Source organism: Phascolarctos cinereus, unplaced genomic scaffold (assembly GCF_003287225.1).
Source record: "Phascolarctos cinereus isolate Bilbo 61053 unplaced genomic scaffold, phaCin_HiC Scaffold_5;HRSCAF=322, whole genome shotgun sequence".
In the NCBI taxonomy this organism is placed as follows: domain Eukaryota; kingdom Metazoa; phylum Chordata; class Mammalia; order Diprotodontia; family Phascolarctidae; genus Phascolarctos; species Phascolarctos cinereus.
The window spans coordinates 296852076-296924164 of NW_027555958.1; the positions used below are offsets into that span (position 1 = coordinate 296852076).

Sequence of the window (72089 nt, forward strand, 5' to 3'; positions counted from 1 at the left end):
AGGACAGCCAAGAGATCAGAATGTCCCAAGATGTCAAACAGCAACGTTCCAGTGCCTTGATTCTAATGAGACATGGTAAAGCTGAGGCAGAGAGGTCCAAATGCAAAAGAGGAGGGCCAGGGATAGTTGAGGAAAAGGATTCCTTCCTGCATAGAGTCTTCCCTTACAGGAGACTAGCAAGACATGATCTGGCCCCAGCCAACCTTTCTAGTCTTATTATGCACTACTGCCTGACAGGTAAAAATAGAATAATTTTGAGAGAGTTTATGGTCATCTCATCCAACTTCTTCATTTTTCTAGAGTGGTAAAATAAGGCTGGAAATAGGAAAGAATTTCCTCAAGGTCATACAAGTTTCAGAATTTGAACCCAGGACCTTTAACCCTGAAGTTAGTACTCCTTCCACAACTCCACATTGCCTCTATCCTGTGCTCCAAACAAACTGTCTTTATATTGTTCCTTCCACTGGGAATGGCCTCCTCCTTCCACTCAACCTATTTGAATGATTTTGTAGCCTAGCTCAAATATTATTTGAATTATTAGATTATCAAAGCTAAGAGACCTAATAGACCATTGCATCCACCTTACTCATTTTGCAGAGGAGAAATCTGTGTGCAGAAAGGGGAATCAAAGTGCCAAAGGACATACTACTTATAAATGGCAGAGGAGCCAAGACAACAGTCCAGGTTTCCTCATTCCTAGTTTGCTATTCTTTTATAACACATGATGACTCTGTAATACCCCCTACTAGTAGCAGCTACGACTCCCAGGTCTTACACTGTGGGTCCAAGTTCCTATTGCTATAGTTCATAAGCCCCCACCAATGTGCTTCCATCTAATAGTCAGCCAGGAGACCCAATTGGTTCAAAACAAAAACATTTGCTGAAATGCTATAACAAGGATAATAACTACAAAACGATAATATAAACCTGGAGCATATTCCTCTGCTAATACACGCAGTGTCTGTGAGAAGAGTGGACTAAAACTTAAGGTTTAATGATTGTGAGACATGCACACAAGGAATATATATGGCTAAGGTAACTCAAAACTCTGGAACTGCAGGGCCTTAATGTTCTTGCTTTGCTGTGGAGTCCACACACTGTTCTATTCTTAAATGCTAGGATTCAGTCTCTCTTGAATTCCACAGCTCTTTTCTCATTTGCCAGAAGACTTCCTCTAAGCAACTGCTTCTTCACTTTGATAAACACTTTTTTATGCTTATATAGAGATTGTGTGCCTCTGCTTCCTCCACTGTGCCTCAAATTCTTTCCAACTGCTGGAGAGGAGTTGAACTACTAGATTCTATGGCCATTTTGAGGTGGGAGGAGGGAAAAAATTCTCTCCTCCCTGAAGCAGTCGCATTCCATAAAGTATTCTAAGGATGGCTGGAAGACATAGCTATTTAAATACCTTCAGAGGAATGGTATCCAATGAACAGGATCCTTTTAATTCCATCTGAAAAAAAGTGTTTACATTTCACAAAGGACTCTTCAGTATTAACACTTTGTTAAGATATTAACACCACCAACATCTGTGATTATATCCTGTGGGAAACCAAGTTCCCCCTCCCATATACCTCCATGAAACCTATCATCAGCATATATATATATATATATATATATATATATATATATATATATATATATATATATATATATATATATATATATATATATATATATATATATATATATATATATATCAATTGGAGATGCAGTTTAGCCAACCAGTCAGCGCAATATAAAGACCTTTCTGCTCTACTAAGCCCATCTATACAAGAGGGCCAGGGAATGACATAAGGAGTTAAGGACATGAAATCACATGCAAATACAATGCAGTATCAGGTAGAAACCTGATCTGGGACCTCATCAGGTGAGTATTTATGTTCATATAAAGTCAAATCAACAAGCATTTATTAAGTCCTTACTCTGTGCCAGATATGGTGCTAAGTGCCAGGAATACAAATGTAGCATGAGGAGAGGAGTGTGTCCCATACATGACAGGGAAGCAGAGATAGATACATCTCTAGCACCTCCTCCTCTACCCTTCCCCAAGGTAGATTTTGGTTTCTGCTCAGAAGGGAAACAGGAGATTAGGGCCTAGGGACTAACCAACATTCTGCTTTCCTCAGAGAGAGAGAGAGATTACTGAACTAGAATTTTGTTTGCCTGCTCTTTTCAACATTAGTTTGTGCAGAGGTTCCCAAAGTAGGTGATATCACCCCCCCTGGAGGGGTACCAGAATGATCCAGGGGTGTGGTGGTAGCCTCAGGTGCAATTGCGGGGCTTTGAATAAAAATAAGGGAGTGGTGGAAGCATAAAGAAAGAAGAGAAGAAACTTTTGAAAAATCATTCATACATGTTTTATCTGTTATGTAACAGAGTTAAAGTAGTAGTAATTACATTATTTTCCAAATAAACACACAAAATACAAGTTATAACCAATCAGTGGTCAAGTATGCTGACAGGTCTTAACAAGCAAGTGTTGGTAGGCAAGCATGTTGTGAATGATCAGGAAGTCCATCATGTATTGGTAGGAATATGTGCATGTAACGACTTGTTTACAATATGAAACTATACAGTTACATGATGCAATATTGCATCACTAAAATTTCAATGCAGGAAAAACACCCACAAATTTACAATAAATTATTAAATTTAAGGTGCATCATTTAAAATATATATATATATATTGTATTCTTGAAATGATGCAAATTTCAAAACAAAAATGTTAAAGGGTTAAAGAAAGTAGATTTTCAGGGGAGTGCTGAGTAATTTTTTTTTAAATGGGGCAGTAGGCCACATAAGTTTGGGAACTTCTGGTTTAAGGGATATGATTTTTAGGTTCAAGCTGAACTCCTGATTGCTATTCATTAATGGAAAAGGGAGTACCCCAAGCCCTATATCCAAGACTTATATGCTAGAGGCAGCTAGGTGGCTCCATAATTTACAGAGCACTTTATGGAATCAGGAAGATCTGAGATCAAATTTGGCCTCAGACACATGTTAGCTGTGTGACCCCAGGCAATTCACTTAACCTCTGCTTACCTCGGTTTCCTCAACTATAAAATGAGGATAATAATAGCACCTTCTGCCCAGAATTGTTGTAAGAATAAAATGAGATGTTTATAAAGTGCTTAGCACAATACCTGGCACATAATAGATGCTATGTAAATGCCAGCTATTATATTATTATTATCATTGTTGTTGTTGTTATTATTAAGGCTTGGTTCCCTTTCTGCCAAATACTAGTTCCATGATGAACGTACATAGCAATTAACAAAGAAACCCATTTATCCAAGTCAAAAGCAAAATGTAAATCAGAGAAAGTACACATACTCTATGAGAATATGTACTAGACAATACAGAGTGCAGGAGCTCTTCCATTGGGAAGGGAGGTTTTTGTTGTTCAGTCATGTCCAACTCTTTGTGACCCCATTTGGGGTTTTCTTGGCAAAGATCCTGGAGTGGTTTGCCATTTCCTTCTCCAGCTCATTTGACAAATGAGGAAAATAAGGCAAACAGGGTTAAGTGACTTACCCAGAGTCACACAGCTAATAAGTGTCTAAGGCCAGATTTGATCTCAGGAAAACAAGTCTGTTTGACTCTAGGTCTGGCACTTTATCCACTTCACTATATAGCTTTATGTACTACATAGCTGCCTTGGGAGGGAAGTAATTCAGCTCAACTAAAAGAGAGGTCCAGATTCTACTCAAAGGAAAAATTCTCTGAAATTTAGCAAGCTAAGGATAGGGAGATGATGGAGATAGCTGGTTTCTCTCATGTTTATGTCTTCCTGTTACCTAGTAAAAAAAAAAAATCTGGATGCTGAGTGAAGTGAGCAGAACCAGGAGAATGTTGTACACAGGAACAGCCATGTTGTGTGATGACTGACCCTGACAGACTTAGCTCTTCTCAGCAATGCAAGGATCTAAGACATCTCCAGAAGACTCATGGTGAAAAATGCTATCCACAACCAGAGAAAGAACTATGGAGCTTGAATGCAGAGCCAAGCATACTATTTGCTCTTCTTCTTCTTCTTCTTCTTTTTTTTTGTTTCCTCTTTCTTGTGGTTCCTCCTATTTGCTCTAATTCTTCCTTACAACATGACTAATGTGAAAATATGTTTAAGAGGAATGTAGAGCCTATATCAGATTGCACACCATCTTGGAGAAGGAGGCGGGGAAGGAAGAAGAGAAAAATTTAAAACTCAAAAGCTTATAGAAGTGATTGTTGAAAGCTAAAAATAATAAAAAGAAAGAAAGAAAGAAAGAAAGAAAGAAAGAAAGAAAGAAAAAAGAAAGAAAGAAAGAAAGAAAGAAAGAAAGAAAGAAAGAAAGAAAGAAAGAAAGAAAGAAAGAAAGAAAGAAAGAAAGAAAGAAAGAAAGAAAGAAAGAAAAACTGGTAGGGGAAGACCCTCAGGATTTCTGGCCAAAACAGAAACTATTGCTACTTACATTCACTCTGAGCTAACCAGGGACCCAACTGGGTAATAGAGGCCATCTTTGCCTCATTTCTTACCCAGCCTTCAACATTGAATGGGTTTGCCTCAGTCAAACTGAGCCCTGTTAAAGACCTTAGCTTAAAAAGGTCAAGTTTACACAAATACAAGAAGAAAGACAACCCTGGCCCTCGAGGAGCTTACATTCCAATTGGGAAAGACAGCACATAAAAGGAGGCTGAAAAGGGTGGAGGGGAAGGTAGAGAAAGTCTAAAGAGGCAGGAGTGTAGTCTAGAGAAAAATGAAGACATAGCTGACCTAGGGGTTTTTAAAAAGCCTCACAAATTTACTTATTTCAGTACTTGTAGGACTCAAGACTTCAGGCCTGTGGCTATTGACTCCACAGCCTCTCTATTCCTTAGACACTTTTATATTAAAAAAAAAAAGTCGTTCACCATCAGTTTTGCATGACTCTATATGTATAATTGCAGCTAGGTGGCACCATAGTGCATAGAGCCCTGGGCCTGGAGTCAGGAAGACCCATCTTCCTGAGTTCAAATGTGCCTCAGACATTTACTAGCTGTGTGACCCTTGACAAGTCACTTAACTGTTTGCCTGTTTCCTCATCTGTAAAATGAGCTGCGAGGCAGCTAGGTGGCGCAATGGATAGAGCACTGGCCCTGAAGTCAGCAGGACCTGAGTTCAAATCTGGCCTCAGACCAAACACTTGACACTTAGTAGTTGTGTGACCTCGGGCAAGTCACTTAACCCCAATTGCCTGAAAAAAAAAAAAGAAATGAGCTGGAGAAGGAAATGGCAAATCACTCCAGTATCTTTGCCAAGAAAACTTCAAATGGGGTCATAAAGAGTTGATCACAACTGAAACAACTGAACAACAAGAGAAACATATGTATAATGGGTATCATATTTCTTCCCTTCTCAATGAATAAGGGAAGGAATGGAGGGAGGGAAAGAATGTGGAAGTGAAAATAAAAATAAAATTTTTGAGAATCATTCAATATACTTAGTTGAAACACATTGGTGATTTCCCAACAATCCCTTATGAAGTAAATTCCTTTTAAAAGTTAGTTTATTAATCATTAAATGAAAGGAAGACTGTGTCTTTTAACCTTGACAAGGTAGTACAAACACTGACTAAATATTCAATGAGATTTTTGTTGTCTCTGTGCTGACTTCATTTACATAACTGTTGTCATTGTATGTTGTTCTTTTGGCTCGGTTTTCTTTACTCTGCATCATTTCATATAAGTTTTCCTACATTTTTCTGAATTTTCTTTCACCTTTATGGGACCACAGAGCTGGAAGGAACCTTAAAGTTCAGCTAGTCCAACCCATTCATTTTATTTTATTTTTGTTTTTTTGGGGGGGTTTTGTGAGGCAATCAGGATTAAGTGACTTGCCCAGGGTCATATAGCTAGTAAGTGACAAGTGACTGAGGCCAGATTTGAACTCAGGTGCTCCAGACTCCAGGGCCAGTGCTCTATTCACTGTGCCACCTTGCTGCCCCAAACCATTAATTTTATAGATGAGGAAACTGAGGACCAGAGAGGTTAAATGACTAGTCCAAAGTCATACAGTGGCTAAATTGCAGAGCTAGACCTTGAACCTGGATCACATAACTCCAGATTCAGCATTATTTTCCACTGTATCATGCTGCCTCCCTTTGTCATTCCTTGTGATCCAGTAATATTCCATTATATTCATATGACAGTTTGTTTATCAGTTTCCCAGCCACTGGGCACATATTTTGTTTATTGCTTTTGGTTCTTAAATAATTCTGCTATGAATATTTTTGTAAAGATGGGTCTTTCCTTGCTGTCAATAACTTCTTTGGTTAGTTTTAGTGGTGGAATCTCGGGGTTAAAGGGTACAGAAAATTGAGTAATTTTTCTTGCGTAAATCCAAATTACTTTTCACAATGTTTAAAGCAATTCTTAGTCTTACCAACAGAGAATTAGTCTCTCTGTCTTCCCATAGACCCCTTGATGATATGTTTTCCCACCTATACTAGCTTAATGAATGTGAAAAGATACTTCAGGTTTGTTTTAGCTTGCAGTTTCCTCTGGTTACTAGTAATTTTGAAAAATTGTAAATGGTTATTGATCATTTTTAATTTCTCCTTTAGAAAACTGTTCATATCCTATTTGTATCAATTACCTACAGATAGAGGTATCAGACTTTTACCAGAGGTTTTTAATATAGATCAATCTGTAAATATTTATTTCAGTCATTTTTTTGATCATGTCTGACTCTTCATGACCCCATTTGGGATTTTCTTAGCAGAGATTCTCAAGTGATTTGCCATTTCTTTCTCCAGTTCATTTTATAGGTGAGGAAACTGAGACAAACAAGGTTAAGAGACTTTCCCAGGGTCACACAGCTAGTAAGTGTCTGAGACCAGTTTTATTTTTTCTTACCAACTTATTTATTTTTAGTTTTCAACATTCACTTCCACAAGATTTTGAGTTCCAAATTTTCTCCACATCTTGTCCCCTCCACACACCCCAAGATGGCATTCATTCTGAATACCCCTTCCCCTAATCCGCCCTCCTTTCTATCTCCCCCACCTTCTCTTATCCCCTTCCCCTTCTGTTTTCCTGTAGGGCAGGATAGATTTCTGTATGAGGCCGGCTTTGAACTCAGGAAGATGATCCTTCCAGGCCTAGCACTCTGTCCACTGCACCCCCTAGCTGCCCAAGTATTTATTAAGGGCCTGCTATGTGCCGAGCACTGGGCTAGGTGCTGGAGATACAAAGACAAAAACAAAAATCTCTGCCTTCACAGAACTCGCATTGTATCAGGAAAAAAAAGTTATCATGTATATATATATATAAATAGATACAAAATATATACAAAGAAAATACCTGAGAATTTCAGGAAGTAGAGAATCTCAGGCATCTGGGATGATCAAAAAAAGCCTCACAGAGGAGGTGGTGCTTCAGCTAAACTTTGATAGTAGCTAGAAATTTGAAGAGGTGAGAATGAGGAAGGGCATTCCAAGCATGAGGGACAGCCTGTGCAAAGATCTAGAGATGGGAGATGAATCATCATGTGTGAGGATCTAGGAAGAAGGTGAATCGGACTGGACTGTAGAATGTATGAAAGGGAATCATTTGTAATAAGCGTGGAAAGGTATGTTGAAGTCAGATTTTGAAGGGCTTGAATGGAGAAGCAAAAAGTTTAGAAGATATTTTCCCCAATCCATATCTTTTCTTCTGATTCTAGTTGTATTGATTTTATTTCTGCAAAGCTTTAAAAATATATTATTTAATTGAGATTTGTTTTGTCTTTTTATGATCTATTCTAAATTGTCTGGTTACAAATTGTTCTACTAGCCAAAACTATAATATATAACCTACTATTCTCTAATTTTTATGATATGACTTTAAATTTTTAATATTTTTTCAATGAACAAAAGTAATTTCCCCTTTCTCCCATCTCCACCCTCCATCCAGGACTTTTAATATTTAGATAGTCTACCCTTTGGAGTTTATTGTAGCATATGATATAAAATGCTTATCTAAACCTTTTTTCTTCCAGGTGCTTTTCTGGTTCCTTTAGTCATTCTTGAGGAATAAAGAGTGTCCTCCCTAGTACTTTGTGTTCTCAAGTTTATTGGATGATAGATTGCTATATACATTTGCCTCTAGGTTTGCTTTTTTGAGTTTATTCCCCTGCTCTCTTAGTAAGCAGGTTCCTATGGGCCAAAAATTCATCACCTGGGGGCAAGCTTCTGGTGATTGGTCTCTGCACACTTGGACTGGTCCTCTGATAGCAGATGCACCATCCACCATCAGATCTGTACTCAAAGCCTTTCCATCCTACTAAGATCTTCCAGGACATCTGTTCTGTTCTATTCTGTTCCAACCTTTGAAAACTTAGGATCACCTGCACACCACACTGAGGCACAGATGTGAAGAGGAAGGTTTCACTAAAGGGAAATGTCTACACTTCACATTTATACTCAACTTTATTTTATTTTAAGGTCCACTTTTCTCCCCCAGCCCTTCTACCCCCCTGTTGAGAAAGCAAGAAAAATAAAATACATTAGGAACATGTATAATTAAGCAAAACAAATTCCTGCCTTGTCAATATATACACTTCAATCTGCCTCTGATTCCATTACCTCTATGTCTGGAGGTGAGCATTTTGTTTCATCATGAGCCCTCTGGAATTATGGCTGGTCATTGGGTTAATCAGTTTTTAAGTCTTTCAAAGTTGTTTGTCTTTACAATATTGTTGTTATCATGTCAATTGTTCTCCTGATTTTGCTCACTTTACTTTGCATCAGTTCATACAAGTCTTCCTAGTTTTCTCTGAAATCATCCCCTTCATCATTTCTTACAGCACAATAGTATTCTATCATATCCCTACACCATAACTTGTTCAGTCATCTTCCAACTGATAGTTATCCCCTCGGTTTCTGATTCTTTGCCACCTCAAGAAGAGCATCTATAAATATTTTTTGTACATATGGATCCTTTCCCCTTTTTCTTTGATCTCTGCAGTATAGTACAAGTTATGATATTGCTTAGTTTTTATACAGGAATGTACAATTTAGTAGTGTTTTTGGTATAGTTTCAAAATGTTATCCAGAATGGCCAAGCCACTTCACAACTCCACCAAGAGTGTACTGACTTGCCCATTTTCCCCAGTCCCTCCAGTATTTGTCATTTTTCTTTTTGTCAATTTTTTGTGGCTCACATTTATATAGAGTGCCTCAAAGTTTAAGAATCACTTTTCTCCGACAGCCCCATAAATTAGGCATTGTGAATATTTTTACCCATATTCTACAGATGAGAAAACTGAGGCTCAGAAATTAAGCGACTTGCTTAATCCCCTGCTAGTGGAAATTGTTCGAGCTCTCATTTGAATTCAGCACTTCTGACTCCAAGGCCAAGGCTCTTTCCCCTGTCTCTCAACAGAACAATGAATTCTGTGGGGCTCCAGTGCCACGAAGCTTTGCTAAAAGATAGATCTGCCTCCTCACATAGGTAGACTTGAGATTCATTAGTTGGAAAAGGGAAGTTATTGCCCAAGATTACACAGGTTAAGTGACTTGCCCTGGGTCACACAGCTAGTAAATATCTGAGGATGGATCTGAACTCAGGTCTTCTTGACTCAAGGCCCAGTGCTCTATCCATTGTACTAACCTACCTCTTAGTGGAGGAGGGAGAGAGGAGGGGGAAGGAGAGCACTTAGAACTGAAAATAAAATGAAATTGAATTTGAGAGAAAAAGAACACAGAGGGAGGAAGGAAAGAAGGAAAGGAAGAAAGAAAAAAGAAAGGAAGGAAGGAGGGAGGAGGTAGAAGGGAGGAAAGAAAAGAAAGAAGAGAAAGGAAAGAAGGAAAGAAAAATGAAGGACCATATTTAAGCAGCTATAGAAAGAGAAATTTTAGTCTGGAATTGAAGTATGCTTCTGTGGCCCATCAAGAAAGCAAAGAATGGTCCCCAAGAACCTAGGCAATAGAGTGAGCATCTGGCCTGGAGCAACTGTAAGAACCTAATGTTTTTACTAAATCCCATCAAGGTGGATTCAATGAAGAGACAATGCACTCCAGAGCCTTTAGTGCATCAAGTGCTTGATAAGTGTATTTAAAAATAACTCAGTGGCTAAAGCTTTACAAAGTGCTTCCCTCACAACCACCCTGGGAAGCAAAGAGAGATTAAAGATACAACTGTTATCCTCCCCACTTTACACATGAAGAAACTGAGGCTCAGAAAAATGAAATAACTTGGTCACACATACAATAAATATCAGAGAGAAGAGAGGAAAATTGAGTTCTCCTGGCTCCAAGGCTCTTCTCATTATACCATGCTGCCTGGAGGAATGGATAAATGAATGAATATATAATTTATCTAACTTTACGTTGTTTGCGGCAGGAGTTTTGATCACGCTGTCGTACAGTAAGAAGCCTTTGCCCACCAAGTGCAGGTAGTGATAAAACTTCCTAAGAGAATGAGACTCTGAGAGAGAGATTAAAGGGAAGATTTTCAATCCAAAAACGCTATGGAGCCCCACCCTGCCCATCCCCATCCAATCTCTTGGGTAATGTTAGGAAGTATAAGTGACCATCAACAAATGCTGAAAAATTAGATGGTGCTAAGAGCACGGTGCTAGAATTAAAGTCAGGAAGATCTAAGTTCAAATCTTGCCTTGGATACTTACTAGCTATGTGATAGTGGGAAACTGCCTCAGTTTCCTCATCTGTAAAATGGGAATAACAATATCACCTATTTCTCAGAGTTGTTGTGAGGATTGAATAAGACAATGTGTCTACAGAGCTCTGAAAACCTTAAAGTATTATACAAATGCTAGCTATTATTAGCCTTCTAGTTGCTGGGGTCCTGACCCCCATGGTTTGGAGACTCCACACAGACTAGCTAAGTGCAATCTGTTTTTCTGAATGGAGCCAACATAGGACTTTAGCAAGGCACAAAGGGAAAGAGAAGAGTTAGGGTTAGGGGCGCTGTCAGTATACTGTGGCACAAAGAGAACCATGATGAAAATCATATGCAAATTGTATGTGGATACTAAGCTAATAGCCCAGGAGGCCCATTTTTTTTTTCTTTAACCTGACCAGCAGTGAAGTTACAGGGTAGGGAGGAGGAGAGAGAAGCAAGTCCTCTTTAAACGGAAATGCCAATCCAAAGGGCAAGTTGCAGCGAGCCTCTGTCTCCTGTGCCAAGCCCCATGTGGCAAAGTGCCAGGTCTTTCTCTGGCGCCAGCCTCCCTTAACTGGAGGGAGTGGAGGGAGTGGGGGTTTGGGGACGCTGGTTGGGGATGACTGGCAGCCCGAGGGTTAAGGAGACAGGCTCTGATCTGGGATCCACTTTCCTCTTCTCATGGGCTGAGCCCCTCCAGGGTCTGTCTACAGCTGTCCCTGCCAGTCTGGAGTTGGGGGCTGGGGAATGAGGGAAGAAGGGGGCTCTTGAACAGAATCAGCCCCTGGATAATTGTGAAGGGGGGAAGTTTGTTCTCAGTCACCTTCTCCATCTCCACTCTTAAGCACCCACTTCAGGCAGCATCTCCATAGGCCTATTATAGCCTCACAATTTCCCCTTGTTCACCCCCATCACCTCTATGAATACCAACACTCAGGCCAAGGCATGTCAGACTGAACTCTCCTTTTGCGGAATCACAAAACCAAAGAATATCAGAGCTCAAAAGAAAGCTATCTTATCTACATGCATGCCCACTCCTTTTAATGCTATTATTTTTTATGGATACCTTTTGTTTTGGTACAGCAATCACTTCTCATTAAAAAAAAAAGTTAAGGAGAAACTGTGGTGATTCTTGCAACACATTTAACTTCCTGCTCTTAAAGCTGACCATTCCTCCACTGAAAAAGAAAGACGTATTTAAATCTCAGTCGTCTGGAACCATCATTCAAACCCTTCATTTTGAAGAGGAGGAAGCTGAGAATCACAGAAGGGAAGTGATCTGCCCAGCTAACTCATCTCCCTAGGGCCCAAGGTGACAGCTAGCTAATCTGACGAAGGATTCTGCCTGAGGTGTTAATAGGGGGCCATAATGCCCAACCCCAAGTGAATATGCTTTTTTAACTGGAGCTTTCTGAAAACAAGGAGAGGTTTGGTGAGTGACCCTCTGGGACGCTAACCAGACCCCTGCCTTGCCCTGACTATAAGAAAGAACTACAGTGAGAGAGACGATATATTCAGAGTAAAGATTTACATGCATATTTTTGGGCATAGCCCAAGTGGGAATTTATTTTGCTTGATTGACTGTTCACAGGGCAGCTAGGTGGCTCAGTAGACAGAGAGGCAAGACTGCAGTCAGGAAGACCTGAGTTCATATCTGGCCTCAGATGCTTATTAGCTGTGTGATACTGGGTAAGTCACTTAACATGATTTGCCTCAGTTTCCTCATCTGTCAAATGAGCTAGAGAAGGAAATGGCAAATCACTCCAGTATCTTTGCCAAGAACAAACAACAACATATGGTTTGCAACACACTTTACATATTTGGGGTGGAGGTGAGGGGTTGACTGGTTATATACGGGTGAGGCTTATGGTTGAAGTACTTGACTTCTAGTCTTCAGCCAAGTCAACTCTGCTTCAAGTTTACTCCAATGTTGAGTAGATCATCTCCCCCTCCCCAATTCATCTATACATGATCTAATTTGCTCCTCCCAACAACCCTGTGAGGTAGATGTTATTATTATCCCTATTTTATAGATGAGGAAAGGGCTCAGAGAGGTTACTTGCAGATGTCAGAGGCAAGATTTGAACCCAGGTCTTCCTGGCTCCAAGTGCAGCACTTTATCCACTATTCTGACCTGCCTCTCAAATGAAAACATCATCATGGTCAGCACCCAGCCTATAGCAAAGAATTGTCCTTAGAAATTGACTGCTTGCCAACAACTTGTAGGCACCCCTGCTCCCAGGGCGGAGAGACGGTACAGGAGGAAAAAGTACTGCATTGGGCATCAGGTTGTAGCCCTGGCTCTGCCCAGGGTAGGTAAGTGAGACATTCAGTCACCTATCAGGTGAGTGATTTTGAGCAGGTTATAGCTCTTCTCTGGGCTTCACTTTTTCCTCTGTAAGATAAGGAGGATAACTAAATAATCTCTCAGGCTTGTCTCAGTTCTGACATTCTACGTCTTTGTTACGTCATGGGGTTGCCCTTGGCCTCACCCCCAGCCCTATGGGAGCCAAACCACTTTGCCACTGGCACCAGTACCCTGACACACCTCTCCTCCCCTGGCAGGAGCGACAAGCCCACATTGGACCTGTGTTCCCTTCCCCGATCCCTAGCCTGACTCACCACCTTAGGTTTGCCCAGCTCCCAGGCATCTGGCATCTGCCCCAGAGAGGAGCTGGGGCAGGCTGGGGCCAGCTGGGCATGTGGCACCAGCTGGGCACGTGCCCTTCCCATGTGTTAACCCAGAAGGGCACACGGTGTGTGTGGGGGTGAAGCACATAGTGCCCAGAGCCTGTGCCTGGTTCTGTCTTGTCCCTGCTTAGATCAGGCAGCCAGGGAATGTCAGAACCAGAAGAGACCTTAGAGACCGGCTCTTCTAACCCTCTTATTGAACAGGTGAGGAAGGTGAGGCCCATGAGTGAAATGATTTCTTTAAAAGTCCCATTGCCACTCACAGAGATTCCTGGACAGCTCATGGAGCCATCATCCCCCACCCCCTCCGCTATCTTCCAGTCAATCAGCTTGTAGTACTACCAAGTGGCAGAGCTGAGATTGAAACCAGTTTCTTTGATTCCAGATCCACTTCTTTTCACTCCATCCTCCTCATTTTACAAAGGAGGAAAATGAGGCTCAGAGACAACTCCCCTATCCCATGGCTGGTCAGGAAAAGAGATGGGGTTAGAACTGTGATCAGTGGATGTCAGGCCAAGAATTTTCCCACCACTTTCCATTCTTTCTTAGGGATTCTGGAGTTTAAAATGCACAGGTGAGTGATTTTAGCCCTAGTGGGCTAAAAGCCATGGATTTAATTCCCTTTGTCTCAGAATCTGCTCTAGAAGTCAACAGTGGCCAGTGCTGGGTAGCTGCCTATACAAGTGTGATCTGAAAAATTTCAGGAAAGTCATTTTAGCCAAATATGCCTCCCTGGCTTTCCTGTGGGGTGATGGAAGCAGAAAGCGGGGAGACCTGGGTTCTAGTCCCAGCTCTGACTAATTCATTTTGGGACCTTGGGCAAATCACTTTATCCCTCTCAACCCAAGTTCCCTCATTCGTAAAACGGACAAGTATATAGCAGAGTGGATAGAATGCTGGACCAGGAGTCAGGAGATCTGAGTTCAAATGTGGCCTCAGACACTTACTTATTAGCTGTATAAAATTGGTCATTTAACCTCTCTGAGCCTCAGTTTTCTTGTCTGTAAAATGGGGATAATAGTAGCACCTACCTTCCAAGATTGCTGTGAAGATAAAATGAGATAATATTTGTACAGTGCTTTGAAAACCTTACAAAAGTGCTATATAAATGCTAGCTCTTCTTACTTTTATTCTTCTTAATAATCCTTCCTTCACAAATGTGTTATGAGAATCAAATGAGACAACCCATGTAAAGTGATTTGCAGACATTAAAGTGATCTATATGTTCTACCTATTATTATTGTTATTATTTCTCCATTTCTCTATGCCTGTTTCCTCATCTGTAAAATGAAGATATTAATAGCACCTACCTTCCAAGACTGCTATAAAGATAAAGTGAAATAATATTCGTAAAGTGCTTTGCAAACCTTACAAAAATGCTATATAAATACTAGCTCCTTCTCTTCCTCCTCCTCCTCTTTCTCTTCCTCATCTTTTCTTCTTCTCCTTTTCCTCCTCCTCTTCAGCCATCTTCTCCTCTTCATCCTTCTCCTCTGCCTCCTCTTCCTCTTTCCCCTTTCCTCTTCCTCTTCCTCCTCCTCCTCCTCCTCTCCTTCACAAAGTTTTTATGAGGATCAAATGAGCTAGCATATATAAAATGATCTGCAAATTTTAAATTACTCTATAAATTCTAGCTATTATTATTGTTATTCTCACTTCACCTCCCTCAGGGATACAGTTTCCTTCCCCATATTACATGGATAAGGATGAAGAAAGGAGTTTGGGCATAACTTGGAAGGCAAAAGGGAGCCATGGGAGGGAAGGTGAGCTGATCAGAGAAGTGACATGGTCAACTCTATGCATAAACGTCATTTCCACAGTAAGATGAAAGAAAACTCAGCAAGGTAGGAGAATGGAGAAGGGAAGACACCTCAAGTGATTGCAATAGTCCAGGTACCGAGTTGTCCTAGGGAGTTGGGCCACTGGATTAAAATAATAGTATCTAGAACACTTGAGGCTTTGCAAAGCCCTTCACGTGTCTTCTCAATTAGATCTTCACAACAACCCTATAAAATAGGTGTTATTTTTAATCCCCATTTTCTGTATGAGGAAATTAAGTCTGAAGAAGATAAGTGACTTGCTTAGACAGTATGGAAGTATCTGAGGCAGAATTTGAACTCAGATCTTCCTAATGCCTAGTCTATTGCTCTATCCAGTTAACTGGATTAGAGAGAAAGGTACCTCAGATGATTAAGTGGATGCCAGAAGGAAGTGGGGTTTTGGCTCTGTGCAAGGAAAAACTTCCCGGCAATCAGAACTGCCTAAAAGTGGAACAGATTGCCTTGGAAGGAAGCAAATGCCATGTCCCTGGAATGTCTCACCCACAGGCTAGATGGGCCATCCAACACTGATATTGTGGAGAAGATTTTTGTTCAGGTGAGGCTGGACTAGAGGACTGGGTGCTCCCTTCGAGCCCCCTGACTCTGCTGTTCTGTCTTCCCTGCCCTGCCTGCCTCACATGAGTAAATGATGCCATGTTGGTGAAAGCTATTTCAAAAACTGTCAAGTACTCTTCTTCCTGTTTTATACTGAAATGGCTTTATTTCTTTGAATCAAGGCACAAAAAAAAACCCCAAATAAAAACATTGGGGGTAGGCTAGCATAATAAACCTTTACCAGAGAGTTCTTGGCATCTTAGAGGAGCTCCTTTAACAAAATTCTGCCGCAGAGGCAGTGAGGTGTGCAGTGGACAGACCACTGGCCCTGGAGTCAGGAGGACCTGAATTCAAATCTAGCCTCAGACACTAGCTGTGTGACCCTGGGCAAGTCACTTCATCCTGACAGCCTCAAAAAAAAAATGTTGCCTCATAGAACTGTGAGCTGGACCCTGCTCTCAGAGATGTTCATCAGAGATGCCACAGATAAATGAAAGTGGGGTGAGAAGAGTGCCAGTGGGGATCCTCTCCAGGGAGGGCAGAGGTGGGGATCAGGCCATAGTGCAGAGGAGTGGGAGATACCTTAGAGGGGAAGGCAGGGGAAAACTGAAAGCGGAGGTCTAGAAACACTGGGAAAATATAGTCTCCATCTCTGCTAAACTCACCATGTGCTAAAACAGCTTTTTTCAGAAATATCGAGGCTATGCTCTTTGTGTGATCTGAGGTGGGAATAACAATATAATTATTTATGTAGCTCATTGTAAATAGTTCTGTGCCATGTGACAGCAATTACTTCGGGAGAAGGGGCAGAGTTTTTACTAATTTGGGAAAGGAAAACTAGCAGAAGTCGGTAGGTGGAGCCTGAACATCCCAGGAGGTCTTGGAATGCGTGTTGGTTGGGGGGAGGGCAGGTATGCTGGAGCTCAGAACCCATCTGGGGTGGCCTGGCAGAAGGAAGACCCATCTCCGCTGAGGAGGGTAAATACTCCCCTTCTTCCTTTCCTCTCAGGCCCTGGGTAGATCCAGAACCCATGTCAGATGGCCAGGAGCTGGGAAGACTCCTCACCCCTAGACACCCCCCCTTTACTTCCTCTTTTGTCAAGGCTGCTTGAGTATTCACAGGACTTGAATGAGATAGGAGTCAACAATTTTTTTCCTTCTGATGATATGGAGGACCGGGGACTATCTCTCCATCGTCCTAATTTATATCTTGCCACTGGACCCATATGGCTCTGGAGGAGAAAGTGAGGCTGGTGACTTTGCACAGACCTCCCTCACTTAAATCCAATTCACTTGCAAGTCATGACATCACCTTCCTTATGTCATGGTCCTCTTCGAGACCCCAAAAGACAAACAACAACCAACAACAAACAAAATGGAGGCCCACAAGGCCTTACCATTGCTCAGCCTCTACACCCTGCAGTCTCCCAGCACTGATTCTGATCTACCTAAAAAACCCAAGAAGCTCTGGGCCTTGCTATTCATATCCTTGTTATCCTATTTCTGAATCTTAGGATTTCCAGACCTTTCCATCTGCCTAGTAGCTGAACTTTCTGTATCTCTTGCCCAATTAGGGTGTGAACTCCTTGGAAGCAATGACTATCTCAAGTTTCTATTTGTATTCTCAGTCCTTACCTCAGTTCTTGGCACTTTGTAAGTACTTCATAAATACCTTTCATTCATTCAAACAAGTATCTATTAAGCACCTACTATGTGCCAGGCATAGTGCTAGGTCCTGGGGATACATGTACAAAGAATGGAACAATTCTTACTCAAAGGGATGTCACATTCTAATGAGAGAAACAATAAGAACACATATAAATATTTACAGTATAAATATAAAGTGAATAAATACAACTATGTGCCAAATAGTTCAATACAAGAGAGTGGTTTGGGGGAAAATTAACAAAGGCTTTGTGCAGAAGATGAAGCTCCAGGTGCATCTTAAGGGAGAGAAGGCTTCTACTTGGCCGAGGTAAAGAGAGGCTGTATTCTAAGCATTAGAGACAGCTGATGAAAAAGCATAGAAATGAGAGATGGAGCGTCTTGGTGAGGAGACATACTAGCAACCCTTCAAGATGGCAGCATCTCCAAAGGAACCACTGACACTTCTGGGATGGGAATTGAAAGGGATTTAGCCGTAAGTAGTATACGAGTCTTGCCACTAAATTCCTCTTCTGATGCCTCTTTGTTACAGAGACATGCCCCCAGGTTTGAAAAGGGGTTTGAACAGTAGAAAGCAAGTTCTCTTCATTTTTACTAACCTGGAAGTTCTCAAGTGTATGCCAAGGATGGACCATATGTCTGTCTTCCAAGTACCAGACTAAGTAAATTTGAAGAGGCTTTCCACGGTGGTAGTTGCATGGTAGAGATTTTTTAAAAATACAGTAACTCAGGAAGACTACCTCTTAAGCCAAAGGGAGTTTGCATTCTGTTGGTCAGGGAAGGACCAACATCTATGAGATCCTAGATCTCTGAAGCATAAATATGCCATACTTATTCAGTCATGAAGTCCCAGTTCTCCAATTTGACATTTCTGTAATTACACATAAACTCATACGTTTATATTTTTATCTTTTTCCCTGAAAGAAAAGAAAATTCCTGTTAGCCTTTGGGGCACCTCATCTCCCATATAGATTGCCCAAGAAAGTTATCCAATATTGAGGACATTCTGTAGCTCAAACCCTAGCTCACAAACCCTCACCAGTGCATTTATATTTACCAATTCATTATCCGGAGAGTGTATTGGTTCAAGCAAGACACCTAAACAAAAGAACATGGTAAATAAAGTGACAAGATTCCCATGTGCATATGGGGTACTCTCTTCCAAACGTTATCACACTTCTGGTGGGGAAGGAAACACACACAGGCAACACAGGTGTGTAAGGACCGCACGAGGAAGAAACACATGTAAATAACAGGTATGGCCAGGGGACGTATGGGAGGGGAAACATACTGCAAGTCCATGTGGTCAGGGAATATATGTGCAAGGTACATACATAGGGAATACATGTAGTGGAGACACGTTCCTCACATCTCTGACCCAGCAGGGCAGCTATGTCTACTGTTGATAGCTCTTCTCTCTACTGTGTGTGTTGTCTCTATCTGGTATCTCCCCTTTGCTGGCCTGGTCCACTTGGTAGGTGGATGCCATGTCTTTGTCTTCTCAGGGCTCTGCTTGTCATCTCATTATCATCTTTTATGGTGGAGTGACTAGCAAGTTTCTTCCTGATAAGAATAAGCTGATATCTCTTTAGTCATGACCAGAACCTATGAGCAGCAACAAACATCTTAGAAGCTGCCAAAAATAGCCAGGCAGAGGTTACCTAGGCTGAGATTGTCCCTTCTTTCCCACTATTTCACTTCTTACCTCCCTACCCCACCACTCATGCTTGAGTCCTTTGTCTCAGACCACAACCTTATTTTATTAAGGCAGCTAAGTGAAACGGCGGGTAGAGTGCTGGACTTGATATCAGCAAGACCTGGATTCAAATCCTGCTATGGCCATTTATGTGACCCTGGGCAAGTCACTTAATCTCTGTCTGCCTCAGTTTCCTCATCTGTGAAATATGGATGATTACAGCACCTACCTCCCAGTGCTGTTGTGAGGATAAAGTGTGATAATATTTGTAAAGAGCTTTGCAAATCTTAAAGTACTATATAAATGTTAGCTGTTATTATTTTAGGGTTCAAAATTCCTCAGAACTTCTGTTTCATTGTCCTATGGGGATACTATATCCCTGAACTCGTTTTAAAGTATTCTGTCAAAGAAGCGGGAGCTAGGTGGTTTTAAAGTACCAAGAATTTCCTGAATGCTACCCTAGCCCCCACCAAATCCTCTGGGACAGGCATATAAATGTATTTGCGCCAAAAAGAAAAAAAAAGCTAAGGGAAGTCATTTTCCATTCTGCATTCCTGGCACATATTCCTGCCTTTATAAACCAATATCTATACACATATATGCTCTGCATAAAACACACAGACATATATACTACACTGCAAGGCTGGCGTGTAGACAGATGGTATCCAAGACAGGAAGACCTGGGTTCAAGTTCTGCCTCTGACACATGTTGGCTGTGTGATTTTGGGTTAATCACTAAACCTCTCATTGTCCTGGGCAATTGTCTACGACCATAAGTTAAAGAAAAGGTGCCGACCTGTATTAGTGGAGAGAGGTTCTTTGTCCGTAAGTTCCCTATCCACATGAAATCAGGCTGATTTCAAGTCAGTACCTTCTCTTCAATTTAAGGTCATATGTGGGTGTAAACATATGGATAACACACATGCAAACATATGTTAGCAGGAAAAAACAAATAAACCCAGGAAGAGCATCTGATTTAGTACTATATTTTACCCAGCCAAATGCCTCACTGTCTCCTACACCATTTTGAAAACTCACTTCAGATGGGATGAGCTGGTTGCAATAAAAGAGATGGAACAGAGAAATGAGCCACTCCCATTTCAAGGGGACTGACACACAGTGCTAAGATCAGAGCCAGCTGGAGGGAATGGTAAGGTGAATTGCAGTTGGGAGATGCCTTTTGATTTGTTCTCATTCCAGGGAAAGGTGGTAGAGCATTCTCTAGCAGAAATTTCTTAATGGAGACATTTGTGCCATTGGAAGGTTCCGCCCCTTCCAATAACCACCGTGACTGGGATAGGCATGGGATTGAAATGAAATGAGGAAAAAAGCATTCCTGGGGTCATTCCATGGGGAGCAGACCAGGCCCAGGGAGGAGTCTCAACCCCAGATATCAAAGGATTCCATAGGGAATATTGCAGGAAGAAGCTGAGGGAACGATTGCAGGGAAAGGGAATCTGGGATTAAGATGTGCTGGAAGACAGCAGAATAGGGCTGGTCTGGGTACACTTTGAGTGGGTGGGGGGTGGGATCTGGAATGTTCCTATATGCAATTCTCTAATGGAATCGTTTGGACATTCTCTTGGCCTTAGCTCCAGATGGGATTATGTGAGGAGGTTGGAGGGGGGAAGAGGTTAGGGTATAGCAATGGAGATCATTAGAGGAAACCACAAACTGGGGTTGTGGAAGAGCCTTGATAGGATGCCAAGATGCTTCCCCTTTTTGGACCTGCATCGATGAATAAGAAGGTACACAGAAGAAGGGAGAAGAAAGAGCCAAGAAACTTCACAGATGTTTTGCCCTTCAACTTTCACTTGGAATAAAAATACTAGACAGTAATGCTGATAATAATAATCACTGATGCTTTCATAAGCACCTTAAGGGTTAGAAGATGCTTTACACGTATTCTCATTTGAGACTTATAGCAGCTCAATGAGATAGTTGCACAGGTATTATTATTCACACTTTACAGATGAGATAATGAAGGCTCAGAAAAGTTAAATGACTTGCCTAGGGTCACATAGATAGTAAACAGCGAGAGGAGGATTCAAACCTAGATCCTTCTTGCTGCAAGTTCTAGTACAATACCTCCTCCAGGACCACTTTCCCTACTCCCACTCTCATTGGTTCCCCAGAAGATAGCTACTATTACTACTTCTCCCCTCATGGTTCTAGAGGTAACCAGGAAGAGTTTATTTTTAAAAATACTTTCACCCATAAGCCCCCACTGGTGTGCATCCCATTGATTATCAGCCAGAGCTAATTGGCTTTTAGAAAGGGCATATTTACTAAGAGTATATGGTATATATTAATAATTACGAAGGTATAGCAAGGACAGTTGTTACAGAAACATTCCCCCAAACTGAGGGTACACTCTTCCCTTCCACTCACAAGATCCTTAGGGAGAGTAGGCTCAAACTTAAAGAGCACATCTGTCCAAAGGGTAAATTCAGACTCTCTGAAAGTCTTCCTCCCCCTACCCCACCCCTTTCATCAAGTACTCAGGACATTCCCCTTAGGGATTAGTTGGGCTCTGAGGGTAGGTGCCTTTTTAGAACACCAAAGCTGCCCTTTCCTCAGGGTGCCTTGGTTGCCCTTGGTGTGCTTCTCAGTTGCTGAGATGGATGCTGCTATCAGTCACTGCTGCTTCAGGGAGACGGTGACTAATAGCCAATAAGAACTCCAAATCTTTGACCTTTCAAAGTGAAGATTATAACCTGGCCAACAGGAGACCGGGGGAGAAGGGAGGAATAAATTAACTGCAAACTTGTTCCTCCTTCCCTCAAGAGCGAGGCTTTCCCATGAATCCTTTACCTTTGACCTCCACTCAACTCATATAGGTAGTAAGCACGATTCCAACTATCTTGCTGGATTATACATGGGCCCCAGGGTATGTCTAATTCTTTCAGGCAATCACAAGACATTTCCTTTGTAGCATCATCTTTCTTCATCCAATGATCAAAGTACTTCACTCCCAAACTGATTAACTAGTTTGAGCCTAATTTATACCCTTGATGTTCAGCTGTCTGAACCTTCTGTGATTACATTAATTGGTGGGGGAGAAACAGGGAAGGTAGGGTGGAATTTACACTAGGCAGCCTCTACATTAGACAATTTGATGTCCAACATGAAATTTCTTTGAGGGCAGAGCCCTAGTTGCGTAGCAGCAAGAGATTTAGAAGAATGTAGAGAGATGGCCCATCCCTTCTGGTAGCTCCCAGTCTTGTGGAAGCAGCAGATACAAAGATAAGGCTTTCTATCTAAGATTCCATTTATCTAGCTGGATAGAACTGTGCAGAGCATCCCTGGGAAGATAGAAAAGGACTGAGAGGAACAGGAGGGGCTGTCTAAGAGAGTCCCAGGAAATGAGTAGTCAATGTGATGGAAGAGCAAGGTTAGTGTTACACCAGGCAGAATAAGATGGCTGCCTGAGTCATAAAAATTGAGTGGTTCCCCTAAAAAGCCCCTTCCCAAATGGAAACTATCTCCCCAACTGGGACTGCCATAGTGCCTGAAAACCTTGCATAAGCATATCCTTAGAGAATACGAGAATGTGGGGCAGCTAGGTGGCACAGTAGATAGAGCTCCAGCCTTGGAGTCAGGAGCCCCTGGGTTCAAATCCAGCCTCAGACGCTTGAAACTTACTAGTTGTGTGACCCTGGGCAAGTCACTTAACCCCGAGTGCCTCACCAAAAAGATAGAGAGAGAGAGAGAGAGAGAGAGAGAGAGAGAGAGAGAGAGAGAGAGAGAGAGAGAGAGAGAGAGAGAGAGAGAGAACCTAGAATGTAAGGGCTGGAAGGGATCTGAGAAATCACGTAGCCCAACTTTCTTGTTGCACACTGTGTAGTGGCAAGAACACTGAATCAGGGGATGTGTGGTTAAATTCAAGGTGGGCAAGTTGCCACTTGTGTCACTTTAGGTCCCTCATCTGTAAAATAAGGGAATTGGATTCAATGGAGATCTAATCTGTGAATTCTGTTTAAATGCTAATGGGAAGTATAACACATGAAGTCATTATCAGCCCTTGACACCTCAAGGGTTCAGGCACTAGGAGGGAGTGAGAGCTTTAATGGAAGCAGAAAAAGTTTAAGACCTGGGATACTTCAGGAAAGAGGGCAGGCTCAGGTGGGGTACTGAAATATGGGAACTCTAAGTAGGGGTATTGGGAGTGGGAGGGACTCAATATGAAGGCAATGAAATGCTGAGAAAAGAGGAAAGAGCATTGGGGGCAACTGCTGGCCAATATCTCCTAAGACCAGATTTCTGGGTCTCAAACATTGCTGTACCCAGACAGCTTGGGGCCCAAGCCCCCTTCTTCCCTCTCTCCGTTGGCAATCAGCCCACCAGCTGCCACAGAGTGAGAGAGGAATCTGCTTTGCATTACTAAGAAGCTGCCTCCCCACAGACATATGGTCAGCAGACTCCCCTACCCCTGGGCATCTTGGGAAGTGTCTCCTTCTGACTCCAACCCTCACCTGGCTTCTCCTCTCCAAAAAAAGAGTCCCTGAAGTGACCAAGTCCCTGAATTCCAATGGTTTGTCTGCCCTTCTCCCTACCTCCATCCCAAGTTGGGGAGCCAGAATAATGGAGAGGGATGAAGATTCTGAGTTTCTCTTCTTCCTATTCCCCACACTCCAAGGGTGAGAAAGAGGGGCTGTGATTCTGGAATGTGATGAATGGATGACTTTGGAGAGACAGAATCACACACTTTAGGTCCTCCAAAAGTGTATGAGGGAGAAAGGCAGGGGATCCCCTATAATCTGATCCTATTGAGGTTGGGATATGAGCAGATGAGCCAAGGCTACAGTGAGAACTAGGATATGAAATGTGGGGAGGACTCCCTAGTCAAACTTATCATGGAGGTAAAGCAGAATGGAAAGCGCTACGATTGGAGGAGTTGAGATTAGAAATGAGGAAGGAAAAAGCTTGAGGAAAGAAAGAGGATGTCTTTTCCTCCTCAACCCTGAGGGGGTTTTCTAGAATGGAAATTCAATTCAAAAACCGACAAGTGGGGTATTAGTGTGTGGCTAACAACTATCTTTCTCTAATACTGGAAACTCGCTGAGGGCAAGAATGACTTCTTCTGAATCTCCTAATACCTAGCACAGGACTCTGCCCACCAGTTATACTCAACTTGGAGGACTGTGGTTGTATGTGGTTTGTCCTTCATTCTCAAAAAAGACCACGACTTCAGGAAGAAGATGCCATGACTTGCAAATGAATCGGATTTAAATGAGAGAGGGCTGTGCAAAGTCACCAGCCTCACTTTCTCCTCAGGAGCCATCTGGGTTCAGTGGCTGGATATAGATCAGGGCAACTGAAGATGGCCCAGGATGCAGTGGGAGACCATGGCCTTTTGAAGCTAAGGTCTGACTGCCAAGAGAAAGAGGGCCTAAGAGGGTGGACTTCTCAGATAGGAGCTGGGAATTCTTTCTCCAGTAGAACCTTCTGATGGGGGGGCCCTTTGTTTCCCCAACAGGAGCACTAAATTAGTCCCACTAATACTACAGCACTTCTTCCTCTGATGAGTATGGCCCTCTGAAATATATGTCCAGCCCCTGCCTCTCTCAGGAGAGAGGGTGCCCCAGTGTGAAAACAGAGGGCCAGGGGTTGGGATATTTGGGTCTGAGTGATAGAGTATCTCCACTTCTTCAGTTTTCCTTTCCTTCTCCCCTAGAAAGATTCTTCCCAAGACTGGGGAGTTATCCAAATCCAAATAATCCCTCTCTTCCAAGTGTCTTGACACCATTGTAAAGACAACCTCCCAGGAGGTTGAGTAGGGTAATAGGAAGAGCTGTGTATTTGGAGCTAGAAATCTGGGTTGAAATTGCAGTTCCTACGAGCACAGATTTAGAGCTGCAAGGGACCCTAGGAGCTATCTAGTCTGACCCTCCAATTTTATAGATGAGGAAACCTAGACCAACACATTAAATGACTTGCCCAAAGTCACACATGTGATAAGTGAGATTGGGCATGCCAACCCAGGTCCTCTGACTCCAGTCCCACTGCCATGAATTGCCATTTACTTACTACCCACGTGGCCTCATGTACAACACTCAGTTTTTGCATCTGTGAAAGGGGCACTGGAGTTGGTGATTTCTAAGTTCCAGCTAGGTGGCTCAGTAGATGGAGTGACAGGCCTAGAGTCAGAAAGGCTCATCTTCCTTAGTTCAAATCTGACTTCAGACACTTACTAGCTGTGTGACCCTGGGCAAGTCACTTAACCTGCTTGTGTCAATTTCTTCATTTGTAAAATGAGCTGGGGAAGGAAATGGCAAACTCACTCCAGCATCTCTGCCAAGAAAATCCCAAATGGAGTCATGAAAGAGATGGGCATGACAAACAAGCAAAATTCTAGTTCTAGAGAACCTTTCAAAGTGCAGCCTTTCCTGACACTTTGGGCAGTGTTTCTTTGGGTATCTCCCCTGGGGTCTCATCACTCCTTTACCTCTTCCTTCTCGGGAGAATAGGGTTCAGTTTGCATGTTATTCCTTTGACGGGTTTATATGTTGCTCTGTTCTGAAGGTGTGTCCTCCCTTCCTCCATCAGCTTGTCAGGTGCCTGAGTTGTGACAGTCTCCCCATTGAGGTTGCTACAGGTATTTTGTTACATATGGGACCTTTCTTCTGGTTCTTGACCTTCTTGTGGCAAATATTGGAACCAAAGATACAGCCTAGTCACTTTTCTTGCCCCATTCCAAATACTTTTCAGAATAACTAGAGTCTAATTACTACACCAATTCACAGCTCTACTGTGTGTTAGTTTGTAAAGAGCCAACAGGTTCTTTACTTTGTAAGTAACTTCTGTCTTTCCCTCTCAGATTGGGAACTCCCTGAGGGCAAGGACCATGTCTCCTTCATCTGAATCTCTATCCAGGATATCGACCGAATATTTTATTGGCAGAATATCTGCAATTTGCGGGATTAAGGGTAAAGAAAGAGTGGAGAGTCTAAATACCTCTCCTCCTCCTCCTGTCTCTCAATGATCTCCAATCCCTCAAACTGTCCAGACTTCTGGCTGAAGCAATTTTGGCTTCTCTCCTTGGGCTCCAGAGGCTGATGCTGTTTGTTTTTCCTTTGGAGGATGGAGCCTGACACTCATCCCCCAATTTTCCCAGCCTACCACAGAGCCAGAAACTCCAGTGGACAGAGCCAGGGAGTTGTAGAGGGCTGAAGAACGCTAAGAAGGCTCCCAGACCCTGCACTCCGAAGCCAGAGACATGGAGGAGGAGGAGGAGGAGAAGGAGGAGGAGGAGGGCAGAAGGGCTGAATATGGGAGAGGAGGGCCCGGAACAAGAGGGCAGCAGAGAACAGCAATAGCATTGGATGAACTCTGAGAGTAGTGCCAAGAGCTGGCACCAGCTGGGTCAGGATCAAAGCTGAACCAGGCTGGCAAAAGCCAAGGAAGGATTCAAGGGATTTGGGAATTTTGGCCCAGGTCTTTCCCTGGAGAACTGGGTAGGGGGATCTCCCTGCCTGACTGCAGGATGAGGTCCCGACTGACATCTGGAATCAGCCTTGTTAGGAGGGGGTTGGTTACTGGCCAGGCCATCCCAGCGGCTGTAGGTGTTGAAGAGTGGGTAAGCTCCCTTCATCAAGTCTCTTGTTCCCCTGTGATCAGTTTCACTTATGACATGGGGTCAAGTTTGCTGCTGGTCATTTTCATGCCTAGTCAATTTCACTTTCCCTCTCTAGCCTCAGAAGAGGGGGTGGAAGTGTGAATAGTTCCCTACTGCCCTCCAACTCTTCTCCTTAGTGAGAAAAATTAACCACTTCGTGACTGCAAAATTTTACTTGATTTTGTTTTAAAACTTTCCCTATTGAGAGGTGAGGGAAACCAATCTTGAATCCTGGATTAGATGCCTGGTTCCCCCTCCTTTCCATTTTTACCTCTTCCCTCAATATTTATTCCCAAAAAAATCTGTACTTTTTTTTTTTGCTATTTAATTATCATCCTTTATGTTTTATGTGTTGGTTTCAAGAAGGTTCAAGAGACAATTACACAGGATGCAAGGGGACAGGGTATTGAGGACTGGAGGGTAGGCAAACAGAGAGACAGATCTGGAGGCTGCAGACAAGAGTCCCCCCACCCCTGCTCCCATGGGAAAAAGGGGCAATGTCACCTCCAATCCAATGGGGGTGGGGTGAAAAAGGTGATTTCAGGGTTTAGAGGGGTCAAGCACCCATACACATGCTAAAACATACTTGCAAAACCTTCTCCCAAGTGGAGCAGCTCCCACCCCCACCCCCATGCCAACCCCCTCCTTCTCAAAGGGAGGGAGAAATAAATAAAACTCTACTTCAGGGAGTGACCACAAGGACAAGCCTCTCATCCCCCCAGACAGAACCAAGTCAAAAGATGGAATTATATACAGTTTCTGGGTTTCCACAGTTTTCTTTCATGATCCCACCCTGCCTCCATGCCAAAAAAAAAAAAATCCTTGCTTTCTTACACAGGGCCTGGAGAGCCCTCTCCCAAGCCAAGAGGAAGGGGCACTCAGCAGGCCTCTCCCAGGGCCTGCGATCTCTTCTTTACTTTAGGATAAGTAGAATGAGAATCACAGTTATTGCAACATCACTTTCCAGGCCTGAGGAAATCAGGACGGGAACAAAGGGTGGTAGAAATTCCACTGATAAAAATGACAATCATTCCCCTCTGTCCTTCATCTGCCTGACGAACAAGATGGAAGAGGAGTCCCTTCCAGGTCTCCAGTACCTGGGAGAGATCTTCTGCTGAGCGCAATCTAATCCTCCTACTGTCCTGCTTCTCTGATCCTGAAGTTTACCCCTCAAACTCATCCTCTCCTGCCCTGCCCCCAGCCTAGATCTGATCAACCTTCATCCTTCATCCCAGACCTAACTGGGCTTGCAACCACAGTGAAAGGAACTCTCTGCCCCTCCCAAGGTGCCTAGGAGTGGGGGGGGTGTGGAGAAAAAGGCATTCCTGCATGACCAGCCTGCCTCTGTTCTCCTGATCTGAAGGGAGTGGGGTGTTGGGAGGGAGGGATCACTGGCTAGGTCCAGGGCTGGAGCCGCCAAACCCAGGGTGAAGAAAATAAAGAGGGAGGGCAGATTCCAAATTCCCTCAGAATCTTCTCTGGCAGCTTCCCAAGATAGGATCCTGACCCAGCCCAAGAGACAAAAAAACAGTTGTTGAAGAGAAGTGTGTGTGTGTGTGTGTGTGTGTGTGTGTGTGTGTGTGTGTGTGATGGGGTGGTGGAGGGCCCCAGCGAGGGTAGTAGCCGCCAGCAGGATTACTCCATCACATGTTATTCAAAACAGCCCTTTCTTACAACCCTGGTGCCTTTGGCAAAAGAGTAGGGACACCTAGAAGTCTGGGGTATGGGTGAGCCTGTGCCTGCAAGGGAAACTTCCCTCTTTTCCTCTTTCCTACTTTCCTTATAGGGAGAAAAATCCATCATCACTGATGGGTGTTTGTGTGACCTCGAACAAGTCATTCCCCCCTCTCTGGGCTTCAGTGTCCTGTAAAAGGAGAGGAACTAGGTGCTTGCTTAGGTCCCTGCCAAGTCTGCCCATGCAAGATCCTGTCATTTTTCACTGCCTGGGACTCTGACCAGAAGGGCAGAGTAGGAATAGAGCAGTTAGAATTAAAAGTTCATCAGAGGACAGTATTTCACTCCCAGGTTTCACAGTGTCAAGTGCATATGACCATACCTTCCTGCCTCTTACCAAGTCCCCTTTCTGTCACTGAGCTTGTGGTCATGGGGGGAAGAAAATGTGTTTTCTCCTTACCCTCCACCCCAAGCCCCTTCTCCTCCACCATAACCAGAAGGCAGGAGGTGGGAGTAGGGAGCAGGGAGCCACATGAAAGAGGGGGAGGTGAGGGTGGAGGGGCTGCTATCACAGATGGAAATCAGGATGGTCAAGAGAGGGAAAGTGAGGAAAAGAATGGGAAGCCCACTCCCTGACCTTTGACCCTTACCCCCTGGAGAGAAGGGGGTTTGCTCTCCATGGGAGCTTCTTGGGGATTTGGCTCGAGCGTCTGACAGTCTGAAAGAGGATCTGAGGACCTGCTGAGGGAGTGAGGAAGAAGACACCCAGAGGGTGAATGTCCCCTTGGGTAGAAGGAAGTCTCTCCTCCCTCTCCAGTTTCCTTCACATCTGAAGGGCTCTGCCCTGTGGGATGCTGAGGGGAAGGGGTTGAGGGGAGGGAGGGGAGCCCCAATGCCTGCTCAAACGGGGGAGGTGGCAGTGGACTCGCTGTAGAGGTTTTCCACAATGTCTCCCCTCTGGATCCGGCGCAGGGCAGCGTAGAGGGCATCCAGGGTGGCACTGTCCTGGGCAGCCCAGCTGTCGAGCAGAGCCCTGACAGGGCAGTCCTCTCTGGTGAGGGAGTCTATATGTTCGGGCAAGTAGCCCAGCTCCCCAGCCAGGTGTCGCCAGGTGTCTCCCGATGAGCTGTTAAGCAACTTTTCAACTTCTTCCCGTTTGGCTGGTGGGAGGCTGCTGTAGAGACCTCCATCCCCCTTGAGAGCTACAAGAGAGAGAAGGGGTAGTCAGGTAGGGAGAAGTGCACCCCTTACAAAATGGACAGCAGGAGACTCCCTTCTGGGGAATAGATTGACCTTGAAACAGCAGCGTTTGGAGGTTAGACTTGTAGAAGGCCTGAGACCCTGGATAAAGGACTCAGAATAGATTGTATCAAGGCAGCTAGGTAGCTCAGTGGATAGACCACTGGGCCTGAAGTCAGGAAGACCTGAGTTCAAATCCTACCTTAGACACTTTCTAGCTATATGACCCCTGAGCAAATCACTCAACCTCTGTTTGCCTTAATCCACTGGAGAAGGAAGTGGTGAACTACTCCAGTGTCTTTGACAAACTCCCCACCCCCCACCCCGGCCACTGCCCCACACAATATGATACATGGTGTTGTGAAATGTTGTACAACTCAATCTATTCAACAACAACAGTTGTGTCATCTGCCCAAAAGAAGGTTCATAGACCTAAGTCTGGAAGTATTAAGACCAATGAGTCATTTACTTTTGGCCCTCAGTTTTCTCATCTACAAAATGAGAGATTTGGTTAGATCAGTGCTTCTTGAACTTGAATCTATGGACTCAAAGGGTCCGTGGATATATCGCAGGGGTTCCATGAACTTAGGAGAACAATTACATATTTTTTCAATATAATTGGTTTTCCTTGGAAACCTACATATTTTCTCTTATGCATTTAAAAAACATTATTCTGAGATGAAGTTCATAGGTTTCACCAGGCTGCCAAAGGGGTCTGTGACACACAAAACAACGTTCAGAACCACTGGTCTGGATGATTCCAAAGGTCCCCTTCAGTGCCAGATCCTAGGAACTGACAGAAAAGCACAGGGAGAGGATGTGACCACTCTAAGTCAGGGGCATGGCCAAGGCAAATTCTGCAATTCCTGCTCTCAGGTCTGCTCCCTTCCCTTCCAACCGACTAATGATGGGGGTGGGGGTGGGGAGAGATGGTGAGGGAAGAGGAGGGGGGGTGAGACAGAACTTCTCTGCTCTGAATAGTCTATAGGAAGGTACAAGTGCCTGGTGGGTGAACTGGAACCATGCTATGGGTGGCTAATTAGGGACATAATTAACCACTTGTCCCTGGGAAGTCTGGGGCAGGAGGCTAATTGCAGCCACTTTCTGGGGTAATTAGCCCCAGGGGGGCAATTAGCTTGATGAGTCTGGAAGTTCTGGTTTAGAAAAGACCTCCCAGCTCCTCTGGCTGGAAAAGGCTTCCTAGGTCATCTCATCTATTTCCCAGAGTCCAGGCTGACCACTCCCCTCTCTGGTTCCAGATACATAGAAATAGTTGGATGGTCCATAGAGTGGTGGACTTGAAGTCTGGAACATATGAGCTCAAATCCTGCCTCAGACACTAACTAGATGTATGACCCTGTGCAGGTTGCTTAACCTTCCGTGCCTTAGTTTCCTCATCTACAAAATGGGGATAATAATAATATCTATTTCACAAGGTTGTTACAAGGATCAAACGAGGTAACACATAATGTGGTTTACAAATCTTAAGGTCCTGGCTATGATGATGATGATGATGATGATGATGATGATGATTACAGAAGTTTCTCTTTCAGATCATTTCTTGGAAGAAGATAACACCATCCACTTGCCTTGGTTACTTCCCTCCTCTTTAAGTCTAACCTCCATCCCTACTACAACAGAACCCATGGGTGGAATCAGCCACAGTCCCAACATATGTGGGTATTTCTTCCCCCGACCCTCTTCCCTACAGGAGCCCCAGCTCTGGTACCTTGGACTTGAGCTGTCTGAGTCTGGGGCTGCTGGTCATGGAGACTCTGGCTGTCCACAGAGATGCCACTGTCACTATGTAGCTTCTCCCCCTCTGGCGATGGCGTCTGGTTCACAGGCCTATTGTTGGCACCTTGCTTGTTCTGCTTACAGCTATTCCACCTGTGGTCAGAGAGGGACAGGCTCAGGGCCTCAGGTTGCTGCCAATCCCTGTTTGCATATTCACTGGGTATTCGTGTGTGTGTGTGTGTGTGTGTGTGTGTGTGACATGTATTACTAATCATACATAATGCATACATATGGGTGCTCAGGGGCATGGGTGGGACATATAATGGGGTGGCAGTGACCTTGTTTTCCACTTCTCTTGTGCATTTATTCTGTAACTTTGTGTACTTTTGTCTTTATCTCTTTCTCTCTTATCTATTGCCTTTAGCTAGAATGTAAGCTTCATGAAAGAAGGGACCACGTCTTATATAAGTTTTCCACATTCAGTGAGTGGCCTTCCTAGCAGGTAAAGCCTAGGTCCTAGGCCCTAGCAGCTATGGAAAAGACATTAGGTGAGGGCTGAGCTCCTGATAAGGGAAGGAAGAAAGGAAGGAAGGAAGGAAGGAAGGAAGGAAGGAAGGAAGGAAGGAAGGAAGGAAGGAAGGAAGGAAGGAAGGAAGGAAGGAAGGAGAGAGGGAGGGAGGAGAGAGGGAGGGAGGAGGGAAAAAGGGAGGAATGAGGGAGGAAAATGGAAGGGAGGAAGGAGGGAGAGAGAAAGGGAAGAAAGAAGGAAGAAGGGGAGGGAGAAATGGAGGAAGAAAGGGACAAAAGAAGGAAGGTGGAAGGGATGGAAGTAAGAAGGGAGAAAAGTAAGAAAGGAGGAAAGGAGGGATTCCTTCTCAGCCTCTCTACCCACATAAATTCACTTTCTTCTACCATATCCAGAAACTGGGAAGCTGATGGGAAAATTGAGTCTGATTCTCAGCTGAAGTGAAAAAAATATGTATATTGTGGGGTTCAGGTCATGAGTCAAAGACCCAAAGTCCAGAATCAAAGGTCAAATATCCTCACAATTATGACTATCCAAAAATGGAGTGGGCTGCCACAGGAGGAATAGACTGGATTACTGCTTGATGGACATGTTATATAGTAGATCCCTGCTCAGGTATAGGCTGGACAAAATGTTCTTTGAGGCCCTTTCCAACTCAGAGATTTAACACTCCAACCCCTAAATGGCTAGAGAATAGGAGTTTGGTCCATAATTAAGAGGAAAGAAGTGTGTGACTTTGGGATCATATTTCTCAGAGTCTCAGTTTCCTCATTTGTAAACTGGTCTCTATAATCTTTGAGATCCCTCCCAACTCTGGCATTTAAAGGTCCTTTCCAGCTCTGACATTCTAGGTTCTGACATCCTTTGTTCTAAGGTTCCATTGTGACTGAATATCTTATGATTTTGTGATTCTGAGTCAAAGGTCAAGGTAAAAGTCAGATATCTGAGCTGAAAGGCTTCAAGCCCCCAGGTCCTCAACCCTCTTACTTACCTCTTGAAGACAATGTAAGCCAGCAGACCCACAACCACGGCGGCCAGGATGGAGCAGTAGACAGGGATGAGATTGTCGGTGGTACCTCGGGTCACTACAGGTTGGGAGCTGCCCATCACAGTGGTCACCACGTCAGCCACTGTGCTGGCCTCGGTTTCAGGCTCTGGGGGCTCATGAGGCTCCTGGGTGATTGGGGGTGGGCTGTCAGAGCCCAGCAAAGGTGTGGTCCGGGTTGTCCAGCGGGCTGGGATCTCTGCCCAAGGATTACAAGACATAGGAGGTGGGTAAGTCCTCCCCACCCTGTACTTTGCATTCCCTCCCTCCCTGTCTCACCCCCCACCCTTCTTTTCTTACACTTTCCCTTTCCCTAAGGCCCCAGCCCAACTCACAAGCCCCTCTCACCTTAAGACTCCCCCATTGCACATTTCAGAGGCATAGGGTGGTAGGAGAGGAAAGGTTTCAAGGAGAAAGGTGTTCTGGCTAGCAGAATAGTGCTGAACTTGGTGTCTGACCTGGGAGACCAGATTATGATATTTACTAACTGTATAACCTTGAGAAAATCAACAAACCTCTCTGAACCTATTTCCTCCTCTGTAAAATGAGGGTGTTAGTAAAAAAAAATGAGGGTATTAGTGCCTACTAACAGGTTGTTCTGGGGATCAAATAAGATAATGTATGTAAAGGGCTTTGCAAAACGGAAAGCTATATATAAGGGTCACCAATTATTATTTTCATTATTTGTGAATAAGTGTGTTATGAATATGTATATACAGATGCCAGGAGAGAAGGGCCAGGGCCAAGAACATAGACAGGAAATGGACAACAGCAAAGGCCTCGAATCAGAATCCTCAATCCCACCACTAAACCTCAGTGCTGTGGGATTCTGGGAAATAAGTTCTCTTACTTGGTTGGGTTTTGGTTGGGTTTTGGTTGCCCCATACAGCCCCTAGCAAGCTGTACCCTGAGGAATAGGAGATACTTTCTCAAGTTTATACAGAGAAGATACACAGTTTCCCCAAGGAGCTGGCTTCTGCCCCTGTCTGGTCCCATTCTCTGTCACTCAGTGCATACTCCCTTCCCTTCCCCATGCCACCAAGACTCCTTGGGAATTGAAGGGCTCGGCTGGCTCCTTCTCCTTTGCCTGTGACTAGGCAAAGCCCAACATCTGTTTCTGAATTGGCAAGGGCCATGACTGGCCCAGGCCCCACAGTGTGTCTGGTCTTGCCACCCAAAGAAACGCTGTAGGGCAGACTTAACCCTTTATGGGGAGGCAGCAACACCCACACCCTGGGAAATGAAGGGAGGTTGCAGGTTTCTGAGCCAAGAAAGTAAACAATGCCCACTGGTAGGAGAAGGGAAGGGATGGATACTTTAGCCCTCTGCTTGTGCCGGGCATCTCCTGGCAGGAGCAGGTGGGATTTTCCATTTCACCACCCAGTCAGGGGGCACCCAGTGCCAGCTATGTAGCCTCTAGATGCCCTGGGGTATCTGCCTGGGCATGAAATGCCTCTCCTTACCCAAGTTAGAGCTGACTGAGGGGAGAAGAGAGACAAGATGTCTTATAGGCTGCATCTCCCAGGCAGGTGCTTCTCCCTTCTCACCCCTACCACTCCAAAGTATCTTCTGGTTCACCTACCCAAACAGGAGCTACCTATTTGCCTTCCTGTATTTCCTTGACTTGAGGATAAAGCCACTTCAAAGCATTTATATTTCAGTCCCTGCTGAGGGATGTGTCTTCCAGATGTGTAACTGGAGTCCATCTGATTGGGAGGGTTGGTGGGGAGGGGAGGGTGGTGCCACAACCGATCATCCCCCCGCTGTGGTGAGACACCAGCCGAGTTATCCGGCAGCATCAGAGAAGGCATCAGAGCTTCCCTAACTTTTGCCATGACCATGCTGTATGACTTTTTTGGATAAACTGCTTTCCTTTGTGGGCCTCCAGAGCCCTCTGCTCTGCATTTATACTCTCATGGATTTCCCCACATCCTCTCCCTCTTCCCTCCCAAACACTATCCTTCAGACTTTGACATGCCCTCTTCTCAGACTATAGCAAACATACCTAGTGGGCTGAAGGGACTGGATATCAAGAGGGTCGGTCAATTTACAAGGGAAGGAGTGGCTAGTCAAGTCATTATGGTAATTACCAGGGAGGTCCATGGTATAGGAGGAAGGGAACAAGAGAGGGGCCTTCTAGGGCCAGAATCTGGATGGAATTTGCGTCAAGAGCCAACAATGAGTTTTATCCCCACCCCCGACCCCTTTTCCCCCCTCCATCTTCCCAATTCCCTCTAATTTCTTTTGGGTGGGGGGGGGGTTGGGAAATGAGATCCAGATGTGGCCACGTCCCCTAGTATCCCAACCTGCCAAACCCTTGGCCTGTCTGGATAGCTGTTTCCGGGCTAGAAGCTGGCTCTGGGTGGCAAGGAGGGATGGTAGACAGACCTACTTTTGCATTTCCCCCACCCCCTACTTTTCATTTTAAACCTGGGAAGGTATCATTCCACCCTGGAGGGCAGGTCACCTTATTAACATTTTTTATATATATATGTCTGTCTGTATATATATATACATATATATGTCTGTATGTACATATATATGTATGTATATATACACACATATATATGTATGTACATATATACATACTATATATAATATATATTATATATGTGTGTGTGTGTGCTTGTGTGTATATATACATATATATGTGTGTGTGTATGTGTGTGTGTATATGTGTGTGTGTGTGTGTGTGTGTGTGTGTGTGTGTGTGTATCCAGGAAAATATGTTATCATAGGGGTATAGGACAATCAAATTGTCCTATAAATCTAATTCCATTTCCCAGAACTCTTCTGAGTCTATGAGGCTGTTAATGCTTTGATGTTCTGGAGAAGAAGAAGTTTGGAAGGAGCCAGACTGGAGGAGCTAGCAAGATGTTTACAAATGTCCCCCAGTGGTGAACCATCCACCCTTCCTCCAAACATCTCCTTCCTCTGCCTCTAAGCTCTTATCTGGCCTTTTCCCAAACCTAGGCTGTCCCAACTTGCCCAAAGAGAGAGGCTCAGGTAGGGAAGCTCTTCCTTCCTTACTCTGCCTGGAAGCAATGAGTTTTTATTTTTTCTCTTTCTACCCACCAATCACCTACTCCAAGATCTTCTACCAGGGCACAGCACCCCTACTCCTTGCCATTCCCCAGAAGCCAAACACACACACAGAGGCACCCACATACAAACATGTTAGTAACACACACACACACACATCCTGGTTTGAGTCCAGATGGAAGAAAAAAATAAACCTTCCCCACCCACTTCTTGATAATTGCTTTGCTTCAGAGAAACCTTGGGGCTGGTGAGGAGCTGTCTTAGAACTTACTGAAGGTAGGAACCATAGGTCCTTGATCAGACTGGAAGCCCCCTGAGGGTGGGCCTAAATTTATTCTTTCCCATTGCCTAGGACAAAGCTCTGTTCACAGTGAGCCCTTAGCACTAAGGATCAATTAGGAATAGGTTAAATCTAACCCTTTGTAACAGTGCCCCTTGAAACCCCCTTCCAAGTTATTACCCTGAGGTTAGGACTCTGTCCCTGAGGAAGCACAGCTCTCATTTGCCAGCTCCCCTCTTCCCTCTCCCCTGAGGTGGGAGTTTTTCACTGGTTCTCAGGTTGGAACTGCCCCCCTCACCCCAGGAACCCACCATATTTCTGGGAACAGAAATAATAAACCGCAGACCAAAAATAACTTTGAATTTCCTTTAGAACTCCTCTCCTTCCTATTCTTTCTGGTCCTCAGGTCTCCAACACCCTCACCGAGGATTACCACCATCATCCTCCTGGTTTCATCGCTGGAGGAACTTCCGCTGCCTACCTTCCCGCCCCCCATGCTTCCTGTCCCCCCCCCCAAAAAAAACTGAGACCTTGAGAATTCTACCCAATCAGATGCTGGGTTTCCGAGTTCCTTGAGCAAAGCCTTTTCAAGCCCTATATTTCCTAAGCCCCCTCAGGCCCCATGACCCCTGTTGTCCACTGCTATACCTGCCTCTTTCCCTTCTTTTAAGGTAGAGTGTGGAGAGCACAGTTCTCAAAAGCTAGAGATCTGTGCTAGGACTGGCTCCACCACTGAGTAACTGTGTGGTTTTCAACAAATCATTCCCCCTCACTAGACCTCAATTTTCTTCTCTATAAAGCATTCATTTTAGAAGGGACCCTTGCTCAGTCATTCCCATTTTCTGATTCTGTGATTCAAACCTCTACTCACCTCTTGTTCTCCATCCCCTGTCCTTGAACCTTGCATAGTGGAAAGAACCATGACTTGGATTCAGGAGACCTGAGTTCAAATCCTGCTCAGACATTCAATGGCTATGTAACCCTGGGCAAGTCACTTGACCTCTCTCAGCCTTAGTTTCCTCATCTATAAAATGGGGGTAAAAACCCTTGCACTAATTACCTCATCGGGTTGTTGTGAGGCAAGCACTTAGCAAACTTTAAAGTGCTATGAGAGGCAACTAGGTGTTGCAGTGGATAGAGGTCTGGCCCTGGAACCAGGAAGACTTGAGTTCAGATTTAACCTCAGATACTCCTCAGACACTTAACCTCAGTTTCCTATAAAATGGGAGCAATCATAGCACCTATTGTGAATATCAAATGAGACAATATTTGTAAGGCCAAGCATACTGCCTGGCACACAGTAGGTGTATGGGGAAAAATCATTTTCCCCGTCCCTCTCCATAAGTGACTTATTTTACTATTATTTTCATTGTACACTCTATTTCTAGACTTAGTCTCTAAGGACTCTACTTCAATATTCTCTTGTCTAACCCCTTCATTTTACTGAGAAAAAAACTGAGTCACAAAGAAAAGTGACTTGACTAAGGTCACATGGTGAATTAACAGCACTCAGTCCAGGGTTCTTCCTCACTATACTGCAGCACCCCTAGAACATCAGAAGCAAAAGGAGACTCAAAGGCCATCAAGTCCAACTCCTAACTGAATAAGAATGATCTCTACAGAATAAATTCCTGACCAGCAGTCAGCCTCCACTTGTGTAAATCTTGGGTGACTTTTAATAGGGATCCCACTAGGTCCTAAGGCAACTCCTTCCACTTTGGCATCACTCTCATAGCTAAGATGATTTTGTGGGCAGCAAGTCTAGATTTTCCTCTTTGTATCTTCCACTCAATGCTTCTAACTCTGATGAAAAGCTCTCAGGGGCCATGATGAACGAGTTTATTCCTCTTTCTATGTAGCAACCTTTCAAATACTTGAAAATGGCCCTCATGTCTCCTCTAAGTTTCCCTTCTCCAGGCTAAGCAACCCCATTTCCTGCAACTGATTATGAGCCAAAGACTTTTCACCATCCTACTTGCCTTCCTCTGCATGATTGCCAACTTATCAGTGTCCTTCCTAAACATGGAACACAATATTACAGATATGGTCTGACTAGAGCTTCCTAAGAAATTGTCACTTCCCTAGTCCTGGACATCCCTCTTAGGCAACCTAAGACTTTATTAGATTGTTGGTTACCATAGTACACTGTTGACTTCCTACTAGGTTTTCAGTCTTCTGAGATCCTCAGATCTTTTTCAGACAAACTATCTAGCCATGCTTCACTCATTTTGTACTTGTGAAGTTGATTCTTTTTAATCCAGGTCTAAGACTTTGTATTGATCTCTATTAAATTCCAACTCTTTTGATTCCACCCAACATCCCAGTCTACTTAGGTCTTTTTAGAACCTGACTATTATTTGTGTTATCAGAGGTAACTAGGTAGTATCATGGGTAGAGCACCGGGTCTGGAGTCAGGAAGACTTGGATTCAAATTCTGACCCTTATTAGCTATGTAACCCTAGGCAAGCCATTTAATCTCTGCATATCTGTTTCAACTGAAAAATGGAAGATCAAATGAGATAACATGTAAAGTGTTTAGCACGGTTCCTGGCAGCTAGGTAGCGCCATAGTGCACAGAGTACTGGTCTTGGGGTCATGGAGACTCATCTTCCTGAGTTCAAATCCAGCCTTAAACATTTACTAGCTGTGTGACCCCAGGCAAATCACTTAACCCTGTTTGCCTCAGTTTCCTCATCTGTAAAATGAGCTGGAGAGGGGCAGCTAGGTGGAGCAGTGGATAGAGCACCAGCCCTGAAGTCAGGAGGACCTGAGTTCAAATCTGGCCTCAGACCAAACACTTGACACTTACTAGCTGTGTGACTCTTGGTAAGTCACTTACCCCAATTGCCTCAGAGAGAGAGAGAGAGAGAGAGAGAGAGAGAGAAAGAGAGAGAGAGAGAGAGAGAGAGAGAGAGAGAGAGAGAGAGAGAGAGAGAGAGAGAGAGGGAGAGAGAGAGAGATACAATTCTAAAAATATATATATATATATATGAGCTGGAGAAGGAAATGGCAAACCACTCCAGTACCTCTGCCAAAAAAACTCCAAATGGAGTCACAAAGAGTTGGATGTAATTGAACAACAGCAATAAATATGTCTTTCCTTTCTTTATATCCTCCCCAGGTTTGTAATTTGCAAATTTGGTAAGCATGTCATCTCTGCCTTCTTTTAGATCACTGACAAAAATATGAAATAGCAAAGGGTCAAGCCCCAGTCTGCTACAGCATCCACTGAAGACCTCTTGCCATACTGACATGGGCACATTAGCAACTATTCTTTAGTTCCAGCCATTCAGCCAGTTCCAAACCCACCTAAAAGCACCATCATCTAGACTGTGTCTTCTACCTTTTCTACAAGAGTAGTAAGAGGAACTTTCTCAAGTGCTTGGATAAAAATCTAGTCCCCTAACCTGTCAGTTTGGCATCCCTCCCTAAGAAAGAATTGGGTTAGAAAAGAAATGACTTACGTTTTGCATGACTGCACATATATAACCTATATCAAATTGCTTGCATTCTCACTGAGGGGGGACAGAGGGAGAGGATTTGCAACTCAAAATTTAAATAAAATGTTAAAAATTGTTTTTACATGTAATTGGAAAAAATTCTTAAAAATATTTTTAAAAGAAATGACCTGTTCTTTGTGATTACTACTTCCTTTTATAAATGTTCACTAACCTATATATCTTTGATAATATATTCCATAGAAATATAATGGAAATATTATGCATCCAAAGAAACAATGAACATGAAGAACTCAGAGAAACATTGAAAGACTTATATGAACTGATGCAGAATGGAGTGAGCAGGATCAGGAAAACAACATCCCAAATAACCACAACAATAGAAATGGAAAGAACAATAAAGGGAAACTGAACACTATATAATTTAGTAGAAAATGCTTGGAACTCTAGGTATTGAACATGACATCTAGAGGCAGCTAAGTGACACAGTGTACCACTACCTGGAGTCAAAAAAACCTGGGTTCAAGATTCCTCCTCAGATCCATACTGGCTCAATAACTCCGTACAAGTCACCTAACCTCTCAGTGCCCAAGGCATCTCTCTAAAATTCTAAATTCCAAAGAAGGTGCCAGCCTACATTGGTGGAAGGAGTTTTTGCATCCAAGTATTCTCTATACAATTACATCACAGGTTGAAGTCCTTATCCATATATTCCAGGCACTGTGCTGGAGGATGGAAATACAAAGATTTAAAAAAAAATAGTGAGTATAAAACAAAAGGCATTAAAAAACCTAAATATGGTCTAGGATTTTGTGAGAAATTGAAATCAAACTCACTTGTAAGCTATTTTCTTTCCTATTTTAGAAAACTGAACCAATGTTTGTCACTCCCCAGTCCCGTTTTATTCCTCCCATTCTTGTCCTTTGCGGCTCACTCCGAGGGGCTCTTTTGCCGTCCCTCAGTCCTCACGCCCATCTGTGCCTCTAGCCACAGGCCTGCCAGGATCGATCCTGGTCTCTATTCTCCCGCCCCATTCCCTGCTCACCCTCACACTCCCTGTCTGACCATCGGGTACATTCTCGGGTCTCTCGTTCAGTCTCCTCGCAGGCTGTGCAGGGTAGGCAGGGGTCCACATGGTTGGCCTCATCTGAGTAGGTTCCCTCAGGACACACCTCGCAGACAGTGTTCTGCTTATCTTGGCAGGAGAAGACGAGGCCAGAGCCTGGCTCGCACACACTGCAAGGCTTGCAGAGCCCTGACTCTTCGTCTTGGTAGTATCCGTAAGCACAGCGGCACACGGCATCGTCAGCCTCCACGCAAGGCGCCGACATGCTCTGCAGACCCACGCACTCAGTGCACGGCTTGCAGGCTTCCGTGGCACTGATGGTGTCTGAGAAAGTCACACCTGCGGGTTCGAAAGACAACAGCGTCAGATCTAGCCCTCACCAACACCTGGGCTTCTCATAATCCTGGGATTATGGAATAGCTTTTTCCACTGGCATCAGACCTCCACCCCATGTACTCTCAGGCACTGTGCCCTCATCCAAGTTCAGGCCAGAGTTAAAGGACTGTAAAAATCCTCAACTCAAAGTCCCCCAACGTTACCATTTTGCTTCCTTCCCACACTGATGCCACTACACACACACACACACACACACACACACACACACACACACACACACACACCAATCGCCAGACATTGAGCTCTCCCTCCCAGACCCCAGACACTGGGCTCTCTCCTCCCCAGTTCCCAGACACCAGCTGGCCCACCCAATCAATCCCCAGACGCTGAGGTCTTCCCTCTAACCCCTAAACCCTGAGCCATCTTTTTCTCCCCCAAACAACTGACCTTCCATAATCCCCAGAGTCTTCTTACCTCATGACCCCAGACATTGAGCCCCCACAATTCTAAGACATTGAGCTCTCCCCACAGGCCCCAAACCGACACCTTCCTCTAAATCATTAGACACTGAGCTTTTGCTTTCCCCCCTCCTTCTCCCCTTCTTCCATCTCCAGTCACTAAGCTGTTCGGGCAGAATTTATGAACTTACATCCCTTGGATCCAAAAGGTCTGAAATCCTTACTCTCAGGTGAAAAGCCCCTGGCCACAAGGGTACAGGGGCAAAGTGCCTAGTTAGGGCACAGAAATGATTGTTGCACCTCAGGCCCTGGAATCCCCTTGCCTGGACTGGTGCTTCTGCTTTAGGTAAGATTATATATTAATAATAACAATAATGATTATTATTATTATTAGTAGTAGTAGTAGTATTCTGCTTTCTCCAAGGCCTGGTCCAGATGCCATGGGAAACACCTGGGCTACACATTCTTCAATCTATTGATCTTCTCTCTGCTTCCACTCCCTTGTCTTCCCTTCTTCAGCAATTTAGGGAAGCAAAAGGGGGTGGGGTATGGGGAGGAGCATAAGGTTTAAAGGGCAAAAACATTTAGCACTGAAAGAGATCCTAAAAAACAAAGAAGGGGTTTGGTCTATAGAAGGAGGGACTCGGGTTTGTTAGACCACAGGTAGATGTCCCAACCTAACCCAAACTTCTGATGCTCTCGACTCTGAAAGTTATTCTGCTGATTCCCATCTAACTCTATCTAACCCTATGGGTTTGGATTGGGAAGGGGGATGCTGGGTCAGGAACAGGCGAGCATTGTGAAGTAAGGAAACTAGGGCACAGAAAAAAAAAGGATTCATATGGGATAGAATCAGATTATTTAAAGCTGAGTCCTAGGTTCCAGTCTTTTGGTTCTCCCTGAATATGGATTTCAAAAATAAAAGGAGGTGGGGCAGTTAAGTGGTACAGTAGGTAGAGCATTTGCCCTGAAGTCAGGAGGACCTGAGTTCAAATCTAACCTCAGACACTCATTAGCTGTGTGACCCTGGGTAAATCATTTAACTTGTTTGCCATAAATCAATAAAGGGACAGAACAGCTTAAAGTTCTTACCAAAGCATGCTTTGGTGAGACCGTGTTACTGAACCCGTAGATGAAGAAGGGGTAAGAGAAAGGCCACGGGTACACAGCAAAATAATAATTTAACATTTGTTAGGAATCCTATAGTATAAATCTTTTTTTTCCCACTTAGCAGATGAGAAACTGAGATCAAAGGAAAGAAGTGATCTGTCCAGAGTAACACAGCCAATACCAGTACCACGCCATCCTTCATCTGCTGAGAATTCATAGCTCTGAAGGAGTAAGAACTCTAAATGAGGGGTAGTCAATGTCTAAATGGCAGGAATGGGGGAGAATTCTGAGATAAAAAGCTGAAACCCCCTTCCCATTGGAGGAGAGTAGAGGCAAAGCTGGGATTTGGAATTCAGAAGAGATGAAAAATTTTCTAAAGATCACAAGATAGAAGGTGGGGGGTGGGAAGGGCAGAGACAGAGGAAAAGAGAAGAATACAATGGAAAGGCAGGAGGGGAAGGAGAGGAAGTAGAGAAAGAAAGGTTGCATGAGTAGGAAAGATTAAAAGGCCTTTAAGTCCCTCAAGAAAGAGGTGTTCAAACCATTGGTGTTCTTTTCAGAGAGATGAAGTGTGTATGGTGAAAAGGGCCCAAGTCTCCTTTTAGAGTCAGAGCAGGTACTTGCTACCTATATGATGTTGGGTAAGTTATTTCCTCTCTCTGGGTCTCAGTTTCCCCAACTGCAAAATCAAAGGATGGATTAGATGATTTCTAAGATTCCTTGTAGGTCTAAATTTATGATCTTGAATGGGTCAAACAAGAAGAATTAAGATTAACTTGCAAATGGGAGCAAAATTTGTTAGGCAGCGGAAAGTCCATTCAAGCAACAGCTAAAGCAGGCCAAGAAGTCTTTAAGAAGAGAGGTAGAGGGCAGGTAGGTGGCCAGTAGGTGGCGCAGTGAATAGAGCACCAGCCCTGAAGTCAGGAGGACCTGAGCTCAAATCTGACCTCAGACCAAACACTTGACACTTACTAGCTGTGTGACCCTGGGCAAATCACTTAACCCAATTGCCTTAAAAAAGAAAAAAGAGAGAGAGAGAGAGAGAGGTAGATGGGACAGCAAAGACATAGAGACAGGGGGATGGCTGGCTATTGTGTGTTTATGTTGGAGGAGAGGGTGCTCTCTTCTGCCTCAGGGGGGTGAAAATTGGCAGTCAGTCTCCTGGGAACATGTTTTAGGGGGTGTGAAATATGTAGTGGGTTTTTTTTAGCTACCAGAGAAGGTGGGAGCAAAACTGATTTCTGGGTGGGAAATGTTTTAGGAACAAGGGAAACTCTGCTGGGATCTCTTCTTCTGAATAAAACAGCTCATTAAGCCAGATGCAGTGACAGGGCTCAGGCCTGATGTGAATTCTTGGCATGGATGGAAAGAGTTCCAAATGAGGGGCAACCACCTCCCCACTCTGTCCCTCTCCCTAGGTGCCTTCTCTTCCTAATTGACTCTATGCTGAAGGAATAAGTCCTCCCTGTCTAGCTTCCATGAGCAGTAAACAAGGGAAGTACTGGTGTCGGGTACTTTTTTGGGTGAACCTAATATTTGAAAGGCAAGTTCAAATAGACGCAGTGATAGAGATGTCAGTTTTGGGCATGGAGACTTCAAAAACTGATCTCTGCTCCAGGCCTAGGAATTCCTACGGAGAATGGTAACTAACCCTTGTTATGTTACCAAGTCTTCCTTTTCTCCCAAGATCACGAGATCATATATTTAGAACCAGAAGGGAACTTAGAGGTCCTTAGGACCAATAGATGAAGAAACTGCAGCTATGAAAGGTTAACTTGACTAGGTCACACAGCTACTAAATGTCTGAAGCAAAATTTGAATTCAAGTCTTCCTAATCCCAAGCCCAGTATTCTATCCACTATGCTTGTTTCTAAGACCCTTCACAGATGCGTCCTCCTTCGTCCTAGGATCTCTTGCCTTCTCTAACCAGCTTAGAGAATATCCTTCCTACCTACCCCCACACCCCAAGCCCCATGAGATGCCTCATGAATAAATAACAGGCCCCCATTAGTTCTGGTCTGGAAGAAGAGACTGAGTGGGCATATTTCAAAGGTGGGGGGGAGGAGGAGAAGTTGAGCTAGGAGACTGGCTTGCTCTCTATGGGTACACCTGAACTACCCCACCCCCAGCTTTTCAAGATGATCTGGTCTCAGAGGGCAGAGAACAGTGCCGAGGCAAGACAGATTGTGGAGGAGATAACTGACTGATGATGGAGTTCCCTAAGATGTGTGAGGTGGGGGAGGGGGAAGGAAGGGAGAGACTAGAGAGAAAGAGAGTGACAGACAGACAGACAGATAGGAAGAGAGAGAAAGAGAGACAGAGACAGAGAAAGAAGAGAAACAGGGAAAGAGATAGAAAGAGACAGAGACAGAGAGAGAGGAAGAGGAAGAGGAAGGTTCTTCTAAGACCGATTCCTGAGGCAACTGTATCTCTAATGATATGACTCTTCTATCCCTGTCCTAGATACTGAACTCCACTCCACCCGCAAAGCTGACATTTCTGGGGCCACACCCACAAGGCCCCCACCCACCTTCTTGAGGAAGACCAGTCCTTTGGGTGGAAGAGGGAAAGGAGGAGAGATGTACTTCCTTTTCCTTTAGAATTCTGACAAGTTCTGGGACTCGGGCCAATTGAAAGGCTGCTTTAAAAAGGGTCCCAGGGACCTAGAGCACCCACCTTCCCCAAGGGCAGATTAAAGGTCTGCCCACCTCCTCAGACATACTGGAGGCATGGGAAGGAAGGTCTGTGCTCTGGGAAGTTAAGGTGGGGGAGGGGAGGAGCACTCTCCCGAGAGTCATATGGAAAGGAAATGACTTCCAGTGGACCAAGAGAGGTGTTAGGTTGCCGGCTTGAGCAGACTCTTTTGAATTGGGAGTCACAGGAATGAGTTAAAGCCCCCACCTCTTTTAGAAAGCAAAGAGGAGTGGGACTGAGTCTGAGGACCTGCCCTTCAGTGACTTGGGGAAATCACCTTCCCTCACTGAACTTCAGTTTCTTCATCTGTAAAATGAAACAGTTGGACAAAATGACCTCTAAGTTATTTTCAAGCTCTAAACCCAAAAATACAGATCTTGCCATTTATTGCAACTAGGTGGCATAATGGATAGAGTGCTTCCTGGAGTCAGGAAGACCTCAGTTCAAATACAACCTCGGACACTTACTAGCTGCGTGACCTTGGCAAGTCACTTAACTTTAGTTTGTCTCAATTTCCTCAACTGTAGAATGGGGATCATAATAGCACGTGCCTCCCAGGGTTGTGAGGATCAAATCAGCTATTTGTAAAGTGCTTGAGACATAGTAGGTACTATTCTCATTATTATTATTTCCATTACTGCCACAAGTCACAATTTCTCTGAGCCTGTTTCCTAGTATCCAAGATGGGCATCATAATACTGGCTCTCTGCATTGCATGGGGTTGATGAATTTTAAGTACTATGAGAATGTAATTATCTTATCATCCTAATAGCACACAGGGACCCAAAGATGCAGACCCAGGATAAGATCTGTGCCCATTAGACAGGTGTGCTGTGATCATGCTGGGCACAGCAAGAGAGGGCATTAGTTCCCCGCCTGGACCAGACAAAGGTCCTGCCATGCTCTCTGCTTTTTTCCCAGAAAACATTTCTCTCTTTTAGGACATAGCCGCTTCCTTCCCACCCCCACCACCTCCACACCTTCCTACTGGGAAGAACATTGGCTGGAAAGAGAGGATGGCCATGTTCTCAATGGGATTCCCCAAGGTCAGCCTCCCCAGCTTGGTGGGGATTCGATCTCTCATCCCCTAGCCCCACTCACCAAAGTGAAAGAACAGCCATTGATTTTGCTGCTTAGCTGGTATTTTTAGCCCAGATCTTCACCAGCCCCTCCTCTCCCTGCCTGACCCAGACACAACAGGGGGCATTTCTCTCAGGAGATTCCTTTGCTTACCTCCAAGACAGGTTTTTTTGGGGGGGTTGCTTTTTAACTATACTATACTCTCTTTCAAGATCCAATTTAACCCAATTCCAGTAGGATTTGTTAAGTATCTGCTATGTTCCAGGCCCTGGACTAAATATTAGGGAATCAGAGATAAAGAGGAAACAATAGCCTTCAAGGAGATTTTATTCTATCGGATGGTTGTCCTCCATTCTCACCAAGACAGGAGGCTTCTCATAGGCATAGTGAAGGAATTCTGGACTTGGAGTCAGGAAGACCTGAGTTCAAATCATCCTTCCAGTACATAATAGCCATACCATCCCAGGCAAGTCGTTTTACCTTTCTTTTTTTCTTTTTTTTTTTATGTGAGGCAATTGGGGTTAAGTGACTTACCTAGAGTCACACAGCTAGTGAGTGTTATGTGTCTGAGGTCAGATTTGAACTCAGGTCCTCCTGACTCAAAAGGCCAGAACTCAATCCATTGCACCCCCTAGCTGCCCCCATTTTACCTTTCTTAGCCTTAGTTTCCTTATCTGTAAAATGGGGATAATAATGCTACTCATAGCACTACCCTCTCAGAGTTGTTGTGAGGTGCAACTGAGACAATTTAGGGGGTTTGGAAAGTCTATTAAGTGATTAGAACTGCACTAAGACTTTTGGTACACCCCACCTATGTAAAGCATTTTGTAAACATTAAAATACTATATAAATATCAGTTATCTATTCATTATTATTACTACTCCTATGCTGAGAAGACCCACTGAACTCTTTCTGCTAGGTGGGGTTAATAATAAGAGGTTTTCTTTTTCCACCTCCACCTCTTGGAACCCCTGTATCCTTTCAAAGTTCAGCCCAAATGCCACTCCGTACAGGTGGCCTTTCCCAGTTCTCTGGTTATTAGAGTCCTCCCCATTACTTTGTATTTATTTTGCATATAACTTAGGTTTCCTTATTGGTTAACACGTTTTACATCCCTAGTAGAATGTAAGCTCCATGAGGACAGAGACTAGCACACTCCTGTATTGGTAATCTCAGCTCTAGGCACAGTGTTTGACACATGGTAGACACTCTTAATGCTTGTTGCGTTAATATGCATGGTATTAATATTAACTAATGGATGGTTAATTTCTGGCTTCAAGTCCAATACCCTACCCACTAAGGCATGCCACCTCAAAGATAAAATATTTAAAGCTTGCAAGGAACCTCAGAGCTCATCTAGTTGTATTGTTGTTTCTCATTTTGGGGTTCTCTTGGCACTGGAGTTGTTTGCCATTTCCTTCTCTAGCTCATTTTACAGATAAGGAAACTGAGGCAAATAGGGTTAAATGACTTGCCCAGGGTCACACAGCTAGGAAGCATCTGAGCCCAGATTTGAACTCGGAAAGAATGAGTCTTCATGACTCCAGGCCCAGCATTCTCTACAGTGCTCCATCCAGCCAACTTCAGAGGCAGTTAAATTCAATCCCTCCATTTTAAAGATGAGGAACTCAGGCCCAGGGAAGCAGAGTGACTTGCACAAGGTCACACAGGTAGTGTCAGAGATGGAAGATGGCAAATACATTTACCAGACGTGGTGCCCTGGGGAAATTAGAGGAGGGAGAGAATATTTTTATGGAATGAAAGGATCGAGGGAGGCTTCCTGGATGTCATAGCTGGATCTTAAAGGAGAGGATTTTAACAAGTTTCATTTACTGGAAATGGTCAGGAAAGGGCCATCTGATCATAAAATCATAAATTTAGAGCCCGAAGGGACTTTAGAGTACATCAAGTCTGACCCTCTCATTTTACAGATGAGGAAACTGAGGCATGGAAAGGTTAAGTAATTTGCCCAGGGTCATACAGCTAGTTAGAGTCTAAGGCAGGATTTGAACCGAGATCCTTCTAGTTACAAGTCCAGTATTCTGTACACTAAGCCATCCTGCTTCATCGTGCCATTGAGGAGCAGCTGCTGATCAAGAGTGGTTGGAACATGTGAAAGGGAGCAACGTGCAGTAAGCCTAGAAAAGGATCATATCATCATCCCTTCCATTGCGCAGCTAGGGAGAGCGCGGGGCCTGGAGTCAGGAAGACTCAGCTTCCTAAGTTCAAATCCAGCCTCAGACACTAGCTGTCTGACCCTGGGCAAGTCACTTCATCCTGTCTGCCTCAGTTTCCTCATCTGTCAAATGAGCTGGAGAAGGAAATGGCAACCCGCTCCCGTATCTGTGCCAAGAAAACCCCAAATGGGGTCACCAAGAGTCCAAAACGACTGAACAACAAAAACTATTTCCTCCTCTGTAATAAGAGGGAAAAGGGAAATCAAACACTCTTCAGGCAATATGTCTGCGATTTTCTTCCTTTTCATTCTACCTCCTGGCTCCCCTAGATTTTTGAAAGTCACAGCTAAAATCCCAGCTACTACAGGAAGTCTTTCCCAATATCTCTTAATAGTGCCTTCCCTCTGTTGATTATCTCCAGTTTATCCTGTATATATCTTGTCTGTACACAGTTGTTTGCTTGTTGACTCCCCCATTAAACTGTGAGTTCTTTGAGAGCAGGACTTGTTTCTTTTTGCCTTTCTTTGTATCCCCAGGGCTCAACATAGTGCCTGGCATATAATAAATGTTTGTTGACTTGACTTGACACAGGGGAAAAATGTTCCATATATAAAAGAATATTTTGGGAAGTCAAAAACTAGAAACAAAATGGTTGGAGAATGGCTAGATAAGTTGTGGTATACGAAATAATGGAATATTATTGAGTTGTTTTAAAACAAAGTTTGACTATAAAGAATCCAGAGAAACCTGGGAAAATTTTTATGAACTGATGCATAGTGAGGCCAGTCAGTTAACAAGCATTTTATAAGATGACTCTGGAAGACAGAATGAGCCTGATAACTTTGTGCAACTCAGCCTCGCTTAAACCTAATTCATGTTCAAGTCAAGACATTACCCTGTGATGTCATGTTACTGGTCCTATTTGAGTCAAAGAACAAACGACCTTAAGCTCTGGGCCTGGCATTGTGCTAAGTAGTAGTGATAACAGAAGAGTGATTTGTATACTGACTACAACAATGGAAAGGAAAATAGCATTGAAAGACTTTAGAACTGATCAGTTCACGACCAATCCCAACATCAGAGGACTGACATTGAAAAGCTTCCTCTCTGCAAAGAGGAGAGCTAAGAGGTGCAGTGGACAGAATGTTTGACGTTAAGTTAGGATAAATCTGAGTATGAACCTGACCTCAGACACTTACTAGCTGTGTGACCCTGGGTAAGTCACTTAACCCTGTTTGCCTCAGTTTCTTTATCTGTAAAATGGGCTGGAAATGGCAAACCACTCCAGAAAACCAACCAACTAGTTGGCTTTTTCTTTAATGTAAGAGTTTATTTATTTATTTATTTTTGTGGTGGGGCAATTGGGGTTAAGTGACTTGCCCAGGGTCACACAGCTAGTAAGTGTTATGTGTCTGAGGCCAGATTTGAACTCAGGTCTTCCTGACTCCAGGGCCAGTGCTCTATCCACTGAACTACCTAGCTGTCCCTTAGCTTGTTTTGCTCAACTGTAAGGAAGCATTCTGTTGTGGGAAGAGAGGTTTGAGAAACGATGATATAAAAAAGCATCAGTAAAGTATTTTATTATAAAAAATAAAATAAAATGAAGGGAATGACACTACTCATGGCTTGGGAACAAAGGTTGTGTGTCGATTTAAAAAGTGGTTTTGCTTAATTATATTTATAACTCAAATAGTGACTCCAAAAATAGATAAAACAATACTTTTGTAAAATCTAATGAAATAAAGATGTTGCACTGGCTGATCTGTACAATTCCTTCCAGCGCTGCCATTCTGTGGTTCTATGTTCCTATAGCAAACCACTCCAATCAGGGTTCAGAGGTCCCTGCTGAATACTCTCCCAGCAATTCTGATTTCTTTTGCTTCTGCTCCAAGCCTGCACCTCCTGAGACACCAGCCCCACCCCACTGCACCCAATCCGCCTCTTCTCCCCATACTCACTGTCTAGGCAAGGCTCACAGACAGTTTGGTTGACCCCACAGGGCTGGGCCACACCCTCGCCCAGGTTGCATGCTCGACAGCATTCGCCACTCTCGGTGTACAGATTGGTGGCACAATCCTCCTTCACTTCCCCCATGGACACCTGTGTGGGGAAAGGGAAAAGGGTCAGTCTGGGAAGATCCTCAGGAAGTCCGGGGAATAGAAAGGGTGGAGGTGGGGAAGAGAGTGAATTTTCCGATGGATCAAATGCCCCTTCCTAATTCACTTGATTAGAAACACCTGGCCTGGGGATGAGCTCACTTGGGAGGCATTAGGAACATCAAAGCCTGGGGAAGAGAGGGACACTGGGTGCCTCCCTCCACTGATCCCTCCAAGTGTGAGAGAGTGAGGTCAGAACACTTGTAACTAACCAGCTGCTAAGTTCACTCCTAGGTTAGATCTCCTTTGAATCAGGGGAACTTTCCCCTACTCCTAACGATCCCTGGTCTCCTGGAAGTATTAGGGAGTGGAAAGGGGGGCCTTTGAGGAACAGTCTCCCTTCTCCCACAATCCTCCCCTCCCCTCACCACAAAGAGAAAACAGGAACATGTAAATAGGAGTGTTCATGCATGTGGAATACAGATCTGGGTTCCAATTCTATCTCTGTCATCCATGTCTTTTCAAATCCCTTTCTGGGTCTCAGTTTCCTTCATCTGTCGAAAGACATAGACAATGCCTAAACAAAAGTCAACCAAAGGGAAAGAGTCTGGCATACATAGAGTACTTGTTATAGATGACAGTAAAACAGCCTTATAACCACCAGGCTACCCTGCCTCAGAAGGTTTTGATTTCCGAAGAACAGAGGACTCCCCCACCTCACCACACACATACACACACACACACACACACACACACACACACACACACACACACACACACACGGAACAGCTCAGTAACCAGGGGAAAGGGGAGTCAGATTCCTGCTGCTGAAGCATGTTTGGCCAGGGACAGGAACAATTTAGCATTAGATTCTCTTGGGGGTGGGGAAGGGAGGGCTGCCGAAGTCTTGTTTTATTTTCTGTCTCAAAAAAAAGAAAAGAAAGAAAGTTAAAAGCATCATAAGGCCTATGGAAACTCCAAAATCTACTTCACTGGCTACAGACCACCTAGCTCCATTCAGGTCCTGGCACTGAGGGACCAAAAGAGACATCACAAGGTCATTTTGTCCATTCCACTGCTTCTGTAGCAGCTGGCTTAAACTCTACTCCAATGTCCCAAAATAGACAAAAAATCTGGACCCTTTGGAAAGGGCTGGAAGAGTGAGGGGGATTGACAAATTGGAACCTCATGGGAGGCAGCTGCTCTTTAGATGGTCTGAAAAGGACTTGTATGGCCCAAAAAAGGAAGAGACAGATGTCCCTTTTCCCCAACACTGCACCTTCCCCAGAAGGCAGTGATATAGCCTAGTCCTGGAAGGAAAACATCTGCAACCCAGGAGGCTTCCTGCCCCCACTCCACAGCTGCAGGTGGCTTCCAACAACTTTCCCCCTCACAAGACAATATGCTTTCCTTGTTGTGATGTGATCCCGGGGTAGTAGAAAGAGCTTTGGACATGGAGTCAAGGCAATCTGCCTTTGTATCTCTGCTGTGTTGTGTACTTGTAATCACTGTGACCTAAGGTAAGTCAGTTCCACTTTCTGGATCCCAGTTTCTTCATCTGTAAAATCAAGGTGACTGGATGATGTCTAACTTGAAATCCTCTGAGCCAGAACTTTGCTTTGCAAAGCAAAGATGTAAAGAATGAATTAAAGTGGAAAAGACCGGCCAATCCTCCCAAAGACAGAATCAGCTGAGGCTGCAGTGGGAAGGATTGCAGTGAGATTTCAAGAAGGACTTTCATGAAGGAGAGGGATAGATGGGACTGGAGAAAAAGCAACTTCAGTATGGGAAGATTGCCATCTACTTGGGACAGTGTTGGGCATGGGATCTATCTCTAACCATAACAAGAGTTAGTATTTATATAGCAACTTAAGATTTGCAAAGCACTTTATATGTGTTACCTCTGTTTATCCTCACTAACCTACCTGTAAGGTAGGTACTAAGGTTAACATCATCTTATAGATGAGGAAACTGAGGTAGATAGCAATTATGTGACATGCCCAGGGTCACACAGCTAGTAAGTGTCTGAGGCCAGATTTGAATTCAAGGTCTTCCTGACTCTGTGTCTGGTGTTCTATCCACTGTGCCACCTGGCTGCTCTACAGAACCCCTTCAGTGGTTTCATGCAATAATTCACAAACTTTTTGGTCTCAGGACTGTTGACACTCAAAAATTATTAAGAACCCTCCAAAGAACTTCAGTTTATATGGGTTATATCTATCTGTACTTATCATACTAGAAATTGAACATATTATTATGAAATTAGTTTTGGCTTCATGGACCTATTGAAAGGGTTTTGGAGACCCCCAGAGGTCCCCAGACCACATTCTGAGAGCCCTGGTCTAATGCTGAAGCAGGCTTCAGGGGGAGCATGTGGGGCACGTCTTCAGGAGAGGGAATAAGTGGGGCAACTAGGTGGCACAGTGGATGCAGCACCGGCCCTGGATTCAGGAGGACCTGAGTTCAAATGCAGCCTCAGACACATAACACTTACTAGCTGTGTGACCCTGGGCAAGTCACCTAACCCCATTGCTTAGTGGGGGGGGGAAGAGAGGGAATAAGTGCCAAGAAAGGAAGGGGGATTGCTAGAGTTTTGGTCCTAGGGACGGTATTCCACAGTGGAAAGAGCAGTGAATTTGGGGTCAAAGGACATGTGTTCAGATTCTTGTTTTTTAAACATGTGTTCGAATTTTCGGTTTGGCAGCTTACTACTTCTGTGACCCTGAGTCCTTTCCTCCTCTGTAAAATGAGGAGATTTGGACTGATTCATCCCTTCCCACACTAACTTCTAAGAGCCTGTGACTTTTGAAATGATCTGAAGACTTCTGAGATCTTCATGAATCTATGGAATTCACTTTCAAATGCCTGGGTATAAAGGGATGATCAAGATTTGGGATTAAGGATCCCATGCTAAAGGGGGGGAGCCAGGGATGTGGTGCTCATTTGACTGGGATGTTGATGGAGAAGAGAACCATGTGTCAGTCACACCTTAGCTCAGAAGGGAGATGGTGGAGAAGTATAGGGACCCAGGCCTTTTTTCTGCACCTTAAGGGGCAGCGGTGGGGTAACCCCAAAATCTTGCCAAAGCCATTTACTCCCCCCCTGCTGGGCCCCCTGCCAGCTCCCTTCCTCTCCTCTGACTGTCCTGCTCATTTTCTGCCTTTAGCTCCATCCCCTATTAGAGGCTGTATTAGCTTCCTAGGCAGCTCCGATTACAGACATCTGAATGACAAAGTGCCTCCATTATCCCCACCTCCCTCCCCCGCCCGCCTGGCCTGGGATGCTCTGGTTTCAGCACTTTCTTGCCAGGACTCAGGAAGAAACCACGACAGTATGAGAGTGCTGCCAGGCAGCATCCCCAGCAGAGTTAGGGGGATGGAGGTTCCTGAGCCCCTAATACTAACCTCCTCCTCCTCCTCCAATTGCTGGCCATGGAACTGAATATCACCCTCAATGCTTACCTGCCTAAACTTAGCACTCTGTCCTTATCTATGGCATGCACTAATACCTACCTTCCCCTCAGAGCTACCTGTCTGGCATGGCCTTTTTCTTCTAGCCTCTGGCTCACAACTCCCCTTTAGTCTCAGGAATTCGGGAAATAGCTTGCCTTTTCTAGCACAAAATTCTCCTCCTGGACTCTTCTCTGCTCGCCCAGTTCCCCCAGACTTCTGTCACCCAGAGAAGCCCAGATAAACCCCCAAGAGAGGAGAGAGATGTAGGCCCAATTTTTCTCAACCCCTGTCCACAAGATAAGTTATTAATCTTCTAGACTAGAGGTTCTTAACCTGAGGTCCATGGACCATTACCCTCCCCCCAACCCCATAGATTTCAGGGTGAGCCGTGAACCTGGATGAGAAAAAAAAATGCACCTTTATTTCAGCAACCTCCAACTGAAATTTAGCATTGCCTTCAGTTTCTTAAGAACACGATTCTTAGAAGGGGTCCATAGGCTTCAGCAAACTGTGAAAAGGGTCCCTAACACACACAGAAAAGCTCAAGAACTACAGATCTGGTTAAAGCCTACAGCTAGATAACCGAAGTAGTGTCATTGGGAGTGCCTGATGGTAGCTCAGTTCTGATCCTAACTCAGCCCCACACCTGGGCCAGATCTGGGTATTCTCCAGGGTGTCATTCTGCAGTCTCCGCGATGACACCCCCCCCCTCAAACGAAGCGCTCCCTCTCCCCCCACCCCCTTTCAGGCACTTCAGCCTCTAGATCAATGTCATCTGAGTCGTACAAAACAACGTGCTTTTGGGAAGCCCCAGGGAAACAGTGGTCTCAGCCACCACCTCGGGCATTCAAAGCCTTCCGTGATTTGGCCACACCCACCCCATAGGGTCAATTTTTACAAGAAGGTAACCCCCGGAATGTAGTTTTGGGGACCAGGCGGTTTGAAGGCGCTTTCTCGTAGATGCTGAGAAGAAAGCCTCGCCCGCCTTCCTCCCTACCCCTGTTCCTGATTTAGAGCTATCAGAGCCTGATTTAGGATTGACCCCTAGGAATAGAAGCTAATCTGACTGTCCCGCTCCATAGAGCTCTCCCAATAACTGCTGGACTGTGGCCCCTCTATGGGGGACACTTTGCCCTTCACCTGAGACAGCTCTCCCCATGACTCAGCAGGAGAGGGATCCAGGAGATCCTGACACCCCACCCCACCGCCAGTCCCTCTCTAGCTTCTCAGAAGCCAGACGTCCCTGGGTCCGATTTCTCTATTCTTGGAGAGAACGCCTCGGACACAGCAACCCAGGCGTCAGCCTAGTCGGTCTTCCCTCCCTTCCGCCTCTCTACCAGCTTCTCTTTTCTATCTCCCAGTGACCGGGGCATAAGCCTTCTCCCCCAACTCCCAAAACTGGGAGCAGAGTAGACTCCTGAGACAGCTAAATCTTTCCAGCACCAGGCAGTGGACCCGGTTAGGGGAAGGTGGAGGTAGTCCAGGGAGCATGGGACAGAAGTGTGCGGTACTGGAGTGTAGGATTTATAGACTGAGTGCGCGAAGTAGCGCAGGGCTAATTTTTTAGGGAATGGATCGGATGGGATGGGATGGGATGGGATGGAATGATGGATGAGATGGGGTGGGATGGAATGGGATGGGATGGGATGGGACGAGAATGGACTGCCGCAGCTGTGGTTGTCCCATTTTCCCCTCCCCATAGCGCCCTCTCTTGGCCACTGGCCTCCCGGGTTCGGCACTTTATTCATCAAACCCCAGGAGCCAGACTTAGCTGTTTTCCCCCTGAGGAATTCACCTTATTTGGTTCGTGGGCCAATCCAGTCTCTCTATCCTATACTGGGAACCCGAACAACGGGCCAAGGGACGCCCTTGTGTTGCTTCCCTTTCTGCTTAAAGCCAGCTCCTGGAGGCTACCCCCTAGCCCGCTGACCGGGAAAGGGGTGATGGGTGGAGTGCGAGAGGGTTCTGGGAAGCTCACGCCGGATGGGAGTGGGAGAAGTGAGTTGGGAGGATTTCGAGAAGAGTGATCGGCGATGCCCTAAGAGAGTGGAGAACCCGAGCTATTGGCCGCTAGGACTAGGGCCCTACCCCAAGCCCCTCTTCATCAGTAATCTCTGGGCTAGGTAAGTCATAGAAGGAAAAGCGTCCTGAATAGCTCCCATGCTTTTAGTCTCTGGCCTCTCCTTCAGCCCTCTGGTCCGACCCATTTCATCGCTCTTTCAGCCCATTCTCCTTTCTCCGCCCCCACTTTTCGACTTTCCTTTCCTCCTTGCGTGCCCCGGCTTCATCACTCTTTTCATGAACCCTCTTCTTGCTTGTCCGTGCCTCCAAGGTCCCTTCTCTGCTGCCATCCGGCTGCGTTCACTAGCGCATCCCCTCCCCTCCCCTCATTGTCCTGCCCTGTCCCTATTGTCCGATGTCCCACCCTCCATACCTTCCGCCTGTCCCCCTGTCCCCAATTCCCGATTCCCGTTCCCCATACCCCACTCCTTCTATTGGAGCTTGCCGCTGGAGCCTGCTCCCCCATTCCGTCTGTCCCGATGCCCGGTTACCTCACCCACCCCATTCACTTCTCCACCGCTCCCTTTGCCTCGTTGGTCCAACTGAGGCTCATCTCTGGGATCCAGGCATCGGAATACCCTCTACCCTAGCCAAGCTACTCCTTCCAGGGACCAAGGAGTCGGAGCACCTCTCCTATCTCCCTCCTTTCACGACCCTACTCCGGGGACCGAAACGCCCGAGTACCCTTCTGGAGTAGCTGCACCTCAACACCTCCCTCCGCTTCCGGGGGACCCAGGCACGCGCTTCTCTCAGAAGCAGGCATCCCAGTTCCTTCTGCTATCAAGGTTTTCCAAGGTTCCTCGGAAAGACCCAGGCATCGGTCCCAGTCTCTCCCACTCTATTCCAGCGCACAGTGACCCCGGGATTCAAGTTCCCTCTCCGAGAGTCCGCAAGCTCTAGTCTCCGCGGGCTCTGCTCGCCCTTCCAGCCCCAGTGCGTGCGAAAAGAGGACACTTCCTATTTGAACTCACCCCCAAGAGCAGCAGCAGCAGCAGCAAGCGACACGGCCCTTCCATGGCTGGGCAGGTGGACAAGACCACCCTTGGGTGCCTGGTGGCACCTCCCTCCCGCCCCCACCCAGCTTCCTTAGTTCAGTCCTTCTGGTCCTGCTTCTGCACTCGCCAGGAGCCAACTGAGGCTCCGCTCCCTCTGACTGCTGGCAGGAGGTACTCCGGACAGCCAGGGCTACGGCCCCTCCCCCTTCCCCGCCCATACCGCCCACCCGCCCGGAACCGCGGCTGCCCCGCCCCACCACCCCTCAGCCTGGCTGCCAGGAGTGGAGAGGGGAGGGCGCGGGGAATGGGGGGTGGGGGTGGGGGGGGGAAGGGAACCCGGCCATAAAGCAGAGCCGCTCCTCCATCACCCTTCCTACCTCTCACCTCTACTCCAGCCCTCTATAACCCATGCCCTGTCCTGAGCTTCCCTTTTCTGTTTCTCCCTCTTCACCAACCTCAGCCGTGTTTTCAGGGCCTCTCTATCCGTCTCTCTCCTACCCTGCAACCCTTGGCCTCAGCTCTGTCTCCTTGTCGCCTCCACCGGTCCTCTGTTCTCTCCCCTTATTTCATATCCCAGTCTCTACTTCTCTACAATCCCTCCATACCCTTTCCTCTCGGCCTATCCTCTCTACTTGATGCTTTTTACCTCTTTTTCTGTTTGTTTTTTGTTGTTGTTGCTGACGCCCCATCTATGATTAGAGCCCTCCCCCCTCCTTATCGCCACCCCAGTTCTCTCCCCACCTTCTGGGCAGTCACTTATCTACCTCCTGGCCCAGGCAAAAGCTCGGTTCTCTCTCTATGCAAAGATTTTTCTGGAAGAGGCCAAGTGGAACTGTCTTGCCTTCCCTTCCTCAGTCTCCCTCCCAGGGTGAAGTAGGGGGGAGGAATGGGTGTAGGGATAGAGTCGACCCCAATGATCAACTGAATTCTGTCTTTGCTCATAGCTGGGTCAGTTCCTGAAGGCTAGGAATCAGACATTGCCTTTGCTCCTTCCTCAAACCATACACATCCAGTGAAACACAGGTGAGGGCCAGGAATAACCCAAGCAGGCATTTACACCCCTGAGCTACACCAACCTGGCCCTAGGACATTAACAGGTACTGAGGCTCCTCTCCTCTTGCCTATCCCAGTCTTTTTAAGCCCTTGTGATAAAGGTGGGGCCAAGCTAGGGAACCAGTAGAACCACATAAGGACCAGCTCCTCACCAGTGACTCACAGAGCCTAGAAGCTAAGAGCTGGATGGGACCTAGTCTGACTGTTTTACAGAGGAAGAAGCTGAGATCCAGAGAGGCAAAGCAACTTGCTAGAGGTTGCACAGCTAATAGGACTCACATTCCTTTTTCAATCCTGTCATTTGGTCCCTAGGCTAAGGAGTCTCAAAAGGACAGGAGAAGCCTTGGTTCCTTTGTGCCTCTGGCACTTGTTACCTTGCTAGCTTATTACTTGTGGGACTAGTGTTGGCTTCTTAAAGGGGAAAATTACTCCCCCTCTTCTTATCCCTCTTCCATGCTTTCCTTTCAGTTTATGCCTACACAAAATGACATCAGTAATCTTACCTACCCTTTGTTTGAGGTAGGTACTATGGGTATAATTATTCCCACTTTTCAGATGAGTAAAACTGAGACTTAGGTTAAGCAACCTGCCTATGGTCACATAACTTGTGTCAGAAGCAGAGTCTGAACCCATCTTTCTGACTCCAAGCCCATTGTCACATGCTGAAAGGAACTCAGAACCACTGGGGAAAGATCAGTGGAAACAAGAATTAGTTTTATTAGCTAATCCAAGCACCAAATTTATTGATGGGAAGATTAAGCTTTTTCTGTTTATCGTTGTTCCCCCAAAATATGTCACTTATGAGTTCTCTGAGCCAAAGGTTGGAGGATAGAATAGTTTAAACCTTTTTAAGGAAGCCCTTCATTGGTGTGCAAAAGGGTAGGAGACTTCTGCTCCTTCCCCCTTACTTCCAACAGAAGCAGCAAAAAAGAAAAAATTATACTACACATATGGGTATGATGTTCTTCTCAGTGGATGGAGTATGGGAAGTTATGGAGTTCAGGGAATGTTTCTGCTTAGTCAATTAGTCGTGTCTGACTTTGCGACTTTATTTAGGAATACTGGAGTGATTTGCCATTTCTTTCTCCAGCTCATTTTACAGATGAAGAAACTGAGGCAAATACGGTTAAGTAACTTCCCCAGGGTTACATATCTAGGAATTGTCTGAGGCTGGATTTGAACTCAGGTTCCTGACTCCAGGACCATGGACTCCAGGACTAACCATTATGCCACCTAGCAGTAGTGTAGGAGTACCACATTTATACTGACCCAACAGCTGGTATCAACAGTGGCATCAATGCTATTGACCGTATAACATTAATTTAAAAATTGATTTGCATAATCAGCAAAGATTTATTAAATGCCTACTGAGTATCAGGAACTTTAATCAGCACTGGGGACACAGAGACAAGAGTGAAAGAATTTCTGCTTTCAGGGAGCTTATCTGCTAAAGGGGAAGATATCATGAATTTATATATATAAATATTTGTAGAAAATAAACAAAATGAATACAAGACAGTTTGGAGTGAGAGGGTCATAGCAGCTAGGGGCAGGGTTAGGAAAGGCTTCATGTAGAAAGTAACATTTGAGCTGAATCTTGAAGGTGACCAGGGATTCCAAGAGGTGGAGGTGAGGAAGAAGTGCATTCCAGAAATGGGGTACAACAGATGCAAAGGCATGTTGATGAAGTGTCCTCTGTGTGAAACAGCAAATACGTGAATATAGATTGAGTGTGGAGTTCATGGAAAGAAATGTGTACTAAGCAAAACCGTATTAATATAATACAACAATAACAATAAAATAACACATTACTACTATTCACAAGAGCACAGAATCATCAATTTAAAGCTGGGAGGTACCTTAAGGGTCATCAAGTCCAACACCATAATTTTACAGATGAGGGCCTATAATGTTGTTCATCCTTCCTTTTCAAAGAGGGCCAGTGGCATCATGGGTGACGTCTTGACTTGCAAGTGAATTGGATTTAAGTAAAGCAGAATCACACAAAATCATCAGCCTCACTCTCTATCAGAGCCATCGAAGCCAAGTGGCAAGACACAAGTGGCAATGTCGATGACCCTGGAATGCAATGGATGACCTTGGAGTCTTCAATGTCTGACCAAGCTCTAAGTACTCCACAGTGCCTACTTCAGCTGTCTTCGTGGTCGTCGGAACAAAATGTTCTCATTGGCCCATTCTGCCAGAGGAAGTCTTCACATGATGAGAAAATGGAACCCAAGGTCCTAAGGTGACACAAGTACTTGGAAGCAGTCTAGCAAACCTTCATTCCTCAACAGTGTTTCCAATGGAGTCATGGAGAGAGGTCACGTATAACTGAATATAATCTTAATGTGTTCTACTGAAAGACTTTATTGTTAATAACAGCTCTGTGGATGGTCATATATTATTAATAGTTTTGATAACACTGGTCACTTAAACAGCAACATAATTTTTACAGATAATAATTATTACTGAGTATGATATAGTAAAGACAGCTTGCCATAGTAAGTAGAGTGCTGTACTTAGAATGAAGAAGATGTGAGTTCAAATCTTGCCTTTGAGAATTACTATCTCTGTGACCATGGGCAAATCACTTAAGCTCTAAGAATTTCAGGTAAGTAATGTTATAAGTTATCAATAGCTATAATCCATGTTGGTGGAATTCTTTCATACTGGAAATTATTCACAGACTTTCAGAGCTGGAAAGAGATCTTAGGCATCATTTAATCCAAGGTTCTAATTTTATGAATGAGAAAACTGAGGCCCAGGAACACAAGGTCATATAGCTAGTGACAGAATGAAGAAGAGAATCTAAATTTTAATACCAATAGTCTGGTGCTCAGATCTGAACCAAATTCATTTGTATTGGCCCTTTATTTATTTTATTACCCATTTATTTAGGGAGCTCCTAGTCTAATAGGAGAGGTAGGAGCCCTAAATTTTTGTTGGAGTTGCATAGTTCAATACATTGAGGATCTGTGATTTCATTAGTGTGGGATCTTCCACCACTGATACAGATCACAATTTAGCCACACCTTGGAAGATGGTTCCAAGACTGGCTCGTACAAAAAAAAAAATTACATCCCATGGAAGCCAACTTCTGGTGATGAGTGTCTCCATATTTAGCTGGGCTAGGCCATTGAAAGTAGGCACAGTCTGTCACTGATCTTATACCAGACTTTTGAACTTGCCACACAGCCAGGGTCATGCCTACCCATGCTAAAGCATCAGAGTAGAAATTATGGGATAGGGAAATACTCAGTGACACAGATAGGTTTTCCCAGAGGTAGTATGTTGTAGTAGAAAAGGGAGATCTAGTTTTAATATTTTCATGGTCTCATCATTTCTAGATCTAGCTCAGATTCTCCTCTTTCCTCCTCCAGGCAGCCTTCTTGGAATATTTTAATCCCATTATGATCAGTTCTTTCCTTCCAACCACTCCCCACATCATTTTGCGTTCTGTTTGCTTCCTATATCCTGGGCATGGGTTCTATTTCCCCCAAAATAACATATCTGCCAGTATCTCTCTAACAAATGTTTTTTAGTATCGATGGCAATTGAAGCACTGAATTTGGATTCTAAGGTCTGAGAACTGGACTGGGAGTCTCAAAATTTGGATTGACACTGTCACTTACTAGGTGTGTAGCTTTGTCCCATTGGACCTCACTTTCCTCATTCATAAAATGGGGGCATTAGACAATTGATGCCCTAGCTACCATTCTAGCCTCCAAAGTCTATTAAGCAGAATATGTTATTAATTGGCTCTATTCCACAAGGAAGTGGAAATGTCACTAACAATGATGGGAAGAACAGCTGGGCCAGATCATATTCATACAGAAGAAATATATGTTAGGGGGACACAATTTTAAAGGACTAAGGGGTCAGTTTTCAAGATATGAGAGAGATAAAAGAAATCAAATGATTAGAGGAAAAGACACATATCGTACTAACATCAAAAAAGGGAGGGAGAATTGAGAAGACATCAAGAAATGAATGGGAGTTCATAGAGTCTGGAGTCAGAAAAACCAATTAGGAGAATATTGCAGTAGTCTGTGAAAGAGGTGATGAGTGCTTTCACTGGGCAAGTAGGAGAAGGGATTTTGTGGAGATAAAATGGACAAGATTTGACAACTGGTTGGATATGAGATATGAGAAGTGAAAGAATAAGAAGTTGAGGGTGATTCCAAGGTTTCGAACTTGAGAGAATGGAAAAATAGTGATGCTCTCCACATAAATAGGGAATTTGAAAAAGTGGTAGGCCTGGAAGGGAGTAAGAATAATCAATGCTGTTTTAAACATGATGAATTTGAGATGTTTGTTATGCACAGTTTGCAATGTCCAACAGGAAGTAGGTGATGTGGAAGCAGGACACAGGAGAAAGGCTAGAGCTGGATAAACGGATCTACCTAGAGATATCATGATAATTGAATCCATATGAGCTAGATCCACACTGAGAGAGTGTAGAAGAGAGAACAGGGTACAGCCCAGAGCTTTGGGGTTAGTGGACATGACACTGATGACGAGCCAGCAAAGGAGACTGAGACTGAGCAGCCAGATTTATAGGAAGAGAACAACAAGAAAATACCATCAGGAAAACCCAGAAAGGAGAGAAGACGGTCAACAATTTCCAATGTTGCAAAGAGGTCAAGAAGGATGAGAAAGGGGAAAAAAAGGCTGAAAGATTGGGCAATCAAAAGATCATTGTTACCTTTGGAAAATAGTTTTGGTTGAGTGCTGAGATTGGAAGCCAGAATCTAAGGGGCTGAAAAGTGAGTGAGAGGAAAGGAAGTGGAGTAATGAAAGCAGGTAGCTTTTTCTGGGAGCTTGGCTGTGAAGGGGAGGAGAGATAGGAAAGAGCTTGAGGATATGGAAGGGTCAAGTGAGAGGTTGGGGGGGGTTTAAGATAGAGATTTGGGCATGTCTATAGGCAGCAAGGAGGCAATCAGCAGATAGGAGAGACTGTTAGAGGTGGGTGATGATTGTGGAGGAAAAGTGCTAAAGAAAATGAGAGGGGATGGCATCATGGATACATGTGGAGAGGTTAGCCATCTCGAGGATAAGGGTCACCTCTTCATCAGAGAATGGAGAAAGGGAGGAGCGAATGGGTGATGGTGTCAAGGAGTTTTGAAATGTAGAAGTGAGAAAACGAAATCACAGCTAATTTTCTCAATAAAGTGTAAGTCAAGGTCCTCAGGTGAAAGGATAAATGGAGAGGTGGCATAGGAAAGGGGGAAAGTAATAAGCATTTAGATAGACTTGTACCAGTCACTGTGCTAAGTACCTGCAAGGTAGGTGCTGTTATTATTATCCCCACTTTACAATTGAGGAAACTGAGGCAAGCAGAGGTTAAGTGACTTGTCCTGGGTCACACAACTAGTAAGTGTCTGAGGCCAGATTTTAATCCAGTTCTTCCTGACCCTGAGATCCACTGTGCTATCAGTTGCCTTTGTGGGAGACGTGAGGAGAGAAGAGAAGGTTTATAATGCTTGTTGAGGCAGGGTGGGATAGGAGGAAGTAAAAAGGTTGCTTTGCTGCAGTGAGGACCCAATTGAGGTCAGATAATATAACTTTATCCAGTCTGCACAGTTTCATGACTTGGTCTAGCTCCATTAAACAGCATATGAGTAGAAGTAAAAGAGGTGGATGGTGGAAGTAATCCAGTTTTGTTGTTTGCCAAGGTACAAGTGGTAATAGGGTAAGGGGTAGTATAGTGAGATCCCCAGCTACTCCCTAACATGAAAAACCATTTTTTCAACACCCAACATTCTTCTGCCAATACTGTACGGCTACAAACAGTCAAATACCACAATCTCAGAAGAATCAAAATCGTGGGCAATCTGAAAGACAATGGAAAGACATGTGATATATATAAGCAAGGGTATAGAAGATGACCAATGAAGACCCATTTGTAAGAAATGGCATAAAAATATCATCTGGGAAATGCATGCTCATCAAAGAAATTTTCTTTTTTCTTTGGTTCTTTACAGCCCCATCCTAAGGCTCTGGGGAAGAGTACCTAAATCCTAGGCAGGGCTTTCCTAAACAGGGAGGAGGGGAGTAGAAAGGTACTCAGTGTCTAATGTAAATTGCAAATATGACAGCTATTTATTTCCTCAACAGTAAAGAAAGGCTTACCACAAGAGACAAGTGCTCATGGATGAAGATTTAATCAGCAGTGATAACTGAGTAATAACTGAGAGAAACTTAAAACCTCCAAAAAATAAAGCAGTTTGCATGGCTGTCAAATTGGCATTTCAAGTTTCACTTCTACTTTGCACTGTCCAAACAATTCCTTCCAGTTCCATTTCTTCTGGCAGGTCTGTCCAGAAGTTAGATTCACCATTCTGCTACCAAGAAGCACTAAAGTGGTATTTAGGGGATCCTCCCCAAGTGTAGCTGAGGACCCAGAATCACCAGACCTCTCAAACTCACAAGGCTGTGTCCTGGACTGGAAACATTCGTATTACTTCTCAGTCAACTCTACCGTTGTTGTTGTTGTTGTTGTTGAGCCATTTTGGTTGTTTCTGACTCTTTTTTAAATTAATTTATTTTGAATTATCAACAATCACTTCCATAAGCTTTTGAGTTTTAAATCTTTCTCCCCCTTCCCTCCCCACCTCCCTTCCCAAGATGGCATGTAATCTGATATAGGCTATACATACACATTCCTATTAAACATATTTTCACATTAGTGATGTAAGGATTAGAACCAATAGGAGGAACCACTAGAAAGAGGAAACAAAACAAAATAGAAGAAAAAAAAGAGCAAACAGTATGCTTCAATCTGCATTCAGACTACATAGTTCTTTTTCTGGATGTGGATAACATTTTCCATCATGAGACTTTTGGAGATGTCTTAGATCCTTGCATTGCTGAGAAGAGTTAAATCTATCAAAGTTAGTCATTGCACTACATGGTTGTTATTGTGTACAACATTCTCCTGGTTCTGCTCACTTCACTCAGCATCAGACCATACAAGTCTTTCCAGGTTTTTCTGAAGTCAGCCTGTTCATCATTTCTTATAGCACAATAGTATTCCATTACATTCATATACCACAACTCGTTCAGCCATTCCCCAATTGATGGGCATCCTCTCAATTTCCAATTCTTTGCCACCACAAAAAGAGCTGTTATGAATATTTTTGTACATGTGGGTCCTTTTCCCACTTGTTTGATCTCTTTGGGATATAGCCCTAGAAGTGCTATTGCTGGGTCAAAGGGTATGCACATTTTTATAGCCCTTTGGGCATAGTTCCAAACTGCTCTCCAAAATGGTTGGATCATTTCACAACTCCACCAACAATGCAGTAGTGTTCCAGTTTCTGACTCTTCATGACCCCATTTGTGGTTTTCTTGGCAAAGATGCTGGAGTGGTTTGCCATTTCTTTCTTCAGCTCATTTTACAGACGAGGAACTGAGGCAAACAGGGTTTATGTGACTTGCTCAGAGTCACAGAGCTAGTAAGTATTTGAGGTCAGATTTGAACTCAAGTTTTCCTGGTTCCAGGCCTGGAACTCTATTCACCATACCACCCAGCTGCCCTATTACTCACCTATACTGAGAAAGTAACAAAACAGAAGAAACCACCCAAAACTCAGACACACAATGATAATGATAATAACAATGATAGCATTTGTATAGCACTTTAAGGTTTGAAAAGAGCTTTACATATGTTATTTCATCTGATTTTCACAACGGTTCCATGAGTAGGTGCTATTATTATTGCCATTTTACAGATGAGAAGACTGAGGCTAGAAGATGCCAACTAACTTATCCAGGGCCACACAGGTAATAAGCAGCCGAGGGGAATGAACCTACAGCTTCCCGGTTCCAAGTCCAGCGCTCTCATCTACTAGGCAGGACATGTATTTTAGTTGCATTGTGCTTGAAGCCACCATGCAACCTGGGTGGAGAAAGGACACACAAGCAGCACCTTCCACCCACCCTCCATGGAGAAGCTGATGGGAAGAAAAAGAGACAGGGTGGAGTCATTCCCTTTAGTGAGGTGTTCTAAATTGGGGGTTCTTCCAACTTAGTTGTCAGTAAGGGCATAGCTTGAAAATTTCAAAGTCCCTCAATATTGTGCCAAATATGGTCCTGAAAGTTGCCCAGGGAATTGAGTCTATTCTCCATCGAATGGCCCCTACAGGCCCATCCCCATACATGGTTCATGCAGCATAATCCTTTTGCACCTCTATTCCTCAGGTAAAAAGAATACTCTGTTATAAATAAAAATATTTGAGAACCACTCACCTGGTGGAGTGCCCTCAGTGCATTGGGTAGATCCTCCCTAGCATATCTGTGGAATGACATGGATAAGAGTAGTCCAGTGAAGGTGTGTGAATGGCTTGTGATCCACACCACTGGAGAGTCCATTCACAACAGTGAGATTGATCTATCAAAGCATAAATTACTGATGATTTGAATGGTAACATTCATAGTGTTAAAAATAAAGGTGAAGATCTTTGCTGATTCAGATCACCATCATTATTGATTGAAAATACCATTGATGGGATCACTTACGTGGGTCAGTCAATAATAATGGCACTAATGTCAACAATTATCCTGGATTCTCTCTTGGATGTTTTTAATTTCATTTCCTCAGTTAGGATCCTCTTTCTTTTAGGCCCTATGGGAGGGTCTGAAAGGAAGTTTTCCTTCCCTCTCATCCTTGCCTTTCCTTCCTTTCATCTGAAAGATATTATGGATGCAGTTGTTCAGACTGCTGAGTGCCACTCAGGCGAGGGCTTCCTGAGACCCCTTCGTTTTAGATCCTATGGCCCATTCTTCTCTTGGTCCTGTGCCCTACCATGTTCTTTTCCCAGATTGGTCAGACAGAAGTGAAGGATTTGAAATGAGGCTTGGAAGACCTAAATTTGAATCCTGCCTCTGTACACTGTGCTAGCAGGCTGTGTGATTGTAGGAAACTCATTTAACCACTCAGGGCTTTAGTTTGGGCATCTATAAAATGAGGGTGTTAGATCGTTGTTGTTTTTCAGTCATTGTGTCTGACTCTTTCTTATGACCCCATCTGGGGTTTTCTTGGCAAAGATACTGGAGTGATTTGCCATTGCCTTCCTTTCCAGATGAGGAAACTGAGGTAAACAGAGTTAAGTGACTTGCCCAGGGTCACAGAGCTACTGTCTGAGGCTGGATTTGAACTCAGGAAGATAAGCCTACCTGACTTCAGGCCCAGCACTCTATCCACTGTGACACCTAGGTGCCCCTATTAGACTAGATTAAATGATCCCCGTAGCTCTTTCCAGATTCAATATTTTGCAATTCTGTGGACCATAGCAGTAGAGAGATGGGAACTTTTTGAGGGTTGATGCAAGGGAGGCTAGAGGAGGAACCTCCCTAGACCAAAGAGTCTACCATTCTCCCCCGGATCCAAAACACCTCACCTCCAAGCCCTGGCTTCCCTATCTTATTGGTTAGTTAAATGGTCAAAAGGAAGAATTCATGAGAACACAGTCCTCATGAACATTGGGTTAAAAATACATCATTACAAAATGAGTCACTTTTGAGTTAAATTTCAGAGAAGATGGACTTTCTGCCTCTGACTTCCAGAATTACCCATTCCTCTGGCTCATAGCACCATTTCTACTTCTCCCCACTCCTGACATTACCCTCTGAGAATACAAGGTATTCAGACCTACTTGATTCACTTTCTGAGTCCCTGTAGATTCATGTATAAGGGCCACCTGAAGTTTTTCCAATCCAGCATCTCTTGCACTCAATGTCTTTCCAGCCTGAGAGAGTTATTACCAGTAGCCCAGGGGCCAAACAGAGGGGAATTTTCTGGCCTTAAAAATATGGGGGGGGGCAGCTAGGTGGTGCAGTGGATAGAGCACTGGCCCTGGAGTCAGGAGGACCTGAGTTTAAATCTGGCTCAGACACATAACACTTACTAGCTGTGTGACTCTGGGCAAGTCATTTAATCCCAATTGCCTAAAAAGAAAATAAATAAATCTTCATAAAAATATTTGGACAGTATTTATGAAAACATCCAAAAAGCATCTCTCCTTGTGTCTTTCTGTGTGTTATACTCAAGGGACCATCTACCATGCCCATTACTGGTCCAGCTCTGTCTTCAGTCTGCGGATGGACCTCTGAACTGGAAGGGAATCTGTGGTATGATGTTCATTCTCATTGAGCCCTCCACTTCCTCTTCACCCTCAATCCCCCTAAATCCCAAATGTTTTCCTCTTGGCTCCCTCCAGGGAAAGGGGAGGGACCTCTAGAAGCAGCAATTTCCAAGAGAGGGATTCCTTTGCCTCTCCAGATTCCCTACCCCAGCTGTATGCCATCTGCCCCTAAGTCAGGAGCCAGGTAAGGTAAGGAAAACTTACTGCTGTTCATTAGGGGCTGCCTCTGTTGACTTTGATAAGTGAAGTGGTGATTACCTTGTCGGCAGCCCCTTCCTCCTATCCCACTAGGAATCTTGGGATGGCAGCAGAGATGGAAAAGATGGGGGGAGGAAGGATTCTAGAGTCATAATGGTCTGATCCTAAAGTCAAATGAGATTGATTCTGGAGTCAAAGTGTATTAACTTTAGAATCAGACAAGGTCAATTCTATGGTTCTCCTAGCCTCCATTTTCCCCTATACTCCCCTTCTAGATTCTGTTAGAATCAGCTTTCTTGCACTTTCCTACAAAGACCCCTGCCGCAAACCCATCTTCCCCATCATATGGATCTTTACAGCCTATGCCCTGCAACCACACCTTGCCCTCTCCTATCTCATCACTTTTGCCAAGGCCATTCCCCACTCCTAACTCCTCCTTCCCTGTGCAAAATGGTGGAGGAGACCAAATTTGTCTTCTAGGCTTCTTTCTCTCCCCTCTTACCCCCGGGCTCCCAGGCCCCCATATTTCCCATATCCCTCTTTCAAAAGAGGAAGGCTTCTAATAATTTTTACATCCACTGTGGATGTCAGCTGTTTGATTTGTTTCCTCTCTCTGAGACACTGGCATGTCAGTCAACAAGCATTCACTTAGGGCTTACTATGTACCTGCGGTCTATAGGTGTTCAAAGGGGACTAGCGCCTCTGGGGTGAGGGTTTGCTGAGCCCTTTTCAGTGCTGCGAGGAATCCTCCATCTTTGGTGTCCACCTCCACCCAACTCTCACCTGTGGCTCCAAGAAGCTGTAGCATATCTACACCTGGGTAAACCATCTCAGCAGACAGGCCAACCCAGGTTGAGGGTAACTGACAGGTCTCAAACCCTTTGGTGAGTGAGGGGAGTGTCTCCCCCAAGCATGTGAAGACTTCCCCCCAGGGGTAATGGGTGGATGAGAATAATTTGTTCCAACCTCAATGAAGGTGGCTGAAGCAGGTGCTGTGGAATGCTTAGAGCTTGGTCAGGCATCAAAGACTCCAAGGTCATCCACTGCATCCCAGGCTATCATCAGTGGTCCTGCCACTAGACTTCAATGACTCTGGAAGAAAGAGCGAGACTGATGACTTTGTGCAACTCTGCCTCACTTAAATCCAATTCATGAACAAGTCAAGACATCATTCTGTGATGTCATTGGTCCTCTTTGAAAACAAAGGACAAGCAATTATGTACGTGGCATTATACTCAGGAATCTGGAAAAGACAATGCTTCATCCAGAGAACAAAGTTCTAATGCCTAAAGTCACAGCTATTGGTACCATGGCTGCAAGGAGGGTGGGGCAGAGGAACCTCTTCAGTGACAATCGTATATTCCACCTGTCCCTACCTCTTCTATCTCCAGCCCTACCCCTCTTCTCTTTCTCATCTCTGTTCCACACATCTCTCATCCAGGAAGTCTTCCCTGACATTCTCTGCTGAACTGAGAACTAGAGTTTTCACGGGTCAGTGTGGCTCCCTATGTCTGCTTCCCATGTTTTTTATTCCTTCTCCTCAGCTTCAAGAGAGACATTAAAGACTAAAGGGCTGAAGGCTAAAGACATTAAATGCAAAAAAGGCAGACTATAATGGGTGCCACTTAATTGCTCTCCGACAGAAAGAAGGGTGGAGGAAAGAGGTATCCTACCAGATGAGAAGGCAATTCCAGGGCAGTGGCCCTACATCCACCCTCACCATGATAAGAACCAGAGTTACAGTGTGGAAGCTGTATCAGGCTGGAGTTCCCATGGGAATATCTGGGAAAGGAGAGGAGAGCAACTAAGTAATGGACCTAGCTCTTCCTGGACTCTTAGGAAAAGTGGGGTCAAGTGTAATGATCTGAATCTGTTTCCATTCTGAGGGAGCTAAGGTCAGTAAACCAAACCTTTAGATAAAGACCTAGCCCTCTTCTGCCTAATAGTCTGGAGGAGGTATAGATGTCCAGGAAGGAGGAAACACAGTGCCTAACCCCTGGGAGCTTCCGATTTAATGAGGGAGACAATATATAGGCACAGAGAGAAAAGGAGATTCTCTAGGTGGACAAACCTCTAGACATCAGCGATGTGATGTGGGGGGGGTTGGAGGGAGGGAGGGGATTAGGAAATGGAAGGAGCTAGACCAAGCTGAAAGCTCTGGGAAGGACTTCCTAGAGGAAAGGATGGGGCAGACCTGGGAAGGTAGGGAGGGAGCAGGACTGTGGGGACCTGTTTATTGGAAAATGTTGGGGGTGGGGATAAGGAAGGTCCCAGTAAGGAAGAATGGCCTTTGTAAGGATGGAGGTTCTAACAGAAGATAAGTTTTCTGGGAAGGCGGGTGAATCCCAACCATGAGGTCCTGAAGACCGGTGGCAGAGATCTGGAGTGGGAAGAGGTGGGGCAGGGAGGGAAAGTGGCCTTGGACGCCTTGGGGCAGAGGACAGGGGGCTGGACCCGGAGGGCAACCGGAGCCACTCATGAATGACTTTGTGACCCAGGCTCATCGGTTGAGCTCCCCAAGGGCGAGAGAAGGGGCCTGGACCCGGAGTCCACCCCAAGCAGGAGGTGGCAGGTGGCTGGAGAGGGAAAGAGGGTACTAGGGGAGGGGGAGGGGGTGAGGGAAGGCTGGGTCCCTCCCCGACCAGGAGAGGGGAGGCAGCAAAAGCGCTGAGTTGGCGCAAGCAGTACTCGACGCTGCTCGGTTCCTGTTCCATTATTCATACAAGACTGAGGCTAGGTGCTGCTGCGCCCGCCGCCGTCCCCCTCCCCCACCCTGCGTCCCCACGACCCTCCCCCCACCCCCTCAGCTGGAAACTCTTAAGCAAAAAGGTCGTCAAGATGATTAAATGCGAATATATTTTCAACCCTTTTTCCACTTTAATTAAAAATCTGCTCTCCTTCACGGGGAAGACGGCAGAGAGACGGTGAGAAGGAGGGGGGAGGAGGGCAGCCCGGCTCCCGTGGGAACCTTCGACTCCAATTTGAAAAAAGGCAGCGGCGGGGGCTGGTGGAGGCACTGAATGCGGGTCCCTTCTCCACCTCCCACTCTCGGATCTCTAGCCTCAGGTTCTAAGGGATAGACTAGGCTCCTGGTCTGAGCTGGGATGGCCGGGCCCGGGAAGGAGGCAGACTGAGCAGAGCATGCGGGAGATCTGTTTTCTCATTCAGCACCATGGACTGTACTCCGGCCAAAGGGGAAAATAAGAAAGGAGCAGACTGCGAGAGTGGACAAGATCCCAGCCCTCTGGGAGTCCCCAGCTTGCTTGGAAAGAAGTACTCCCTACCCTCGAGGAGTTAGTTCCCAATTTGATTGAGGACACACAGTCCTCATTAATCAGTCACGATCAGTCTACTATATGCCAGGCACTGTATTAGGCACTGACTATACAAAGACAAAAGGGAGAAGTTCCTTGCCCTCAAGCAGCTTATTATATTCTACTGGCATCCCCTTCCAAAGGCCAGCGTCACCTCTACTCTGTGGCATCAAAGGGAG

General features: G+C 44.8%; 1 protein-coding gene across 1 annotated transcript; it reads right to left on the minus strand.

The window, feature by feature from the left end:
• Positions 1–26897: 26897 nt before the first annotated feature.
• NGFR (nerve growth factor receptor) lies at positions 26898–57362 on the minus strand. Its single transcript, XM_020997687.2, has 6 exons — positions 57174–57362; positions 50552–50693; positions 40718–41077; positions 32839–33091; positions 31314–31474; positions 26898–29547 (listed from the first exon to the last, which is right to left on the minus strand). Exons 1-6 carry the CDS (start codon positions 57216–57218, stop codon positions 29246–29248), a joined length of 1263 nt encoding a protein of 420 aa, XP_020853346.1. The 5' UTR covers positions 57219–57362; the 3' UTR covers positions 26898–29245.
• Between the last annotated feature and the right edge of the window lie 14727 nt (positions 57363–72089).

Coding starts and splice junctions, on each gene's coding strand:
- NGFR (XM_020997687.2), bottom strand. CDS start 57,218: ATGGAAGGGCCGTGTCGCTTGCTGCTGCTGCTGCTGCTCTTGGGG. Junction 33,092..40,717: donor GTCAGACAGGGAGTGTGAGG/GTGAGCAGGGAA, acceptor ATCCTTGGGCAG/AGATCCCAGCCCGCTGGACA. Junction 29,548..31,313: donor TCAGACAGCTCAAGTCCAAG/GTACCAGAGCTG, acceptor TCTCTCTTGTAG/CTCTCAAGGGGGATGGAGGT.